Below are 72,089 nucleotides of genomic sequence, written 5' to 3'. Positions count from 1 at the left end.
GAGTTCGATATTCGTTACGAAGGAAGACCAGAGCTAAAAAGTCAAGTACTTGCCGATTTCGTGAATGAGTTCACGTGGGATGAAGACGAATGTCCAAAAGCACAAAAAGAAGAATGGAGTATGTTCACAGATGGGGCATTATCCACAGATGGAGATGGACTGGGAGTCGTCATCAAGGGTCCGGATGTTATTCGCCTGTACTATGCGGCAAAGTTAACATTCAAAACTACCAACAATGCCGCGGAATATGAAGCAATGATATGTGGGTTGAAGTTGCTTAATAAACTTATGCCAGAAAGAGTGGTAATCTACAGCGACTCTAAACTCATGATAAATCAGATCACAAAAAATTATCTGGTGAAACAGAAAGATCTGGTCAAATACCATCAGGTTATCGGTAGATTGACGCAGGAGTTAACACATAAAGGAATCGTTTGGGAGATGGTGCATGTTCCAAGAGGCCAGAACACAAAGGCTGATGAGTTGGCAAAAGCAGCGGCGAGTAGAGACCCATGGAGTCAAAAAGCATGTAATTTGGAAATAAGGTCGTCACCAGCATTCGAAGCCGATCAGATTATGGTAATCGAAGAGCTAGAAGATGATGAAGATTGGCGGATGCCTATCCGCCAATATCTGGAACATGGAGATTTGCCGGTTGATAAAAGTTTAGCCAGAAAGCTAATCGGGTAGTCAGCGAGATACTCAATTCGGGATGGGACTTTATACAGGAAGTCATATACATGTCCATGGTTAAAATGTATTAGCCGCAATGAAGGAGATTACGTGTTGAGAGAACTCCATGTAGGAATTTGTGGTGCGCATGAAGCATCCGCGGCGTTGGCAAGAAAAGTCAAGTTGATGGGATATTATTGGCCGAAGGTGGTGGAAGATTCCCAGAAAATGGTAGCGGAATGTCACAACTGTCAAATCCATGCTAATGAAAAGCATGTCCCAGGAGCCGAACAAGTAACTATAATGACGGCGTGGCCATTCGCAACATGGGGGATTGATATAGTGGGGCCATTCCCAGAAACAACAAGGAAGAGGAAGTACTTGGTAGTCGCAGTTGACCACTTCAGCAAATGGGTAGAAGCAGAGGCAATAACCGCTCAAACACCTGAGCGAATGATCGAGTTCTTACGAGAGAACATTATCATGCGGTTTGGAATCCCACAAACGCTTATAACCGACAACGGTACCCAGTTCAACTGTGTCAAATTCAAAGCATATTGCGAAAGCATGGGGATCAAGAATCATTTTTCCTCCGTAAATCATCCCCAATCGAATGGTATGACAGAGGTTACCAACAGGGCCATGATTCAGGGAATCAAGAAGCGACTAGGTGATAAGAAAACAGGTTGGGCGGATGAGATACCTCATATGTTATGGGCATACAGAACTTCTGTAAAGGCAGCAACAGGCGAAACACCCTTCTCGCTGGTTTATGGAGCCGAAGCAGTCCTACCTGTTGAAATCCATTCGCCTACAGATCGAGTAATTTATTACTGCGAAACCAAAATCCTATCAACATTAGAGATGCATTGGATTCTGTTGAAGAACGAAGAGAAAAAGCTTACATGCGAATGGCAGTATATCGCAATAGAATCAAGAAGTATCATGACAGAAGGGTGCGAAAGGTGATAATCAATGAGAACGACTTGGTCTTGAAAAAAGCAGATAAAATACAGTCCAGAGAAGGCAAAGGAAAATTAGGCGTCAACTGGATCGGACCTTACAGGGTATCCAAGAAGTTGGGACCATCAACTTTTGAAATAGAAGAAATGAGCGGCAAAAAGCTCCCGCGCACCTGGAATCTAGAGAATCTACGCCTATATAAACAGGCCGAGTAGTTCAGGGAAATGACGAGTACTCTTTTTCCTTTTATGAGTTTTTTCCTACTGGGTTTTCTGATAAAAGGTTTTAATGAGGCTTTGATCCCACACAGTTTATGTACCCATGTAACAAGAAGTCTTTTTTCTTTATCAATAAAGATGTTCATTGGTTACAATTATTCAGTATGCTACGGCTGAATGCAGGTCCTTTTCAAACTGATAATACAAACACATAAGTGTGTTGCCTACAAAAGAAAGGCGGATGCACGATTACGCATCATTCGTAAAACCTTATGGTTAACCTTAAACACATAAATGTGTTGCCTACAAAAGAAAGGCGGATGCATGATTACGCATCATTCGCAAAACCTTATGGTTAACCTTATGATTATTTGAAAAATTATAAGGCATAAAATTAAGCGAATAAATGAGTACTCAAAAAATTGCAAAAAGGGTCTGGCCACCCTAACGAAAACAAAACTAACTACGAAAAATTACAAGTATGAAGTCGGAAAAAGGCAAGGGTCGCATACGAAAATAACCGGCATTAAAGCGACGAAGAATAAAACAGCAATTGCACATATATGAAAAGCGGCGGCAAAGTCGCTCGATTGATATATATACTGGCAGTTTGTTACATACAACAGTTCGGATATAAATAAAATTATACTACAGTTTCTTCTCCTTCGCCTCTATTGCCCCCTTCGCCTTCAGCGGCTCCTTCATCTTCTCCAGTGGGGTGATCTGCTTCAAGCGAATCCCCAACAATCAGATCAGTAACCGCATCAGAGCGAGGTACCTCTTGTTCAACGTGAGAAACTTCTTGTGGTACCCCTTCTTCTACGTTCTGATTTGGGATCTCACGGCTAATTGGAGAGTCATGAAAACTCTGCCAATCTAGGAGAAGTACCTCATCCATATCGGCATCCTCGGCCTCCAACTTGTCCCATTTTTCAGCTAAATCCTTTTCAGGAATGGGAACCTTGGGGCGATTAAGTACACGATCTGGGTGTCCATGCTCACAAGCCGCATGAATCCGCTCTCCATACCAATAGATGCGAGCACCATCTTCAGCTGTGATCTCCTCGGCCCTCCTCTTTTGCATCTCCAAAGCTTCCTTGGACGAATTCAGATCATCAATGGCCTTCTGAAGCTCATTGGACTTAGCCTGGAGGGATTTGAGGGCTTCCTCCTTCTCGCTGATGGCCTTCTGACAAGCACCTTCAAGGACCTTTACTTTGCCTTGGACATCATCAAAAAGCGACTTCTGAGTCGCCAATTCAGTGCCAAGGCTTTCCAGCTCTCTAGCTCGTTCAGCATCCCTGCAGAGGGCACCCTCCGCGAAATTGATAATCTGCATATAGGATGATACGTGAATAAAAAGAGCGAATGGAGACATGCATTTGAAGGATGGAACATGAGTAGAAAGCAATATACCTCTATAGCACGCTTCTCAATCCCCTCCATGGCAGTTGGAAGCGGCACTTGTTCGCGCACGCGAGAAGCAGAGGGGAGTCGCCCAAGGACATTGCATATGGAAGAAACAATGTCCTTACAGGAAAAGCTCACGGCTTTACCAAAGGTCCTAGTCCACCACCCGCTAATGTCAGGAATTGGCTGCGAATACATAAGGAGAGGGATCAAGAGAACAACAAATAACTGATAAAGGAAAATAAACAACACAAAAAGAGTGAGTAAATCATGATACCTCGTGAAATGGAGTACTGCCCTTTTCTTTGGATGGGGTGGATATGGGTGTACCACCAACAGTCAAGGATACGGAGGTATTTTTCTTCCTGGGGCGAGAAGACTCCGTATCCGCATTACTCTTTCGCTTCCTATTTAAGGGAAGGTCCTCAGAAGCAGAAGCAGGGCCTTGTGAAACGGAAGCAATTGTGGGGGAAGCCGCCTCAATAGAAGGAGTCGCCCCCACAGGAGAATTCGCCCCTGCAACAGAAGTTGTTCCCGCCAATCGCCTCTTCCTCCTCGCCAAGGCTTTCGCTTCCCGATCTGCAGCGAGTTGGGATAAAGGGTCACCCCTGCAAAGGGTTAAGAGAAATCATCAACTAGGAAATAAGCTAATAGTACCTTGTACGAAAACGCGATAAGGGATATAAACAACGCGATCTTCCTCGCGGTAGGCAATCGCTACTCGGCTCCTTAGCATATGGAATGCCTGATCATATGTCCATACAAAAGGAGGAGTACTCTTCAAGAATTTTACAATAGCGGATTCTTTCTTGCTTGGATAACCAAAGTTCAAACTCTTTACATTAGGTCGGCCCCAGCAACGAAGAAAGTTCGGATTCCCTTCATGGAACTTGATGAAGAAATAAGACTTGTCCCACTCGCGGATTTTGTTCGACTTCTCATCAAAGCCGTAGTAACCGCTCTGTCGGATGAAAGTAAAATACTCCCCCGAACTTTTGAAATGATGAAGCTTGGAGAAAATCTTGAGCGAGAAGGGAACCTCCAGACAATCCGCCAAAAACTTGTCCAGAGTCAAGTCGGCCCATCCATTGGGGTGCAGTTGCCCGGGTGCGATTCCATAACCTCCAAGGATGGAAGCAATCTCATCTGCCAGCAGAAACGTGAAACCGCAGATAATTTGAGCGACAAAAATGGTAAAATACCCCTTCGGGAAGTCGCCGGGTCCTCTATTTTCCCCGGGAATGCTTGTTTCCAGGCCTTGAAGCCAAGGATACTGCTCCCGCAAGTCGTCAATCGTCTCGCGGCAAACTAGGCTTCCTGACCTATCCTTCTTCGGTAATAAACGAGGAGTGGGGACAGGTGGTGGAATCAACTTCTTGGGGTCGAAACCTAGGCCCTCATCAGTCGTATTCGCCAGATGGAGAAAATCGGCAGGATGAGAATCGGACCTAGGAGAGCTAGTTGAAGCTTCATCAACCATCTCATCAACCTCGTGAGACACCTCGCGATCGTAATTTTCGTCGAAGGGTGCGAAATCAAGTTCAGGGTTCGACATATCGGTGAAGGAAACAAACAGAAATAAAAGAAAAAATGGTTGAACGAGTTACGAGTTACAGAAAGGGAAACTTACATGTGAGAAAGAATGCAGAGAAGAACGAACGCAAAAGGGTTGATGCCGGAGAGGAAATGACAGAAAACGAACGAACTACTTTCGAATTTTGAATACCCAGATGAAGATGGAGAGTTGTCTAAGACATATGAAAAGACCCTAAAGGGCTCTTGCTAAACTAGAGGGGAGGCATGTGATGATTCGTGAAACCAACTGAGCTGAATCATAAACACGAGCCCATCCCAAACTTAAGCCCACGGTTCAAGATTAAATGGGCTCGTAATAAGGGAAAGGGCTAACCGCCCCGAAATCCCAACAAGGCACTAAACCACCCACTCAGAGAAACGGGACCACGTTTGTGACTACGTGGAGGACGTGGCACAGAAAGAGTAACCGCCCTCGGCGGTTACCTAGAAAGACTTATAAAAGAAATAAGAAAGCCAAGGGAGGGGTAGGTTCACATTTTTTCCTCAATACGATTATCAATCTACTAGAATTCCACATAAAACTGACTTGATCGTCGGAGAGTTTTCCCGGAGATCCTGTCTCCGGTTTTGTTTTGCAGGTAACTACGACGAGGATCATCAAATCAAATCCGGCAAGTTATCAAATATTTTTGTGGATTTACGATTAAAATCCTCACGTCGATTTCACTCCGTAACAAACTGGATTGTTATGACTCGAACTCTTAACCACTTAGTCTAAAATGCTCTGATACAATGTCAGTAAATTAATTGGACTAAGAGTTTAAAGTCATAGTTAAGGTCTAAGAATAATTCTTCATTATTATTGAACTTTACTCATTTTCACCGTATGACCCTCAACTTCAAAACGTTATATAAAAGTTACTCGACTTTACACTTTCTAATATTATGGACACTAAATTTCAATTAATGCTTCAAATAACCGTAATGACCTCAAAGAAATATCTAATAATTATTAGAGTTACTTAGAACCACATTTATCATGGAACCACTAATATTACTACCTATCAGTAACAGCGAACAGGTAGCGGCAACAGCAAACAGCAAACAGGACCAGACGAAACAAATGGGCATGTAGTCTCTGTGAAGCTAACACTGTAAATAAGTATATGTCTAACCACCAACAAAAAAAAAAAAAAAACTAGTGTCGTAATATTAGAAAATTTCAACTGCTTTCTAAAATTTTAAAAAAATTATAAATGATCTTTTATTTTTATCCAATCATATTTAATAATTTATAATTTTTTTATAAAACTTGTTGGAGGCGGAAAATGGAAGAAACATATTCTCTGTGTTAAAGTGCTCATTTCATGTTAAAATGAAAAATATGAAATAGATAAATAATTATGATTTTTTTTAAAAATTTATAGGTTAGTTGAAATTTTGGGATTATTAAATGGATAAATAGTTTATTAGTGTGCTCATTTTAACCTAACTAACTCTTTAGTCTTTCTATATTAACTTTTTAGGAGGTGTTTGGTTGCTCTTTTTCAGGTTCCTTTTGTCTTTTCACTTCAAAAGGGAAAGTTTTAAGTGTTTGGTTAGTGACCTCCTATTTGCCTTTTACAATTGAAAAGCAACATTAGGTGTTTGGTTAGTGGTCTCCTGTTTGCCTTTTACACTCGAAAAGCAATTTTTTACAAAAGCAGAGAATCTCTGCTTTTTGGAAAAGCAGCTTTTTCCAACAGCAAACAGCAAACCGTAACAGCTACAGCAAACAGCAAACCATAACAGTAAACAGCAAACAGCAACAACAAACAGTAGGTAAAACAAACGGACCCTTAGTCTTTTCTGTTTATTTCTTTTAGATTTTTAACTGAACTTATTTTAACTTTTAGGATAACTATAATATGATACAAAATGAATACATTACTCTATTATTTTCTGTCTATGCCAAATATAACGGTTAAAAATCTATATAAAGAAACTAAAAGGTTAATATTAACAAAAAGATGGAAATTTTATAATATGTTTTTTAAAATGTAAATACTAAACAGTGTGTTAAGTAAAAATATAGAGACTGATAAATTATTTATCTTATATAGGAACTAATAAAAATAAATTATTTATCCTTATATTGAGTTTTTTGAAATGATTGAAATTTGAAACTGGAGACAGAGGAAAAAGGGGAAGGTTTACATGTCGATGGAATAGATATTGAGACTACACGTAATCGTTACCTGCAATTCTCATGTCCCACGTGGCCAATATATGTACCTACCAAAAAATAAGTAAACATACAAATATGTCTATAAAAAGAATTCGGTGGTTTTGCTATACATCGTCCCTGTTTTACTTACCGTCGCCTCCTGTTTGATATTTTTGCCCTTTACATTTTTCATTCAAAAAAGTGAAATTTTTTCAATTTCGAAGGACAAAACAAAGAAAAATCATGCCTCCAAAATAAGAAAAAATACTTGAACATCTAAGTTTCGTATTTACCAATAATCTGAAATTTAACGAATTGAACTTGAAACAAAAAAAATTTTCGTTGGATTTGCTCTAAACGGGTAGCCCATACGGTCCGGTCCATGGACCGGTAGTATGAACTACCCTATTTTATCTAGGTAAAAACGGGTAGGCTACCCGTTTTCCTTTAGGAAAAATGGGTTTATTTATTTATTTTAATTATAATAAATATTAATTATAGATAAATTACGTATTAACGCGTGCAATACATAATTTACGTATTTTTTATTTCCAATCAATAATTTATATATACGTTTTTTCTATCCAGTCAATACATAATTTACGTATAATTAAATTTACTTTCTAAAAGGTAAATAAATATAATTTACCAAATAAAAATTAATTGGACACTTCAATACGTATTTTTTATTTCCAATCAATACATAATTTATCTATAATTAATATTTATTATAATTAAAAAAATAAATAAATAAACCCGTTTTCCCTAAAGCAAAACGGATAGGCTACCCTATTTTACCTAGGCAAAACGGGTAGGCTACCCGTTTTGCCTAGGTAAAATAGGGTAGTTCATACTACCGGTCCATGGACCGGACCGTATGGGCTACTTGTTTAGAGCAAATTCAACGGAAAAAAAATTCGTTTCAAGTTAAATTCGTTAAATTTCAGATTATTGGTAAATACGAAACTTAGATGTTCAAGAATTTTTTCCTTGTTTTGAAGGCATGATTTTTCTTCGTTTCGTTTTTCGGGGTTGAGAGAATTTCACTTTTTTAAAGGAAAAATGAAAAGGACAAAAATGTCAAACAGGAAGCGACGGTAAGTAAAATATGGGCGACGTATAGCAACCCAAATTCGGAAGAAAAAAAATATCTAATGAATTTTTTAGTTACAAAAAATAAAATATCTATTTAATTGACCATATGCAATTATTTTAATTTTCTCCATTTTTCTATACTAAAGTTTGTCGCACTCATCCTCAAAAAGCCACAAATAACGCATTGCATTCACATCAAAAATTAAAAATATTTAGATCTTGTTTTGGATAGAAATGCTAATGGATAAAGTTTATTGAGATCAGTTATCAGTATTGATCTTTCCAACTTATATACTGTCATATTAGTAGTTGAGTTGATATATGATTGGATGAGGCTGATACTGGTTTCGGCTCATTTTAGAATTGTCTGTATTTGCTAGTATACAGTATCTTTCACATAGACCCTGATGATCATGTGAATTTGATCATTCACTGTTAGATGTAGGCTGATTAAATCTAAACCTTAAGATACTTTGAATCTCCACCTTAAGATTTTAATCAACCTACATCTAACGGTGAATGACCAAATTCATCGTGGTCATTAGGATCCATGTGAACACTACTGTGCTAGTATAATAGTGATCAAGATGAAAATGAAATTTAAAAATTAAATATTTGTGTTGGGTGATATTGTGCAAAATAGTATTAATGTATATGTGTCATCATCCTAGGAACGTCACACCGTTAAATTAAACTAAATAGAAATAATAATCTTTTTTTTGACATGTGGACCAATGGAAGAACATCCGAATCTAACTAGGGGAAGAATCTGCCAAATTCGTCTGGGATTAAGAAAACCCAAATTAGATATAACACAAATTACATAAACTATGTCCAGCCGTTCTCCGGTGAATCTAAGGATATAATGGCATCTAAAGGGACATCCTATAAATATGACTTAGGGCCTGTTTGTTTTACCGATTGTTTGTTGTTGTTGTTTGTCGTTTGCTGTTGCTACTTGCTGTTACGGTTTGCTGTTGGAAAACGCTGTTTTTCCAAAAAGTATAGATTCTCTACTTTTATAAAAGGCTGCTTTTCAGATGTAAAAAGCAAACAAGAGGTCACTAACCAAACACCTAATACTGATTTTCAAGTGTAAAAGGCAAACAGGAATGTCACTAACCAAACACCTAAAACTCTCCATTTCAAACTGAAAAGGCAAACATGAGCACGAAAATGAGCACTCAAACACTCCCTTAAACACTATGATCAAGGTACATACACATATTCACTATAATTACTCTTAAATGCTTAAATATTCCCAAACTATTTGCTAAGTTTGAAATCGAAGTGGGATCGTCTGTCAATGACTCTTCATTAGTCATCTTTTTATCTTATCTCAAACATCGAAAAAATACTCTTTGACAATAGAGTATTATGGTACAGATTCTCTCGTATCAATGGGTATGCGACAAAAATGAGATTACTCTTGGATACTCATTATCCCTTTACTTGTCATTTATATAAAGGTCTGTTTCGTTTAATCTTCATTTGAAGATTGATTAATACAGATAATGAAGAAAGGAATGAAAAATATTAAGATTAACTATTTATTTTAAAAAATCTACATTCTTGCTAATATAAGTTATTTAAAAGTTAAATTTATTTTTGAATTTCTTTTGTTAAATTTGTGAATATATTATTAAATTGGTGGAACATTTATTTTATTAAATTTATGATTTATTTATCGATGTTTGACGGATATAGGTGTCTGAATGAAATTCAAATATATATCCATCAAGGTAATGAGATGAAACAGGTATACATTACAAGCTCTTGTGTTATATTTATATAGGGTTGCAAACGAGATAAGGATTATTCATCTCCTAGGGTAGGAGCAGAGACATTCGATCCCCATAATAACTCCCTAACATAGATGGTTTCAGGCTTCCTGTTTTCGATAAATTAAGGTTGGGTAATTAATTAGTTCAATGAAATTGTATTTAATTATAAAATCTAACTAGATTAATATATGGTAGGGGTAAATTTTAGTAAGCTTGTTGAAATCGATTTAATTTTACTTTTGTAGTTCTATTTAGCTTAATTTTAAGAGATTTTAATGTGGCACGAAAAAAATAAGCGAGTTCAATTTAGTAAAAAAAAAAAAAAAAAAAACAGATGTAAAACTGGTCTCCTAACGGACAAATCATGTATTCTCCACTCCTTACATAATTCACACCAATAGGGACTGGAAATCCAAATTTACTCATCGTTTGTTAAGGTGCGGAGCCAGTCCAGTGTTTAGGGCCCCGATGCCCCCCAGCCATCGGCTCCACCTTTGAGTGTCAGTGGTTTCGCCCTTGGTAGCTTCCTAATATTAGGTTATATACATTCTGTAGTATTAATTTAATATTTTAAATTATATGACATGATTTTAGATGCATGCTCCATTTCAAGAGGTTTTAGGTTCAATTTCCACCAACCTCATTTTATTTACTTTAACTTTATTTTTCAATAATTATAGAACTATGTTACCATTATTAATCAATTTAAATGAGCTCTTTATTTTACAACACTTTTAAATTCATTTTTATTATGTATTTTCCATTAAAAAATTAATTTTTTTATTTTTGAAACTTAAATAACTTAATTTCTAAATTAAATTTTAATTTATGAAAAATTTAAAAAATTTAAAACTAAAAAGGCCTAATATATCACTAGCTCTCTGAACTTATTTGTAATAGTATATTGGCTCCCTAAACTTTGCAAGTGTCTCAGCAGCTTCTTAAATTTGATTATTCCGTATCACCAACTCTATGAACTTGTCAATAAAAGTAGATTAGCTCCCTGAACTTTATAAGTATTCCACTAACTCTCTAAACTTGCTTATTCGGTAACAACTAAATACAAAAACCATAATACTAACTCTCAATCCTCATCCATTCGATATCTCAAACCTGCAACACTAACTCTCATAATAAGTTGAAAGGGATGAGAAGAGAAAAAATTACCTCTCGAATAGATGAAGATGTATTTTTAGAATTTAGGTTTAATAGGTTTTTGTATTTAGTTGTTAAGGAATAAACAAGTTTAGGAACTTGGTGAAACACTTATAAAGTTCAGGGAGTTAATCTACTTTTACGAACAAGTTCAGGGAGTTAGTGATACGGAATAATCAAGTTCAAGAAGTTGGTGAGACACTTGCAAAGTTCAGTAAGTCAATATACTATTATGGACAAGTTCAGAGAGCTGGTGATGTATTAAATCAACTAAAAATGTAAAAGTTTTATAACTGATTAGAAACTAGCATTGAATTTATAGAAAATTAAATAAGTCTAGTCTTTTCAGATTGGGCACTTTTAATGTTTTAGCCAACACACTAAAATAATGATGTTTTAATGCATTGGAGGCTAAGCTGGACTTTAAAAAATGACCCTCAACCGCGCGACTAAAATTAGCCCACAAAGTATAAATTCATGGCACTGCCACTATATTTGTTGTTGGTATTGGAAAAAACTGTTTTTCCAAAAAGTAAAAATTCTTTACTTTTATAAAAAAAAACTATTTTTAAAATCTCTAATCTATGGATGACAACGAGTACTGTACCTGTAGATACTCAGCACTATCCGAACCTAATAAGATTACGTGTACCCTGTATAAAAATGTATGAGATGGGTATGAGAATACCCCCCATAGTACCCAGTACTCATTACCCGCCATAATTATTTTATATATTAGAAAATACTAATGTTTTTTAGATGTAAGATGTGAGATTTGAATTCCAACCTTTTGTTCTACAACCATTGTGTGATATCACTGAGCTATTTTATTCTTATTGATTAAGGTTCAATTTGTTCAATTTTTCGATGAATGATTTATTAAATTTAAATTTGGTTAAATTTGTAATATATTTTATTTTATTTATTGTCTGAACAGATAAGGATATTTGCGGGTATCCGTAAATTAAATGGAACATGTATGGAATATGAAAAGTATATCTATTAGGGCAGTTGGAGAAGTACGGGTAATTAAAAAATAAATGGATAAAAATTTGGGATTGGGATTGACACTATCTACAGATACCCTACCCGTTGCCACCCTATCAAGCACCAATAACTCTATGGGAGGAGCCAGCCCAGGGCTCAAGGGGGTTTCGGCCCCCCAGCCGTCAGCTCCACCCTTAAGAAAAATTTGTTCGGTAGTTGATAGCCCCCCTAATTATAGTATATTAATGCATGTTTGTAATGTTATAACAATACGTTGAGATGATTGGATTGGTTAAGGGACTTGTTTTGTTCTAAAATGTTATGAGTTCAAACCCCTTCTGTGCTTTTATTTTCCCAACAACTCTTTTAAACTTTGCTATTATTTATCTAATTCATATTTTTTTCCCAACAACTCTTTTATATTTTTTTTTCAAATATAATTTTTAAGCAATTAATGTTGGATTTATAAAACATTAAATATTTCTACTTCTTTTAGGTCTAATACTTTTAATTTTTTAGTATTCAACACACCAAAACGACCAAAATTTAGGTGTTTTTGTTTAGAAAATCAACATTGGACATATAGAAAATTAAATAAGTTTATGACATTTCACTTTGGCAAAAATGAAGCAGTTTTATTATGTTATAAGCTAAAAAAAATTTGTCCAATTCTAACGGACGAGACTTTAAAAAATTACCGCACGGTCTCTCCAAGAGAGAAGATTGATTAAACAAGTACCACCTAACACACTCTATGTCATAGTCGTTTAGCTAGAGAAAGAAAAGACAATAACATGGGCTTGAAAATCAGTTAGCAATAATAAATAAATAGGGGTGTGTTTGGCCATAAATATAAACCTTGTTTCTTTATAAGAGGAAGTTCTATGTCGGCCGTTTTTTGTGGTCATTAGAATTAATTAATTAATTAATTAATCTTCCTCGCTAAGACTTGCTATGGATAACTTTGCACTTTATATGGATTACATCGTAGTCAAAGAGGGAAAAGAAAACATGAACTTAATAATTAGAGTTCTTATATTAAGCATCAGGTCTTCTATGTCATTCGGAAGACCTCTAATTCACATTTGTTTACGTGTAGTGTGACCCCATGTAATAATTAAAATAGTGGGATCTCTTATAATATATGTGGGTCCGTGTTACACGTGTCAAAATATGTATGGGAAGTCCTTCATTTGACATGAAGAACCGGGTGCTTCTAATAATTTGCCCAATAACTAAAATATCAAGTAACGGTTTATCTTTTTAGTTTTCTTTTCACTTAAATAGTAAAACAAGATGTTTAATTAAAATGGAGAAACGCTTTGATGAGTGTATTAAATTGAAAGAATGTGTGGAAATAGGCAGTGGAAGAAGTCGAGTCAAAGGAACGACACGCCGAAAGAAAGATATGACAAACCGTGTGGGAAAACAGTGCCTCCACATCCAGTGGGGAATACAGGATTACTCGGTTGGGAGGACCGATTTTACACGTGCGTTCGGAAAAAAAAATTGCTAATTGAACTTGCTTAATTTTTTTTTTTTTTTTGTATATATACGTGTTATAATTTGAATGGTCAAAAACCAATTTTAAGTATTAATACACAATTTCTCAAAATTAAACTAGATCTAACATAAAACATCTAAAAAAAATTAAAATATTGATTTCAGATGGTCTACCAGACCAACAAAAATTAATAATTTAAATTTAAGGAGATCTAAGAGGCAAAAAAATTAGAAATTTTGATTTATGGAGACCTAACAGGCTAAAAAAATTAGAAATTTGGATTTAAAAATGCCTAACAGACAAAAAAATCGAAATTTGGATTTATAGAGTCGTAACAGACCAAAAAATTAGAAATTTGGATTTAGGGAGTACCTAATAGGTCCAAAATATTGAAATTTTGAATTTTGGACAAGTCTAACACGTAAGGGATATATTTAAAAAAAATAAAAAATTAACTTTTTTTAATGGAAAATACATAACAAAAATGAGTTTAAAAGTGTTATGAAAGTAAATAAATAAATTAATAATGGTAACTTAGTTTTATAATTATTAAAAAATAAAATTTGAATAAATAAACATTTTCTAAAATAAATTGAGGTTGGAGGGAATTGAACCTAGAACCTTTTAAAAAAGAAACGACTATTTTTAACCATCTTATCTACATTTAAACAATGAAATATTACTACATAGAGTCTAGGGATAAGTACAAAAAAAAATGTCTGTGGTATACCGGATTTGCGAACTCGGCCCTGTGGTATTTTTTTTTTCCAAACAGAGGTCTGTGCTAAACGCCGTTAGCAAAGAGAGGCAAAATTGACTAACGGTATTAAAATTCAAAGAGAAAAGAGTTAATTTGGTCCTTATATTTATTTATTTTATAAATTAACACCCCTAATTATCTAATTATCACAAATAAACCTCAAAATCAAAAAATAAAAATCAATTAGCTCATTTCTATTGCAGCCTCCATTCCTCTCCTTCTTCTTCTCAAATCAGACGCTAGAGGGCTCTACCTCCATGGCAGCAGCCTTGTTCCGCCGGCTAGCCTCTCCGACCGGCCGCAGTCCCCGACGGCGCCGATTACGCGATGGCTATTCGTTCCGACCACCCCTCTCCTTATTGTTTTCTTTTCTTCGTTTCCCCTTTTAAGGAAGACGTCGATTTCAACTTCATTGGCCGGAGGTCAGTCTGACGTCGCGGAGCTCCTCTAACCCACGGCAGTTCGAATCTTTAGCAATGGAGTTCCTCTACTCCATGGATCTATTCCTTTTAGGTAAGAATCTCTTTCTCATACTCTTTTCTTATTTACATCTCTTCCCTTTTTTATCTTTCTTTTTTCCTAATCTCGTTTCTCTGTTTTAGATCTACTGTTTCTTTGGGAAAGATGATATCGGTTTTTCTTCGAATCCGAACCATTCGCTTTCGACTTTTCATCTTCGGTGGTGACGATTCCCAATGGACATGCCTAAGGGCGAACGACGGTGATGTTGTTTGGTGGTTCACAGTGGCTCGTGTTTGTTCTTCCATTAAAGAGGGAACAATCGCGTAAACAAATACATGCTTTCGTTTCCTTTCTTGTCTATGTAGAATTGTGTTCCTGTGTTAATTGGTTGTTGTTTTCTTTTTGCAGATCTGAATTCTAAACTCTGGGAGAAATCACTTCATAGAATCAAAAGCAAACAGAAGGAAGAACAATAAAATGGTTTGTTTATTGATTATTTTTTTTGTGTGTTAATTGATTTTGGGAACTTGTTTGTGAAATTGTGTAACTCTCAATGAGTATAATTGAACGTAAAGGCTATTAATATAGTTGTACAGAGATTGGGTAAACTAAGTTGTTACAACTGATTACAATTCAAATTTAAACATTAAACAAAACATCTTTCTATTATCCTAATATATTGAATATTAACAATAATATCTTATCAGTCCCCCTCAAGTTAAAGGTGGGTGAAGCTTTAACTTGTCACGAAGAAGATGGAAGCGAGACTTGGAGAGTGGCTTAGTGAATATGTCGGCGATTTGGTCCAAGGTGGAAAGATAGGAAACTCTCAACTCTTTTGTAGCAACCTTGTCACAGACAAAGTGAAAATCAAGATCCAAATGCTTTGACCGTTCATGAAAGATTGGATTCGCTGTCAGATAGGTAGCACCGAGATTGTCACACCATATGGTAGGCATTGAAGTGGCAGGGTATCCAATTTCAGACATTAGCATTTTAAGCCAAATGATTTCAGAAGCAAGAGCTGCCAGGGCTCGATATTCGGCTTCAGTGGAAGAGCGAGATACAATGCGTTGCTTCCGAGAGCGCCAAGAAATCAAGTTAGGACCAACATAGACAGCATAACCTGATGTGGACTTCCGATCATCTATGTCACCACCCCAATCAGCATCTGTGAAGCCTGTAATACACCAATTGGTGCTTGTAGAAAAACGTAAACCATGGGACGGGGTGGTGTGAAGGTAACGAAGAATGCGTTTCACAGCTTTCCAATGTTCAAGGCTTGGCTGATGCATAAACTGACTAACTTTGTTTACAGCATATGCGATGTCATGGCGAGTAATCGTAGCATACTGTAGGCCACCAACTATGCTTCGATAAAGACCCGGGTTATCAAATGGCTCACCAATAGCTTGAGAGAGTTTGATTGAAGTGCATGCTGGTGTAGAGACACCTTTAGATTCATGCATAGAGCCACGAACAAGAAGGTCATGGATGTACTTGTGCTGGTGGAGAGACAAAGTCTTAGAACCCCAATGAGCCTCAATGCCAAGGAAATAAGACAATTTCCCAAGATCACGGATTGCAAACTTTGTTTGAAGATAGTCAAGAAGACGAGTCACAATGATGGAGCTACTGCCAGTGACCAAAATGTCATCAACATAAATTAAGCAAAAGATGCGAACACCTTTGGAACTGAAGTAATACAGTGAAGAATCTGCTTTCGAGCAAGTAAAACCGAAATCAAGGAAGGCATTTGTCAAGCATTTATGCCACATTCTTGGAGCTTGTTTAAGACCATATAAGCTCTTTTTCAGTTTACACACATGAGTTGGAAATTGAGGGTTAACAAAACCAGGAGGTTGCTCTATAAACACAAGCTCATCAAGGGTGCCATGTAAAAAGGCATTGGACACGTCTAACTGGTGAATAAACCATCCGTGAGAAACTGCAAGACTTAATAGAAGTCGGATAGTTGTAGGTTTGATCACAGGACTGTATGTTTGCTGAAAATCAACTCCAGGTCTTTGATGAAACCCTTTGGCAACAAGTCGGGCTTTGTGCCTATTAATGGAACCATCGGGATTTAACTTGATACGGAACACCCATCTACACCCGATGATATTAGATGCACGATCACAAGGAACCAATTCCCATGTTCCGTTATCAATGAGAGCATTATACTCTAGGTGCATAGCCTCGCGCCATTTAGGATCATTGACAACCTTAGTGTAACATGTTGGTGTAGGTGGAAGAGAAACAGTAGCTTGGAGAGCTTTGGGCTTTGAGTTGCCCGTTTGGGACCTGGTAACCATTCGCTTGGGGTAGGATGCCAGAGGGGCTGACTTTTTTGATTTTTTATGACCCTGTTCAGTATTTCCAGACCTAGGTAATGCAATGGTGGGTGGAGTGGAATCAATGGTTGGCTGACTATTAATTGGGTCGACTGTAGTATTTGGAATGGTAGTTTCTGCATTGACGATATTAGTATTGGGCAAGGCTGTTTGTGTAACAACCGGAACAGGAGGATAGTCTTGGGCAAGAGGTGGTTCAGCAGGTATTAGGCGACTAGATTGGCTTGGTGGGGCTGATTGTAATTGTTGAGCAATTTGTTCAGCAGGAATAGCAGTAAAGGGTTCTTTGATGGTTGGAAACGTGACAGTGAGAGGGTGTGAGTCACGACGAGCCGTTGACAAGGAGAGCAAGTCACGTTCTAACTCCGGATAAGGAAACACCTGTTCATCAAAGAGTACATGACATGAGATAAAGATTTTGTTATGAACAATATCAAAGCAACGATAACCCTTGTGGACTTTACTGTAACCTAAGAAAATACATTTGCGAGATCGAGGATGCAATTTAGACGGACTATATGGACGAAGCCATGGATAACACAAACAACCAAACGTGCGTAACATGTGATAATCGGGTTTGACACCAAACAATTTTTCAAATGGTGAGCAATAGTTCAAGGCTGGAACAGGGAGGCGATTAATAACATAAATAGCACATTCAAATGCATAATTCCAATATTTTTGTGGTAAACGAGAATGATGAAGTAAAGATAACCCAGTTTCCACAACATGTCTATGTTTGCGTTCTGCACACCCATTTTGCTCGGGTGTGTAGGGACACGAGATACCTTGATTGATACCATGAAATTGTGTAACTCTCAATGAGTATAATTGAACGTAAAGGCTATTAATATAGCTGTACAGAGATTGGGTAAACTAAGTTGTTACAACTGATTACAATTCAAATTTAAACATTAAACAGAATATCTTTCTATTATCCTAATATATTGAATATTAACAATAATATCTTATCAGTTTGGTTAAACAAATGCTTAATTAGATAATGGAGAAGCTATTTTTTTTTTTTTTAATTTTGGGGTTTATTTGTGATAATAAGATAATTAGTGGTGTTAATTTATAAAATAAATAAATATAAGGACCAAATTAACTCTTTTCTCTTCGAATTTTAACACTGTTAGTCAATTTTACCTCTATTTGCTAACGGCGTTTAGTACAGACCTCTGTTTGCAAAAAAAAACAAATATCACAGGACCGAATTCGCAAATCCGGTATACCACATGTATTTTTTTGTACTTATCCCTAGAGTCTATATAGACTAATATTAGGGGGACCGAAAGTACTCGTAACCATGGTGGTTCCGGCTGCCGGAGTGACCCGGGCCCCGAGCCCACCCCTGTCTCCGCCCCTGTTCACAGCGTGTTAAGAATCCACATGTAGTGTGGATCCAGGGGAGTAGGAGAATGGTGTACAACGAGTTCTCCCGCACATGACTCCAAATTTAAAGGGGACCAATTTTTTTTATTATACAAATCTAAATAAATTATTGTTATTAATTATTATATGAAAAATTAAGTGAATGTTAACTTATCCAGAAAATTAACACTCTAAGAGTTTTAAGGGGCCCAATTTTTTATTATTATATAATATCTACTTTTTTTATATTTATTATGTTAAAAATCAAGTTAAAAGTTTAATATTTCATTTTGTAGAAGTATTATTATTATATGAAAGTATTAATTTTTTTTAATGAATAAGGTCCAAATTTTTTCATTTAGCACATGACTCTAAATATGTTTAAGACGGTCCTGTGTGGATCCAAATTGAGAGAATCTGCTTTTCTATTTCTAATCCATATGCGGTGTGGACTTTTAAAGTCTTCAAAGCCTTAACTTTCTGTTTTTAAAATAAAGCTTACATGCTGTGTGGCTATTCCCTCATGTCGTGTTGATTTTTAAAAATGCACTTTTGAATCAGTCTTGTCCTTTCTCCAACTACTCCTTAATTATAACTTTATCGTTACTTATTTACAACTCTTATCATCAGCTTATTTACAAGTTTGTCACATTTTTATCTTTACCCTCTTTTAACTCTTTAACCTTTTGTTTAACTAGTTGTGTTTTTAGGTTTTTGTATAATTTAACATTTAGGCTGGAAAACGATATAAATTCATATCTTTCGTATAATCAAACCAATATTATTTCTCTTTGAGAGTTTTGGGGGTCCATCCCTTTTTATCAATGTGGATTTCTAATAGGTCTGGGTGCGGATCCTTGAGATACTGAACTGGACCGAATATCCGAGGAAAAAACTCCAGAATTGGATCGGACCGTTGACTTTTTTGGAGAACCGAACTAGATTGGACCGTTGACTTTTCGTCAAAGAACAGGACCGAACGGGAACAAAATTTATCCAGAACCGGACCGATAACCGAATTGGACTGAATTGGACTAAAATAACCGAAAGTTTATCAATAATAAATTTATATTTCATACATTAACTATATTTCCACTCTATATATTTTTTAATTTAATTTTAAAGGTAAAGGTTATGCTTACTTTGTTTTTTACAAAGTAAACCTTACTTTGTGTGTTTTCACCATTGGATGAATTTTATACTCCATCATCCAATGGTGAAAATAACCAAGTAATGTTTACTTTGTCAAAAACAAAGTAACCATAGAAGACACCAATTTTAAATGATATTATTTGATATTATTATAAAATATATACTATATATTATATATATAAAGAGAAATATTATATAATATATAGTTATATATTTTGTAAGATTTAGTAAACTAATTATAATAATATAAATTTACAATTTATTAATAAAGTTAATGAGGTATAATATTATTAAATAAAAATCATTAAAACGAAAAGTCATGAAAATCATTATTAAACATATAACCCTTAGTTATCATCGAATTGTAAAACAAAAAGTCTCTATGTTCTTCCTTTCTTCTGCCTTCTTCACCATCGGCCCTTTTCTTCTACTCCTAATCAAATCCGCGATTGCTTTGGGATTTCGTTCTTCATTTTCTAGACGTCGGCTTCGGATTTCTATTGTTCTCTATTCTCCATCTTCATGCAAACATCTGTCGATTGTTGTTTCTCTGGATTTTCTTTTAATGAATGTTGTTTACTTCGTAAAAAAATATTATTTATTTCAAGTTATGTAAGATAATAAAATTCTATATTTTATTATCTTATAAATTAAAGTTTTAATTTATTTTCTATGACTTAAAATATTAGATATTTATCCGAATCCCCGAAAAATTATATTGGATTGGACCAGAACCGAATCGCCGAATCCCCGAATTGGACTGGACTGAAATTTTGGGATAATTCAATTCTGGAGATTTATTCTTTCAATCAAATCCTGGAAATTTTCTTTCATTAATCTCCGAATTTTAATCTAATACTGGAGATTCATGAATCCCTGACTTAGATCGAACTGTGCCCAATCCTAATTTCTAATTCCTACAAGTTTTAGCTTGTGAATTTGGGAGTTTTCCGACTCTTTCAAATTTAACTTGAAAATATCTTTAATTGTTTACGATTGAAAACTATTGTCACAAATCTGATCTGCATCACGCTTCTAGTTAGTTATTTAAAAAGAAAAATCAGGTAATTTCTATCAATAATTAAAATCAACAAATAATAGTTATGATCAACTAAATCAAACAAACTCTAAATTCATATTATATTATAAAATTATTTATAATATAATTGATAGAGTGCCAAGAATAAATTAATTGTTCCAATTGTTGTACTTGTATCAAGAACGGTCTCTCACATTGTCGGCTTTTAAAATTACGAGGTTGTAGGTAGAGGTGAGTACGGTTTCATACAATTCGGGATTTGAAAATCTCCTAAATTGTATTTACTAAAGTCAACGGTACAATTCGGTTTGGTTCTAATGAAAAAGTCAATAGTTCAATTCGGTTCTTGATCTTTTTTTCGGATATTCGGTCCGCTTCTAGAATCTCCAACATATTTACTTAGTAATATTAGGAATTTGAAAATCTCCAGAATTGTACCTAATTAAATCAATGATACAATTCAGTTCGGTCATATAGAAAAAAGTCAACGGTTCAATCCAATTTTGGATCTTTTTTTCCGGATATTCGGTTCGGTTTAAGAATCTCCAAAATCTACATTCAACCCTGGTTATTGGTAAAAAGTTGGAGACAGATGCTCGAGGGTGTCGCGGCACTCCCGACCTCTAGAACCGCCTTTAAAAGGGGTGGTACAACCCTCATGTCTCCTCCATAAAAGGGGTTGATGGGATCTAAATTTGCACGTTCAACTTGTAATTTGTATTTACGATGTAAAATATATAATTTACGGGACTCTAGTTTTAGTGATATAAATTTATATAAACTTAACGTAATTAATGAAGACTCTAATTTTAAACATAACTAATGAATTTTTTAACAAAAACCAAAACTAATTATTGGATCCACGGTGGAATATTTCAAAGAAAATTGAATATCTAACATTAATCTCACTAATATTCAAATCGCATTTCTTTATTTTTTAATTTAAAAACTAAAATATAAATATTGAAATATATTTTTTCTATTTTAAATTTTTTATATTATTTATTTAAATAATATATATTTATATAATAATTTATTGTTAAATATTAAAAATATAAATTCAATTAATCCTCAATTAATTTCCGGAGTTCTGTCCGAGACACGTGTAACATTTTATAACCTTGAAGATTATTCAAAATGGCTTTTAACTATCAATCTTAATAATTTCTTGAAGGCCCAAGGCCCAAAATAAAACTCAAACTCAGGTGCTGCTTAACTGGACAGCCCACTAAAATTTAAACCAACTCAACTTGTTTGTTTAGAAACAAGTAGATGATCAGGTTTTTACATTAAAATCATAATCATACTACAAAAATTAATTATAAATATGTTATTATTTTTTATACATCATAAATAAAATATACATTTATATATTAATTATAAATTCAGAAATCCAATTTATAAATTTTAAATGCTAAGAAAATTCATAAACCTCTAATTTATAAATCATAGTCTTTAAAATATATTAAAAATAATATTTTTTATTTTATATAATTTAAATTATTACTTGATATAGTTATAAATAAATTTTAAAAACTGTATTTCCATATAAATTTCCTAGATGTCAACAACCGTGATTAAATTGAAACTTTAAAACCTTCAAGATAACCATAACTAAATTGACTCTAAATTTTTTAAGATAATGTTCAGTTGAATAATATATGCACTACATTGATAAAACCGCGGAGTTCTGTTTTTTTAATAAGACAAGAGTAAATATCTCAGGTTAATATCAAAAGCATAGACACAAACATGTCATAAAAATTCATGGGTGTTGTTAAACCCAGCCCTAAATTCTCACCCCTACCCCCGTGAAAGGACGAAAATGCCCTTTCATGGGTTTTGGGAGGGGAATTTCTATTTTTTTTGCCAATCCGACAAACGGGCGTGTGGATATCACGCCTCAACGCGTGTTCGGACGTGATATACACACGCCTCACCGCGTGGTCGGACGTGATAGCCCCACGCCTCACCGCAAGGTCGGGCAGTTGGCTATCACGTCCGACCACGCGGTGAGGCGTGTGTATATCACGTCCGACCACGCGTTGAGACGTGATATCCACACGCCCGTGTGTCGGATTGGCAAAAAAAATTAGCTTTTTAACCCCGTAAATAGTTCGTTAAACCCGTAAATAGACCGTTAAACCCGTAAATAGGCCGTTAAGCCCGTAACTACAGAATTGTACGTAACAAACAAAATTTAAAAACATAAAAATTAAAATAAACATTAATAAACATAAACATTTATAAACGTAAAAGAGTAAATATAATATCTACAACAAAAAGTGTTAAAATGTATGAATTTCTACAACAAAAATTCAGATCGCCCGACGCCACGCATCCATAAACTCATCCATCTCCCTCTTAATGCGTGGAACATCCTCGTCAGATCGATGGGTAGCTGCTAGTTGGGTGACACGCCACAACCAGCTAACCCACTGCAAAAAAAAATAATAATAATAAATATTAACAAATTAAACACATATAAACTAATACTAAATAATAATATTAAATAATAATAAATTTACAAATTCGTTGTTGGCGCGAGCATGCTGTACCGGTCCAGCCTGTGGTGCATGAAGGAGATGGGGATGCGAATGTCGCCTATACCAGTCCATATAAGCAGGCTCACAGGCAGTGGGATCGTATCCAACGGGTCGGCATCTCCTCCGATCAATGCCCCGAGCCAATGGAAATCTCCGCCAGGTATCCTCAACTGTGACTAAGGAATGCGTGAGCTTATACGCTATAGATCTCCATGATCGTACTGCTTTATCAGGTCTAATACGCTCAGCTGGGATAGCCTGAGTATATCCGACCTGTCGCAGCGCTCGATCGGGCATATACAGCTCGACAATGTCTCTACACCGTATCCAACCGGCGTAGGACACTCGAAGCCGATCATCATCGGGGACAGGACCATAAGGAAACCACGTCACCTGGAAAAAAGTAATACTCAATAAAAAAAAAATAATATACTATAAATAATACTTAAATTAATTCTAAAATTTTATAAAATACCTCTGCCGCCGTCATACGGTCCAGCTGCCCACGAAAGGTATCTAGTCGGGCGGTCGTCTTGCCTGGTACCCCGACCTCCCATCTCAGTGCACGGGCATGGTCAGCTGGGATCAAGTGAGCTCCTCTATGCGGCCGAAAAACTGGAAAATACTCGTATATCCATGCCTGCAGTAGGGTCAAACATCCGCATATACCTGAACAGTCTCCTCTGCTCGCTATCCCCAGCTGCCGGTACAACATGGCTAGTGTAGCAGACCCCCATGATAGTCCAGATGCCCCGCTGACACCGCTGTAAACCTCAGCAAGATGGGAAGATGGGCCGGCCTAATCCTATCTCCACTCTTGTCAACAAACAGAGTGGATCCAAGCATAAGCCACATCCACGCTGTGGCCCGGCGTAGCGTCATCCCTACCCTCGGTCAGAAGCCCCTGTACAGCCCCAACAAATACACCTCCACCACCCCATAAATGTCGGGTTGGCAACAGAAGCTCAGCCTGACTCACCCCAAACATCATCATACACATGGCATGAAGCCCGTCAGTAGGGGGAGACTCGGACACCATCGAACCGTCGATCGGGATCCGAAGAATCTGCCACACATCATGCAGCTGGATAGTCATCTCCCCGAACGACATATGGAAGGAGTTCGTATCGGGCTGCCACCGCTCCACGAACGCAGTCAACAGCGGAGTGTCGAGGTTCTTGAACATGGCATGTGGAAGGTGAGACAAACCAGTTCTCTCGATCATCTCCCTTAACTGTAAAATGACACATATACAATTTATACAATTACTGAATGTTTTTTATGTTTATAGTTAAAAATACAAATTACAATAAATGTTGACACACTATATTATGCTTACCTCGGGTGACGCACCAGAAAACCACTGACACAAATCTCGGCATGCTGATGATCTGTTGTAGCATGTCAGAAACGACTGAATCTACATGTCCTAGAAAACTAGGAATCACGGAACCATCAACGGGACCACCATCAACCGGTGCAGTAACTACCCAGCTCTCGTCCTCACTAGCTTTGGGACGTTTGCTTGTCCCTGAAAATTATAAAATTATATTAAAATATCCTAAAAAATACTAAATTATACTAAAAAATACTAAAATTATACTAAAATATACTTAAAATATACTAAATTATACTAAAATTATACTAAAATATACCAAATTATACTAAAATATACTAAAATATACTAACATTATACTAAATTATACTAAGTTATACTAAAATATGCTAACATTATACTAAAATATACCTAAATTATACTAAAGTTATATTAAAATTATAAATATACTAAAATATACTAATATACTAAAATTGTAGTAAAATTATACTAACATTATAAAAAATACCTGTACTCGCAAAACGACCTCCTACGCGCTGGGTCGGCTGCTCATCGCTCTCCTCAACCTCGCGATCATGTGCAACTGCAGACTGTCGCACTGCCCGGGCTGCCACATCCAGGTAGTCCTGAAAAGAATCGCTATCAGGCTCTCTGTCATCAAAATCAGTCGCCCCCTCTGATCCATGAATATCGGGTTGATCCACAATCGGCCCCCTCTTCACATGCTTCGTCGCAGCCCCTCTCAACCTACGAGTAGATCCATCAATACCATGCAATCTCGTATGTCGTGGTGTATCATCCTCGTCGTCCATATCTAGACGAGGAGCAGATGACGGGATGGATTTCCCACCCCTAGTAGGCCGCTCCGTCTACAAAAAAAATTACACTAAATTAATAAAATTGTAAATAATGTAAATTATACTAAATTTATAAAATTATGCTAAAATACTACTAAATTAATACAATTGATAATAATAAATTACACTAAATTAATAAAATTATAATAAATTATACTAAAGTTATACTCAATTTATACTAAATTATACTAAATTTATAAATTACCCTAAATTAATAAAATTGTAAAATTCATGCTAATACTATACTAAATTTATACTAAAATTATAAAATTACACTAAATAACTAAAATTTTAAATAATGTAATTTTTTTATAAAAAAACAACGTGGGGCGTAAGGGAATCACGCCCGAACCACTGGGCGGGCGTATGAACATCACGCCATATCAGTGGTTCGGGCATATGAGTATCACGCCCTACCACTGGTGCGGGCAAGTGGCTATCACGCCTGCACCACTGGTCGGGCGTGATACTCATACGTCCGAACCGCAGATCGGGCGTGATTCTCATACGTCCGACTGCGATTCCGGCGATTTTTTTCAAACCACCAACAGATTCAATTCGATCTAAAAATCAATGAAATAAAGCGATAAATCTTACCATTTTAGCTTTTCCTTTACGGTTTCTGTCACCATCCATGATTCGGTTCACTAATTTATCCGGATTTGAGCAAAAATCGTATAGGGTTCTTGAGAGGTTTTGGGTTTTTTCAAATTTAGTGCAAAGGGTAGTTCGGTCTATTCCCGGAGCTAGAAGTATAAATTAGTGGCTGGGTTTAGTAACCCACAAATTTATTCATGCTTATTATGTTCAAACCTTGCTAAAAACACCAGTGGAAAAAAAATTCTCACTTTTAAAAAAAAAAAAAAAAGTTATGCACAATATAGTTATAGATAAACTCTCAACCAACAAACTAAGAGTTTCACCACTCCCGCTATATATCAAAATAAAAATTATCATTTTATAAAAATTAACTATTTGGTTTTTTATTGTTTTTTAATTTTTTTAATAATTTAAATACTTTAGAATATTTGAATTTAAAATGTTTATTAATTTTATGGATGATTTATTAAAATTATATTTTGTTAAGTTTACAATTCATTTATTTTATGTTCTAACAGATAAGGATATCTGTAAGGATATCTGTAAATTAAATAGATCGGATATAAAATTCAAAAATACACTTATTAGAATAATATTAGGATAATAAAACAGAAAAGGTAATTCAAAAAATAAAATAAACGGATAATAATATGAAATTGACATTAACCGTAGATGACTAATAATAATGATAATTAATAAACAATAATAGTCACATTTATAACAAAATATTAATTCAAACAGAGAGTAAGGCCATATTCCTACACACAAGGCCCACCCTTTACATAAAATAATAGACAAAAGTTACTCAAAAAAAGATTAAAGACATTAACACAAGAATTATCCATCAAACTCCACCCCCAAAAAAAAAATCCTATTTCCATCAAATCAAATGGTTGTTAAAGCTTTCCACCTGTCCACAAAGAAATAATAAAAAAACAGGGTAAGATAATTATGATGTTTAATCTTAGACTATGAGTATAAAAATGTCAACAGTATCATATTAAAAAAACAGTCTAGATTAAACAATGAGCAAATTTAGTCATTAAAATCTATATAAACGCTAATGTAAATATATGGATAGTATGGTCCAATTATAAGACAATTATTATTATAAACAAAAAAAATTATTAAAAGCATTCGGTTCTTTAAGTAATTTGGAAGACTTTTTATACATGTAATATAAACTCACACATATTATAGTAGATTTTATTATTTTATTTATTAAATAAAGTCGCAATACACATACCTAAAGATGAATCGAAGATTATATCACTTGAAAGACCAGATATAACAACTCGCACCTAATATCACCTAATATCAATATCGTGGCATATATTATGTGTAAATAGGATCCCATAAAATGGCAGTGTTTGGTGGAACATCATTTTCAAGTTATCAACTACACGTGTTAATGATGACTATATATATATATAAAAGTTACGAATAAGTTCAATTATTAATAAAAATATTCTTTTCTTTTGGAGTATATTTCGATAGATAAGTTAAAATACTTAGGACCCTCAAGTTTTACTTAGGGGTCAAAACATCAATTTGGTTCAATTTAACTATCAATTTGACCATTTATTTAGTATTTATAACTAAATTGATTCAAAACGACATGCAGTATTATATTAAAAATGACATGAATAACGTCTAAAATATTTGACATGAATTATTTATATTCTAAACATTCATATTCAAGTTACCCTTGGGCTTAATAGGTTCGCTATTTAAAAGTCTAAACCCATTTCAGTCCATTTTTAATTTAGGACCCATTTCAGTCCATTTTTAATTTAGGTAAGTTCAGACCAAACTATATTCGAGCTTAAAATCAATTCTAAATTCAAACGGACTATATAAATCTATATTTAGATAAATTCAGATCAGATTATAAAAAAAAATAAATAAACTCAAACCAAGCTCTATTCGAGCTTAAGTGAGCTATATTCGAACTTAAAATCAAATCCTAAATTCAAGCTGACTATATGATGAAAAAATATCATTTAAAAATAATAATAAAAAAATATGTTTAAAAATAAATATTTAATATATTTAAAACTCAGACTAAACTATATTTGAGCTTAAAATCAAATCCTAAATTCAAGTTGACTATATGATGAAAAAATATTCTTTAAAAATAAAAAATATGCTTAAAAATAAATATTTAATATATAAATATATTAATCTGATAATTATGTTGAAAAAGAAAGTTCAATCCGTGCTGTTTCTATAAATTTTAAATTTATCTAAGAAACAGGTGGACTTTAACGGGTCTAACTGAACTGAGCTAATTCAATTTTTCATGTGGAAAGCATGACGGACATATGAGTATCCAAACCCGTGAATATGTCTAGCTAAATATAGTTTACTGTTACTTTTTAATTTGAGTAAATTACACCAATGGTATCTGAACTTTACCCTAATTCACACTTTGGTACCTAGATTACATTTTGTCTCAAAAATATACCCAAAATAATGATGACCGGACAATTAAGTATATTTTGTCGGTTAATGGTCGGTCAATGCGATTTTGACGAGTAAATTACACTGATGGTACCTGAACTTTACCTGAATTCACATTTTGGTACCTAGATTTCATTTTGTCCAAAAAATACACTTCAAGTAAAGATGACTCAATATTTTAGTATATTTGACCGATCAGTGATTGATCAACCCGAGTTTGACCATTTTAAATTAAAAATTGAGACCAATCATACACTCAATTAACATAAAATTATAATATTGTCATTTAGCTCATAAATGACAATATTATAATTTTATGTTAATTGAGTGTATGGTGAGTCCCATTGTTTAGTTCATGTTACTCGGTCACTAACTGATCAAATGAACTAAACCTTTCAGTCACCTTTACTTGTGTTATGTTTTTAGGATAAAATAAAATCCAGGTACTGAAGTGTGAATTATGGTAAAGTTCGGGTACCATTAATGTAATTAACTCATAAAACTCGCGTCGACCGGTCATAACCGGTAAAAATATAGTAAATTGTCCGGTCATCGTTACTTCAGGTATATTTTTGGGACAAAATGTAATCTAGATACCAAAGTGTAAACTATGTAAAGTTCAGGTACCATTAGTGTAGTTTACCCTTTTTAATTTATTTAAAGTGACAAATTCGATCCTTAAACTTACTTCAAATAATCAATTAGCCTCTTAAACCCCTTTCAACTGTCCCAAATCTCCTATTATTTTGACATGTATGATTAGAGGATTCAAATTCAATTTAAGCAAATTCAAATTCAGAGGTTCACGAGACATTCATAAAGTTCACGAGATCAATTAGTATTTTGGACTAAGTTGAGGGACTGCTCATATAATCAGCCAATTTAAAACAAACAAAATTAGGAAAAACGGTTAGAGTAATCAATTAGTAGTATTATGCAAACTTAATTACTAAGTATCAGATAGCAATAAATTGTATTCACTTTTTTCTTCTGTTTTGAATTCTGAAATTTTTGCTGAGGATCACATAAACTTATTGTTAAATACTTAAATTCAGAAAGAGAGATGGTGAATCGGTTCTTACTTACAGTAGATGGAAAATGATCGATCACTTGGTGATGGCATAAACAGCATAGATAATTCCAGGAATGTAACCAAACAAAGTTAGAATCAAACAGATCCAGAATTCAACCTGCAAAAAAACGAATTATCAGCTCTAATTCAAGTTCAATTCACTCAAGAAATTAAGAAAAATCGAAGAACAACAGAGACGCAAAAGAAAGGGGGAAAAGAAAAATTACATGGCAACCAAACTTGAGGAAAACGCCGAGAGGAGGCAAGATGATTGCCAAGATAATATCGATGCAGTTTGCTGTGCCTTCTCTTGCCATTGTTGATCGCTGAAGGAATTGGAGAAAACGAAAATGGAGTTTCGGATTCGATTACGGAATTGAAAATTGAATTTAGAGAAGAAACTGATTTTGCTGCTGCTGTGAAGAGACGATGTTAGACTGACGAGGAACCGTTTATATAAAGAGGGGGGCGAGGGGGACGCGTGGAGACGTGGCGATCTGGGATTAGTCTGTCAGAGTTTACACGCAGAATTACGCTGTCTTCGAATACTTAGGATGGAATTTGAGTCATTTCTATGGATTCTGGACAGCTCATTTTAATGATATTTCACATCCATGCCACGTGCCATGTGGCTTACTCTTTTTTTTCATATAAATTTTGAAAAAGAAAAAGAAACTATAAAGCTCTAAAAAAATATATTCTCCCATTCATATTATCTGTCAAAAGTTTTTTAAAATTTTCATAAGAAAAGGTTTAAAAAATGTATTTATAATTTCTATTCAAAAAAAAAAAAAAAAAATTATAATTTCTATTAAAACAGAAAAAACACAACTACATCAATTATACACTTAGACAATTTTTCTTGACCTTGACTTTCTTTATAGAGCAACAAACAAAAGAAAAGAGTAATAAAATTCTACATATGTTTTTTTTACTCCTAAACGATTTTTAGTCGTCTAATGTCTAAACGTCGCCTAAACGATAATAAATAAAAATGGTTTTTATTATTTATTATTATTATTTTAAATCGGAGGTGGAACCTTGATCGTCTACTAATGGCTAATGGAAGCTTTTTTATAGAGAAAGATGAAGAATGATAGAAGTTCACACTGCTCATTGAATATAATTATAATGGGAATAAAAAACTACCCAAGTAAAATTGAATAATAAATGAAAAATTGATACTTTAGGAATGAACATCCAATTTCTTTAAATAAAAAATAAAACCTAAAATAAATCTAAAAATTTGCCACAAAATATTTTATAAGATTGTTTACATAATCAAATTGGGTGAGATTAGTTCAACTACGGGATTTTGGTGCAATTTCGGGGCTAGCTCAATAGTTTCGTCTTGGGGAGGTTGATGGCCTCTAGCTTGGCGAGTTGAAGGCCTAGCTCGCTGAACTGGAGGCCAAGCGTAACTAGATCTTCATTGGATCGTTTTGAACTTGGTGAAAACTCATTTAGTTCAAAATCTTCTGAAAATTTGTTAAATAATCTCATAAAATCTCATTAAATTAACTTACTAAAAATCCATTATCTATACAAAGTCGAAATTGATTTATTTTTTTATGATTTTAGGTACAAATTAAGCTACAAATCAAATATGAAAATCAATTTATTAAAAATAACAAAATAATTGATAAAAATTAAAAATATTAACAAAATATTAAAAATGTAATTAAAAACTTAAATTTGTAAATTATCACAATAATATAATTGACCGCTTTATTTTATGCTCAGTACTGGTAAAATACTAGAACCGCAACTATCCATAACAGTGGTGTTCACATGGACTTTAATAACCAAATGAATTTGATCATTCATCGTTAGATTTAGACTTATTAAATGTAAATCCTATGATCATTTGAATCTTTATCTTACGATTCTAATAAACTTAGATGTAAAGGTGAATGACCAAATTCTACATAGCCATATGTCCATGTGATCAAAACCGCTATCCTTAATGTTGTACCAACTTACGAATTAGTAATAACGTATATGTTTTTCCCTACATGTGGATGATATCAAGAGACAAAAATAGCCAAGTAAATTTTTTTATTTTTTAAGATTGTATGTTTGATTTCTTTTCTGGCATATTGAATGGTGTTTGTTTCAGCTTTTCGGATGAACGTCTAGTGTTTCACTCCAAACGTATGAAATGTAGCGTTTTATTAGGTTTATATAATCGTAACGTTCAACATTTTCTCTGGAAGTTGCAATGTTTTGAAGTTTTTCACAAAAAAAACTCTTTTTGGAGCTTTTTATAAACAACTGTTTGTAGTTATTTGTTATTGATAAAATTATCATTCTTATTTCCACAAAAAAAATATATGTTTTTCCATTAACATTATTTTTATTTTTATAACATCATTACCAAAAGAACAAGATTTTATTGCGTTCAATAAATTTTTTATTTTTATTTTTAATTTAGATTATTTTTATTAATTTATGCAATATATTTTTTATTTTATAATTTATTTGTTGATTAATTAAAAAATATACATATTTTCTCTTCCTTCATGGCACATTCTGAGGTCGACTGGTTCTCTGATGGTGTTAGAGGAAAGTTGCTTCCATACATGGAGCATGGTGACATTTTCTTTGCTATTATCTGTCACCAAGTTTGGAAATGGAGAAACGAGGAGATTTTTGGAGATAAAACTGTTTTTATGACAAACTTAGCTGATTTCTTCTCGAAAAAACTTTTCTCTATTATCGATAGTTTCAAAGGAGAGTCCCTTGCCAGAGCCTCTCAATGTTGTGATGTCCATCTCGTGGGATGGAGCAGGCCAAGAGAGGGGGTTGTGAAGCTGAATACTGATGGTTCCTGCCTCAGTAACGGTAAGATTGCGGCTGGAGGTGTGCTTAGAGATGTAGGGGGCGTCTGGCTTTCTGGGTTCTCCCAGAATTTAGGGTTGGGTTCTTCCTTTTCTGCGGAGCTCTGGGCTATTCTTACTGGAATCAATCTTGCTAAAAGGCTGGGTGTTAAGAGGCTCTCTGTGGAGTCTGATAATTTGGAAGCAATCAAAATGATTTCTGAGAATCATTCTATGGGTCTTAACAGTCGCAACCTCATCAAAGCTATTATAAGGTTTTGCTCCTCCTTTGAGTTCGTAGAGTTCAGACACATTTTTAGAGAGCAGAATCGTGTTGCTGATCGCTTGGCGGCGGCGGGCCATGAAGGGACGTTAGGCGTTACTACCCTTCCTATTTCCCCTAGTTTCATCTCTCATCTTCTCTTAGAAGATAGGATTGGGGTTAGCTTCCCTAGGCTAATTCCTGGGTAGTTTGTTGTTATTCGTTTTTCTTTTCCTTTTCTACCAAAAAAAAAAAAAACCAAAAAAAGACATTTTAAATACCAACATCATCATTTTAATATTATTTTATCAAACATTAATACTGAAAGACATTTTAAATACCAACAACATCATTTTAATATTATTTTATCAAACATTAATACTGATAACATCCGAAAGTTGCCTTTGGGATGAAACCTAAAGAATCAATGGATAAAGGGACCTAGCAGTATAAAACCACAATCCAGGGACCATATCTGATATCTTATGGATACGCCAGCAAGGATCCGACATCACGTAAGGGTACAGATCCGCCACCCAAGACGGATACACCTGCGCCGCCATATCACTGTTTTCCTAGAAAATGGTGGTATTTAAGAAGTATTAATCAGTCTCAATAAATGCATTAACAACCAGACATAAAGAATGTATACTTAATGAACATTCAATGATATTAAATGCAAAGACATTGCGATGGTTACAGAAATGTATATAAGTGCCTCAATCCCGAAATATTCAAGGTATACTTTCCAAAATCTCTAATTTGTGCTTACCGTTTATTCTCAGAAATATTAATAACTTAAGTATCGGAGTGTCCCTAGCCGAACCGAACTGCGTCTCACAGGGAAGCATTCGGGTGAAGGAAATTCTGCGAGATATCAAATACTTAAATAGTTACCAAACAGCTAACAATAACAACAAACAATTTACTGCAACCGCAAATAGCTAACAGCAACAACAACACTAACACTAACAACTCAACCAAATATGCTCTAAATTTATCATCTCAATAATAAGTAATTCTTAACAATTCTTTGTATTCCTCAACAAAAAAAAAGCAATTCTTTGTAAAAGAAAAACGATATGTGCAATGAAATTGCGCCAGGTGTAATTGGTCATGCTGTCTCTGTGAAGCGAACGAACCGTGCTGGAAAGAATTCTCATAACCGACAAAAAAAATATTTTTTTTTATTGAGACCCAACTTTACACGTAATCGTTAATTGCACTTCTCATGTGCCACGTGGTCGATATACAGTAAAACCTCTATAAATTAATAATATTGGGACAATTAAATTTTATTAATTTAGAAAGTTATTAATTAATCGATAAATTAATAATTATTAATTTATAGAGTGATTTGAATTTTTTTTTAAAATAAATTTTAAATTACTGATTTAGATAAAGTTTTTATCTAAAATCAATGAACAAATAAAATTAAATGTGCATTATATAAGTTAATTGAACTTAGAAGTTCATTGTATTTATGTTAAAAATATTCAATGTATCATAGTTAATGAATTACTATAAAAAAAATTATATAGAGTGTTGTTTCAAATCATACCAAAAATAGGCTTCTCATGAATCTGTCACAACGAATTTAGAGGAAACAACCACTAAAGACATTCATGAACTTGAGGGAATGATTGGTCAGCTTGGTTACCGCAATCCAATGAATTTCAATCAAATATTGTATTATCCAGGTGAAAACAATGAATGCTCACAAGTCCGAAGTTTAGAAGAAATTGTGTTGAGCGTTATGCAAAATTCAATTAAGGATGAAGCTGAAGATGATTCGGTACCTTTGAAATCAGTCACAAGAAAGGAAACAATTACAGCATCATCCACTTTTTATAATTTTTTGTTACAATTAGACAATGATACACCGGAACTTTTGAACGCACTCAGAATAGTTAGAGATGAAATTTAACTAGATTTAAATTTCAAGAAAAAACAAAATACTGTAGATTCATATTTTGCTAAATTATCCTAAGTACGTATATCTATATATATTTCGCATATATATTTGAGAAATTATTAATTTATAGAGGTAATAATACAATGTATTTATAAAGGGTTGTTCCAGAAAATTATTATCTTATTAATTTATTAAAATTGATCATTTTTTGAACTGGCCCAAGTCGGAACCAGAAGAAATTATTATTTTAAAGAGTTTATTAATTTATCGAGTATTAATTTATAGAAGTTTTACTGTATGTAAGTAATCAAAATTAAAATTAAAATAAATAAATATGTATAATATATCAATAAATAATTTAACGGATAGAAATTAAAAAAAAAAAAGCAATATCTATTGAAATATTTTGTAACAAAAAATATCTATTTCATTGGGCAAATTATTAGAAGTACCGGTTTTCCATACCAAATGGAGGACATCCTATAAATATTTTGACACATATAACGCAGACATATATATTGTCGCTACCCGTATTATAAGAGATTTTATTATTTTAATTATTACGTAGGGTCACATTAAACGTGTCCAAATGTGAATTAGAGGTCTTCCGAGTGAAATAGAAAACCAGATGCTTAATATAAAAACTCATTTAATTGACCTTATGCAATGCTCTTAATTTTCTCCATTTTTCTACATGTCAAAGTTTATCGCACTCACCGTCAAGAACAGCCACAATTAACACATTGTGGATGGGCAAAGGACAAAGGCATACGTGTTTCAGCTTTGGGTCAATGCATCAACTTTGATAAATCTAGGATCATATCCAGAACCTACTAGGGGTCAAAGAGGTGGGAGCCCTCCCAAAATATTTAGAACTGCCAATAATGACTGGGTTGCTGGGTGATCCAAAAATATCATATCCAGAGCGGGTAAAGAAGTCCTAATCAAATTAATGGTACAACTATTTACCAATATATAATGAGTTGGTTCCTCCTTCCCAAAAACCTTTTGTGATGAACTTCAAGCTCTAATGATTAGATTTTGATAGGGAAATAAAGAAGATAAAAGCATGATTCATTCGCTATGTTGGCCAAATAGGTTTGGCGAATTATGGAAAGACTAGACTTGGTGTGTCTATTAATATTTAAAAACAAATATCTGAAAAATGAGTTCGCCTTCATCATAGGCATATTTTGGTACCTTATCTTAAAATATTAATAGAAAGGGTATCTCGAGAATTGAAAATGTGCAAAGAGTCAAAATACTTTAGAATATGTGGGTCCCCGGGATACTATGTCTAAGACCACTAGTTGCTCATAATCCAACACTGACCCCCTATATATCGTGACTGATTAACAATACTACTCGAACTTGGAATACGGACCAAATTCAAGGTTGCTTCTCTCCGAAGGATGCCAGGGCAACCTTAGGAATCCCCCTTAGAAAAAAACTCAGGCCGTGACAACCTTTTTCGATCTGATTCTCGAGATGGAAGCTATATAGTGAAGTCGGGAAATCGAACAACGATCACCACCAACAAAATCCTTAACAACTTTGATGACTCGTCTAATAGCCCGAACCCGTTTTAGAAATGGCTTTTAAAAAATTCATCTTCCTCCAAAGGTCCTGCATTAAATAACACCTTCCTATCACATGCTACTTGCTATTTATAAAAGGGTTTGTGTATTTTACTCTTTTGAAGGCTGATGAATACGAGTAAAAAAAATTTGATAGAAAATGAAAAATATCAAGATGAATTTTTATTTTAAGTGTCTTTTACCTTTTTTTTTTCTAAGTTGAGTTATTTAGAATTTTTTTTCTAATTTGAGTTATTTACTTTTTTTTTTTTCTAATTTGAGTTATTTATCAACATTAGGGATAAAATTGCACCATTTTAAACGTTGGGGTAAAATTGCACCTAACCCAAAACGTTAGGTGTATTTTTGCACTTTAACCCTAAAAAAAATTATCACTAAACCAAATAAACTCTATATCATATTGTCGTTTAGCTGGAGATCAAAAAGATATATGGATGTGCGAGATTGAATTTGTGTGAAGAGATTTTTCAGATTTAATTTCTATTAAGAGATAAGGAATTTTAATTGTGATTAAACCCCAAACAAAATTATATCAACGAGGATAACCGTGGTTTTGAGAAAAAAAAAGGGTCAATTACATGAATATCATAATTATCTATAAAATTACAACTAAGTCATATCACCAAACTTAATTCTTAATATGTCATTATTTTCTATCTATTATATGATTTTATACCATAATTTAAAAAATTCTAGACTCCAATTCATAAATTATAAACCCTAAAAAATATATTCTAAACTTCTAATTTATAAATTCTAATCCTAAGAATATATTAAAAGTACTGATTTTACTGGTTTAATATAATAATCCAAAATTATGACTTGACATAATTGTAAATTGCTTCTAAAAAATGAATTTCTGTGTAATTTTCCCAAAAAATAATAATAAGAACATGGGCTTGGAATTTAATTAGCATTAAATACGGGTGTGTTTGGCCATAAGTCTGGTTCCTTGTATACCTGATTCATGAGAGAAAATTCTCTGTCGGCCGGTTTTTGTGGTAATTAGTAATAATTAACTAATTAATCATTAATTAATTAATTGGTTGATTGAAAAACTTAATCACTAAGATTTGCTACTATGGATAACTTTCCACTTTATGTGGATTATAGTAGGGAAAATTATAAAATTGGATTAAATGGGAGATTTTTTTTTTCCCATGAAAGATTGGGACGCGATCAGGTGGCTAGACATCCCAACTAGGTTGGCACCCCTAACACACCAAATCAACCCGAAATATTATTAATAAAAAAAAAAGAAAAATTACAAAGGGAGGAAAAGCAAAGAAAAAAGAAGGTTCAAAGCAGAAAAATTAAGGAAAACGAACATGTGCAACATTACAAAGGTCGTCAAAGACAGACGATTGACAAAAATGAGGAGCCGAGTGCCACCAAGTGAGAGCAGAAGCTGATTTTCCAAAGCGGGCAAGTTGATCCGCCGCTTGATTGCCCTCACGATAGATATGAGTGATTCTGCAATTCATATTCGTGAATCTAGTTAAACACTGAAGCCAGTCTTGTCTAATTTTCCAGGGAGCCATGGTAGACTTTCTGTTTAGCAAATCAACCGCATAAGCAGAATCCGATTCAATCCAAAGATTGTGCCACCCCCGTTCCCAGACAGATTCTACTGCAAAAATAATGGCAGTCAGCTCGGCAATGTATGCAAAGGAACTAGAGAGGCTAATAGCATAGCATCCAATAACAAAACCTCGGGATTAAATGGGAGATTCAGTTACATTTTTAATCCATTTACTCAACCTACTACATATCTAAACTATTTTTGTGTGACTTTCCCAAAATACCTTCAATATGTTTGTAATTTTACGGCGCATCGACTTTGCAGATTTCGCGATATGTGAAGTCTGCGAAGATAATGTTTGGTTTAGTTGATGATTTTAATTCGCATATTTCTCAATATGCGAAGTCTGGACGTGTTTTTAACAAAATTCGCGAGGTGGTATATAACAAAAAAGGTCAAAACACAAGGCATTCTAACATTAAAATCATAACATTATCAAAATTTATAACAAGATTGCTACAATAACAACATTAAAATCATAACATTATTAAAAAATTTACAGGATTGCCACAATAAACTCCTAACTAATCATTTTAAAGTCGTGACGAATCTGGATGGAAAATGGATTACGTGAAGTCTGCGAGTGAAAAATCATGAACTTTTCTACTCGCAGACTTCGCGTAATCCGTTTTCGCGAAATAGATCGTCACGTTTCAGGCTCTTTCTCATCGCAAACCTTCCCGAAACCAGATTACGCGAAGTGATTTTTTGGAAAAACGAAGAGAAAACAGTAGATACTTACATTTTTCCCGCCTTTCACCATTAAAATCGTCAATAACAATATGATAAACTAGGGAAAACGATGAAAATAACGTAGAATAACAATTTCTTCGATGGTCACAAGAAGAAAGAAACCAAGAAACGAGCAGGAACAGGAAGATGAAGAACCAAGGCTTCGTTTTCTAGGAATAGGAAGATGAAGAATCAAGAGATGAAGAGAGGAAGAAGAGAAAGACATGGTGATGTAGAGAAATTGTGCAGATTTCGCGAAATATAAAGGAAGAGAGGAAGATCAAAGGTCTGTGAGAGCAACCATTCGTGTAAGGAAGAGAAAGGGAAAGGGGGAAGCTGAAAGGGTGGTGATATTTTGGGAAAGTCACACAAACATAGTCTACATATGCAGTATGTTGAGTAAGTGAGTTAAAAATGTAAATGAGTCTCCCATTTGACCAAATTTTGTAATTTTCCCATTATATTATGGTCAAAGAAAAAGAAAATGAAATTAGTAACTAATTTAGTGTTCGTTTGTTTTCATTTTTTGGAACTGTTTTTTGTCTTTCAATACTAAATAAGAGATAGAAAATGCTTGGTAAAATTCTGAAACTGCTTTTTGCAGAAAAAATAACTAATATTTGCTATCTATCAGCAACAGCAAACACCAAACAGTAAACAAGAACAACCAAAAATCCAATCTCCCCCTTTCCAATTCCTCCAAATTCGATTAGAAACAAGCCGGGTTTGAATATGGCGAAACTCGGTTTAAAAGTTCCCTCAGTTATAGCTTCATGAAGAAGCTCGATTATAGCGTGCATAAACACTATCACGACCAAACTTGGTTAGATTTATTTTTTTAATAATAGTAATATTTTTATAAAGGTAAAAATGTAAAATTATGTAGTATTGTATGAAATTTTAGTTTGTAGGTAAACTACACCCATTGCCGCTTAACGGCCACAAAATAAAATATTCTAATGAACTTTAATTCTTGAATATTTTTACTTTGAGGTCATTTATGTGTTGTTTGGTTAGGAGACCAATGGATTTTTTAGAGAATGAAAGCTACAAAAACTGTGATTTTGTAAAATAAAAAATATTTTTTCATGGTAAATGTCATTATGAACAACTTTAATTCTTTAATATTTTCATTTTGAGGTCGTTAGATGTCATTTTCAAGAGTTAGTTAAAGTTTAGTGGCCGCGGGTGTGACAAAGTGTAAAGTTGAGTCATTTTTATGTTACATTTTAAAGTTCAATGGGAATGGGTATAATTTACCTTATAGAAATTTCAAATGAACATAATTAATGAACATAGTAAAGTTCATAAACAGAATTAATGAATTACTCACGAGTAAATTTTGTAAACTATTAAACGAGATATTCATGAATAGCTCATGAACATGATTTTAAGCTCAAACTCAAACTCGAGCTCGTCAATTTTTTTACGGACTGAGTATTAATAGACTAAAATTCCATTTGATTACAGTAGTAACTTTAATTTTGTTCTAGTGGAATCAAATTGAGGCCCAAATATAATACAAAAGCCCAATTTTGGCTAAAACAAACTTCTTGAATTTGGGTTTTGTATGAAGTTTGATGGGTATCCTACTTGATCCATTGAGAAAATAAAAAGGGAAAATTACACAAAAATTCATCTTTTAAAAACTATTTACAACTATATCAAATCATAATTTTGGTTTATATCAAACTAGTAAAATCAGTACTTTTAATATATTTTAAGAATTAAAATTTATAAATTAGGAGTCTAAAATATATTTTCTAGGGTTTATGATTTATGAATTGGAATCTAGAATTTTTAAATTATAATGTAAAATCATAATATATAGAGAATAATGACGTATTAAAAATTAAGTTTGGTGATATGATTTATTTGTAATTTTGTACTTAATTATGATATTCATGTATTTAACCCAAATAAAAATAGCATCCGAATGTTAAAGGGAAATTTACACAGAAATTCATCTTTTAAAATTATTTATAACTATATCAAATTATAATTTTGGATTATGTCAAACTAGTAAAATCAGTACTTTTAATATATTTTAAAGATTAGAATTTATAAATTAGAAGTCTAGAATATTTTTTTTTAGGGTTTATGATTTATGAATTGGAGTCTATAATTTTTAAATTATAATCTATAATCATAATATATAGAGAATAATGAGATATTAAGAATTAAGTTTGGTAATATAACTTAGTTGTAATTTTTTACTTAATTATGATATTCATGTATTTAACCCAATCTTAAATGATCCCTTAAAATTACAAAATCACGTTTTCGTCTCATTAACTTAACTTGTTTAAATTGTTATGCTCCTGATAATTTATGCTCCAGGCAAAATAATAGATAATAACCCTTTTAATAATAAAAAATTATACGTACAAAAAATTAAAATATATTTAATAAATAATAAATAAAAAATATTATATTATATTAATAATTGTACGGTATATATTGTTACATTCACTAAATATCTTTTTACTTAAATTCAACAAGATGTTTCACAATTTCTTTAAATTAACTCTCAACCTATATTCAGAAAATCAATTGGATCTCTTTTAAATCTAAAATATCAATAATTTGAACCCATTAAATCCTAAACCATAATATTAATCTATACATAATTTTGTTTACTCTATATATAAAAATAGACCTAATAAAAAATTTTGGCCCCTCCAATCTTGGGTCCTAGGCAGTGCACTCCTAACCTAGATCCATACCAGTCCTAACTATACTATTACTAATCTCTTATTTTCATGTGGCGGGATCACACACTCTTTTACCACCAGTAATTTAAGCGAGTTGAAGTGACAGAAAAATCATTTACATAAATTGAGATGGCAAAAAAATCGTTCAAATAGAAAAAAAAAAGTCGTTTCAAGAAAGTTGAAATGACAAAAATGTTGGAAAAGTAGAATACGTATTAAGTTAGAAAAATATTGGTTTAAGATGGAAAAAATTATTGGTCCCGTGTGATTAGTTCCAAGGGGGGGTAGGAACTAATGTAACTTTTTCGCTTAATTATGCTGACTTAATCGATTCTTTAAGTTACTTAACTTAGGTTAGGTCAGCACGGTCGAGAGATGTAAGACAGCTTTAGTCAGATGCTGACTAGAACTGTTTTACTTGTGAGTTGGGAATTAACACTTGAGGTCAGCTTCCAACTCAGCACCAAGATTACTCAGTGTCAACTTTTACAATTTATATCCTGAGCAATTTAATCAAGCAACACATACATATATATTGAGAAAGAGGGTTAGAAATTACTCAGCAAGATTTACCCTGGTTCGGCCTCTCTGCCTACGTCCAGTCCCCAGAATCCCTCCGGGCTTTTTCAATCCAATACTGAGCTCTTTAAAGGTAGAGCACAAACCGTTTACAAGGCAGTTGAATATGCAAAAGTACCTTCCTCTATTCATCTACTCAACTCATACTGGGCGTTATAACCGAACACTCAGATTTTCTACCACTGAGTACTAAAACCGAGTACTCAGCACCACTCTCTCAATTTTACAATTGATACAAACTTGTTCTTTCTGGATTAAGAACACTTTAGATGAATACAAATTCAATCTAGCTTTTACACAGAAATAGAAATTTGGTGTAAGATCTTTTTCTTGTTTGAATGTGCTTTGTATGTATATCTTTTTCTCTTGTATTTTTCGGCAATTAGTCCAAGTGATGGACTTGTCCTTTTATAGTTGATTCTGAAGCTCTAATGATTTGAATTTGGAAGTATCTGTTGGATTCAAATGGATCTATTGCGTCATTCCCTTGGTCAACATTCAGAATTCACAGGCCAATCCTGTCGTCTGAATTCCGCAGGCGTCAGGCTTGTCTTCTTCCTACAGGTTCGTCTTTTAGTGCCAGTTTCGTCTTTTAGCTAACGTACAGTTGACCCATGCATCTCGAAATTGACTCTGTGCGTAATTCCAAAGCTTCTGTTATTGGTGCAGACAGTGGTCGGATCTTGTCTTTTAGCAAACGGATCAATCGCGCTGTCCTGACGAACACTCAGCTTGATTTTATTGACGTTGCTTTTGTTCTTTGTTTCTGAGTCATATTCTTACTCAGCTTCCGTGGTCAGCTTCGTCTGCAAGCTTTAGTTTAAAGGAAGACTTCTCTTCTTTGATACTGAGTTTCATTCTACTCAGCTTCTTCAGTCAGCTTCGTCTTTTTTGTTACTTCTGAAGATGACTCTTCTTCTATAATGCTGAGTTATACTCCACTCATTTTGTGCTATGCTGACTTCGTCCTGTCTTACTTTTTATTTCTGTTTTCACTTATACTTATCTCAACATTGAACAAACATATTAGTACAATTAAATCAAAGCACTTAAATTTAATTGCCTCTTAATCATGGATTAACTTAAATAATTTTGTCAAATCAAAATCATGTGGAAAGGTGTTTCAACAAACTCCCCCATTTTGATGTTGGCAAAATATTTAATTGTGGAACTCAGCATTGAGATTCCCCATGATTGAAATTCTTTTTATGCTTCTGAAGTTACTCCCCCGTAAGGGTTGCATCTATTTGACTTAAATTGACTCTAAACCTTCTAAGATTTAATCGAGTAAAATTAAGACATGCCTAGGTCAAATTTCAGAAGAGTTCAATGCTTGACACATATGTTTACTCAGTTTGATACATAGTTAGTTTAGGTATCAGAGTTATGAAAGGATGTATCAGAGCTAATGTGTACTGAGTATGTTCCTTTTTAATTTCGTTTGTTTGTTCATTTAAGACAGATCAGCACAAAGCACAATAAGTAAGTAAGCATCATATAAGATATGTCAATTTGAATAAAGGATGCATAAATATATATTGGTGGTCAGCATTAACAAAATAGAACACGCCAGATAAAACTACAAGTCAAAAACTAAGACTAGCCAATCTATTTCTTCCTGTTAACTTGAGCTTGGTTAGCTATTCCTTTCCCTTTGGCGTTTCTTTGTTGCTGACTCTGAGTTGCGGAACCAGATGCCTCTCCCATTTTCTGCTGAGTTCCAGCTTGCTTTTCTTTCTCCCCCGTTTTGCCATCATCAGATGAAGGAGGAATAAATGTCTCGCGAAGAACAGCACGAGTCAGTTTTGATGAGTATGCTTGGAGTTGACTCGTACTCCCCCGAAGACCGTCGAAGACTGCCATGCCATCGTCCAGAGTGGAAGCGGGTATCCTAATGGTGGCACTGAGCATACTGAGTAGATACTCTTGAGATTTCCCGATCCAAGTTATAGAGTCAGTCAGCTTGGCATATGATTGATGATACATTTTGAGCAAAGCAGCATCATAGAACTGACGTTGTGCATTGGTATGCCGGACATGTTTAAATGTGGCTTGAGAGTACTGCAGAATCTCATTTGTCTTGACTTGGTCAGTATCCATTTCTTCTTTACTCAAGTTGAGTAGGCGAACAGCTTCACTAATTTGCTCAATGGAACACTGGGAGGAGGAGATTAATTCACGAGCTCCGGTCAGCTTAGAACTTAGCTGGGTAAAGAGTTGATTAACCTCAGCAAAGGTTGCATAGTGTGAGTTCGCAGCTGACAAAGTGTTGAGTTGGCCCTGGATAGATTTCATATGATGGACCATTGTCAGCTGGAGTTCAGCTAGCTTCACTATAGATTCTTGCTTGGGTTGTTGAGATGCGAAGGATGTCATGACACTCATCAAGTCCTTGAGACCCTTGATTTCAGTTAAAAGTTGAGTGACAGAGAAAAGTTGTGTTGGCTCAACATTAGCAGACCCAGCAGCATCGGCATGAGGCTGATGAATATCCTGAAGTAGGGCTTGAGCTGAGTTGATGATTCTTCGTCCAGACTCAGTGGCATGCAAGAAAGCATAGGATTCATCAGTTTATGGTTCAAAGGCCGACATTGGAATAGCACCTTATGGAGGAGGTGTATGGTGCTGTCCAGACTTAGATGTGCCAGCTTGGTCAGCAGTTGGGCTTTTGTTCAGGTCAGCAGTAGGAACTGACTGGTTTTCATTCTGCGTTGAAGGATTTGGAAGAGGTGGATCGACAGAGATATTAACCTGCTCAGCGTCATTCTGAGTTGGAGTAGTTTGTGAAGGTGGAGGCAATTCAGAACTGACTTGAGCAGGATTTTCCTTTGCTAATTCGTTGTCTTGAGCAGCAGGAACTTCGAGCAATTGCTCGGTAGAAACAGGATCTTCAGAAGCTTTGGGATCGGCTGTTCCTCAGCTTGAGAAACAGAGGCTTGCTTTTGCTTAAGTTGGTCTGGAGTTGGCTCAGTGACTGTTGAGAAGAATTGGAACTGGAGTTTGGTGAGGTCAGTTATTGGTTCCCGTAGTGGGGAATCGTCCAGAAGGTCGATGACTGGAGATTTCTGAGCCTTTCGCTTAAGTCGTTTGCCTGTGCTGTCCTTTTTGTTTGGAGGTGAGGGATCAGCTGGAATAGAGTCAAGAGACTCAGAAGAGGAGTTCAGCCCAAGGTCAGCATTGAGATCTTTCACAACTTTGTCTTTTGCTGCTGACTCAGCGTGCTTGTCAGTTGGCTCAGCTTCAACTGACTTATTTTGCTTGGCAGCCACTGTCTCACTTGGCTCAGCATCATCTGTCTTTTCAGCATCAAACTGACCTCCAATATTACCCAGTTCTTCCTCCTGGTCAGTAGGAGTTTTCTCAAGATCAATTTCTTGACTTTTCACAAAGTGTGAGTCTTCAGAGATTACAAAGTCAAGAGGAGGTGGATCAATCGGCTTTAACCCAGAATTTTTCTTCTTCTTTTGCAAAGGTTGCTCAGGGGTTTCCTCACTTTCTTCCTCAGGCTCAACTTACCTTTTTCGTTTCTCTGCTGACTTAGGTTCCTCCTGACCTTGCTCAGCCTCAGCTTTCTTCGCACTTGATACAAACCGAATCTTCTTCGGAGCCGAATTAATGTCTTTAGGAGAAGTTTGGGCAGCTTTCCTCTACTTATCCTGTCTAGTGCGATCAGCAGGTTCCTTGTTTACCACCACTTTCTTACATTTCTTGGTCGGCATAGCTTGTGCTCCTTCCACAGCATTAACTTCTTCCTCATTTTCTTCAATAACCCCCTTTCCGTTCTTAGACTTGAGGGGTTGGTTGTATGCTAACCCGAACAGTAGAGCCGTTGTTATTTCTGTACCCCAAATTTCTATCTCCCCGATAGTGCTCACCTGGTGGTCCTGAAGAATTTTCGTGATGAGGGAGCCCATCCTGAGTTTGCCAGTACTTCGTTGGAAAGCACCGATAAGAAACACGGGCATATTGAGTGGTTGATAGGTCAGCATGTGCCAAATGAAGCACTGCTCGAAGTTCGAAGCTGATGAGGCGGAGTTGACCTTAGGGAATATGAAGTTGGTCAGGATGTAATGAGCCATTTTTTGATTCTGACCCATACACGTGTTGGCTATTTCTCCTTTGTGGTCCTTCGGTTTACAGAACTCAATAGGGTAGTCAAGTTTGGCGTTTGTGGTCCTGAATTCTTTACCTTTGGCCGGCATCTTTAGCAAAGTTGCTAGATAGGATGGAGTAATTGTTATGTTCTTGCCTTTGACACTAGTTACCAGATGGTTAACATTATCCTCGTCAACACAGAGGTTGGTGTAGAATTCCCTTACCAACTGCGGATAGGTATTACCAGGTAGAGAGAAAAGTCCGGACCAACCATTTTTGGAGATCCATTCACATAACGATTGCTCAGCAGTTACAAAACTTGGGGAGAACCACCGGCAGCGAAGGACCTCACAATTATTTACATTATTATAAACCTGAAGAAATACCTTTTCCTTGGGTAGTTTCTTCTTCTTTTGTTTCTTTGACGGAGTGGCCTGGTCAGCTTGGGGATTTTTGCTCGGAGTGGTAGCCTTAGATTGGTCATGCTGACCGTGTCCTTGAGACTCACTCGATGTCTCGTCGTAGTCCTGCTGAGCAGGGGAAGCAGGATTTTCATCGGAGCGGTTGTCGTCGTAACCGGCACCGGAGATATTTTGCGAATCGTCAGACATGATTCCTTGAGAAATTTTGAGAGGTTTTGAGAAGAATTGGGATTCAAAAGAGAGAGAGAGATTGAATGCCAGAAATTTTGAGTGTAAAGAGAGACAAGTGGGAATTTGTCCACTATTTATAGAAATGTCGGGTTGATCTGATACGTTGGAGTGGCGGTTTGACCTCGAGATGATCAATCGACAATTATTCTGGCATTTATGACACAATCGACGCATGTGTTTTCTAATTATTGCGTTTACGTCATCCTAGGTGGCTATTCAATGCGCGTGCTAGCATTTATTATTTTACTAGCTTTACTCAGCATCTAGAATACCAAGCGTTTTTGTCTTTTTGAGTGACCAGTTTTACGTAGAGGAATTATTCATGTGTTTAGTAACTCAGCTTAAAATAATCACTTAGTATGTGTGTCTACTCAGCATAGGGTGATATAATTCATATTTAGCTCAGCATGCAATAGTTACTGATCTAGCACAAATCACTCAGCATGGTAATCACGCAACATTTAATTTAAGCATTCTATTGAAGAGGGTTAGACATACCGATAGCTTCCCTTAGTATGTTGAATTGCTCACGAGCCAGAGGCTTCGTAAAGATATCCGCAAGCTGTTCATCTATTGGTACGTAGGTCAGCTTGATCTCCCCTTTAAGTACATGATCTCTAATGAAGTGATGTCGAATGTTGACATGCTTCATCCTGTTGTGTTGGATTGGATTTTTGGACAAGTCAATAGCACTCTTATTGTCACATTTGACTTCAATTGTGTCAGTTTGTACTCCATAATCCTCTAGCTATTGCTTAATCCATAAGACCTGGGCCACACAGCTTCCAGCAGCAATGTACTCAGCTTCAGTTGTTGACAGGGCCACTGATGATTGCTTCTTGCTGAACCAAGATACTAGACAGCTTCCAAGGAAGTGACACCCTCCTGAAGTACTCTTACGCTCTAGCTTATCTCGTCCATAGTCAGCATCAGTGTATCCAATGAGTGTGAAGTCATTTGTATTTGGATACCATAAACCTGCATTAACTGAGCTCTGCAAATATCTAAAAATTCTTTTTACAGCTATAAGGTGAGATTCCCTAGGGTCAGCTTGATATCTTGCGCAATAACATACTGAGTACTGAATGTCAGGTCTACTAGCAGTAAGATAAAGTAGAGAGTCAATCATACCTCGATATAACTTGCTGTCTATTGACTTACCTTTCTCGTCAGCACAAAGGATAGTATCAGTATCCATTGGGGTAGATATGGGCTTACATTCTTCCATATCGAATTTCTTCAACATTTCTTTGGCATAATTAGAATGACTAATGAATATGCCGTTCTTCCCTTACTTGATTTGTAATCCAAGGAAGAAGTTGAGTTCGCCCATCATAGACATCTCAAACTCAGTTTGCATCTGTTTACTAAATTGCTTGCACATAGACTCATTAGTAGCACCAAAGATAATATCATCTACGTATATTTGTGCCAGCAGGGTATCTTTACCCTTTTTCTTAATGAATAAGGTTGTGTCAGCTTTGCCTCTGACATATTTCCTGGTCAGCAAGAAACTGGTCAACCTCTCGTACCAAGCACGTGGTGCTTGTTTCAGGCCGTACAGGGCCTTCTTGAGTTTATAAACGTGGGCTGGAAATTTTGGATCTTCAAACCCGGGAGGCTGACTAACATATACCTCTTCGTTTATAAATCCATTAAGAAATTCACTCTTAACATCCATTTGATATAATTTGAAGTTCATGAAACTAGCATATGCACATAAAATTCGTATAGCCTCTAACCTAGCAACGGGAGCAAAGGTCTCACCATAGTCAATGCCCTCTTGCTGACTATAGCCTTGGGCTACAAGTCGGGCTTTGTTCCTGACTACATTGCCCTGCTCATCTAGTTTATTTCTAAAGACCCACTTAGTTCCTATGGTCTTTTGATTCCTAGGTTTTGGTACTAAATCCTATACCTCATTTCTCTTAAATTGATCAAGCTCTTCTTGCATAGCGTTGATCCAGAATTCATCGTGCTCAGCATCAGCAAAATTCTTTGGTTCATGGACTGAGACGAATGCAAAATTGCTAAGATATCTCCTGAGTTGATTCCTTGTCATCAGGTTGTTCTCAGTAGCATCAAGAATGGACTTCTCCGAGTGTCCTCATGGAATTTTAATTTCTTTGGGTAATGTTGAGTTGTCAGCAGCATGTGTTTCAACAATCTCTGCAGTTTTAGGCTGGTTAGTAAAGGTAATTTCGGGTTCGCTTTTACCTTTGGTCAGCCCGTGTGATGATGACTCAGCGGCTCCATTTTGGTCAGCGGAAGCTGAGCTTGGGTCATCTTCGGCAGACTGGGTTGTCTTTTCCTACAGGGTCAGTTTCATCGAACTCAACATGTACAGACTCTTCTACAACCTGAGTTCGTTTATTATACACCCTATATGCTTTACTGTTAGTTGAGTACCCTAGAAAGATCACTTCATCAGCTTTAGCATCAAATTTAGCAAGGTTTTCTTTTGTGTTGAGTATAAAACATTTACACCCAAAGGCACGAAAGTAGCCAATGTTGGGCTTTCGTCCTTTCCAAAGTTCATAAGGGGTTTTCTTGAGTATAGGTCTAACTAAAGCCCTATTGAGTATATAGCATGCTGTGTGGACAGCTTCACCCCAGAAATACTTTGGAAGCCTATTTTCGCTCAGCATTGTCCTAGCAATTTCAACTATTATTCTGTTCTTCCTTTCAACAACCCCATTTTGTTGAGGAGTCCTAGGAGCAGAAAAATTATGATCAATGCCACTGACTTCACAGAATTCGTCAAACTGTTGGTTTTTTAATTCTCCGCCATTATCACTTCTAATATGAGCTACTTTTAGGTCTTTGTCAGTTTCAAGCCTTTTGACTAATGTGGAAAACATCTCAAATGTTTCATCCTTGCTACTCAACAAGATGATCTAAGTATACTGAGAGAAATCGTCTACAATGACTAAGGAAAATTTCTTACCATCCAAACTGAGTGGCTGGACAGGTCCGAAAAGGTCCAAATGTAGTAATTCCAATGGACGCTTGGTTGAGACAATGTTTTTATTTTGAAAAGACTTTTTCGTTTGTTTACCTTGCTGACAAGCATTGCATAATTGATCTGTCTCAAATTTAAGTTTAGGTAATCCCTCAACTAATTGCTTTCTTGCTAGTTTGGCAAGGAGGTCCATGCTTACATGACCAAGTCTCCTATACCATAGCCAGGACCTGTCCTCCTTTGACACTAAGCATATATTTTTTGAAAAATTCTTTTCTAAACTCAACATGTAGACATTGTCAACACGAGGGGCAGTTAAAATCAAATCGTTCGTTTTTCCCTCGAGTATCCGACACTCAGTGGTATCAAATACAACCTTTCTACCGCTGTCACACAGCTGAGCTACGCTCAATAGGTTATATTTGAGACCCCTGATTAAGGAGACTGACTCAATAGTAGGGTTACCTCCGATAGTTCCTGAACCTACTATCTTACCCTTCTTGTTGTCTCCAAAGCTTACACTTCCACCTCATTTACATTCAAGTGTGATGAATTGAGTTTCATCACCGGTCATATGCCTCGAGCATGCGCTGTCAATATACCAAAGCTTTGACTTCTCAACGCACCTCAGGCTCACCTGCATTTTGAACTATTCATCTTTAGGTACCCAATTCTTTTTGGGTCCTCGTTTGTTAGCATGAACAGGTGAAACATCATATTTTAATTTGTGACGACATATGTTTATGGTGTGGCCAGCTTTACCACAGAAGTCACAATAGGTTACCCTTTGAGGTTTATTTTGTTTCTGGTCAGCACGATTGTGCTGAGTATGCCAACATACCTTAGTGGTATGCCCTTTCTTTCCGCAGAAGTCACATTGGACATTCCGCCGTGTATACCAACACACATCTCTGGTGTGTCCTCTTTTCCCACAACAGTCACACTGAGTGAACCGCTTATGCTGACCAGTACCTTGATACTCAGCATTGGGATAGAACCCTTTCTTAGCCGATTTACTCAGCTGGTTCTGAATGGTTGTGATGTCCTTTCTCAGCTTCTTTGACTCAGTTTGGACTTCCGAGACAAAACCATGTATGACTTTTAGATTTTCATCTTGCCTGGTGTTGTCTTGGAGAAGATATCGGAGGTCACTCAGTTTGACCTCTTCAATCTCATCACATCGCCTGCTGAGTACCTTTATTTTCTTGTTACACTTTTTAGTCAGTGTGTATAAATCACTCAGGGCATTAACCATTTCATTTCTAAGCACGAGTAAAGATGTTACCTCATTGGAGTGGTCCTCTTGGTCAGTGTCATCTGAGAGGTCAGCTTGCTCAGATCGGTAGTGGTCAGCAGCGTCGTCGGCCATGAAGCATATATTTATTGTCTCATTTGCATCAGCTTCAGATGAGGTTGACTCATCACTGTCACTCCATGTGGCCACCATAGCTTTTCTTCTACCTCTCTTTTCTTTCTTTAAATTTGGACAACTTGATTTAATGTGCCCAGTTTGGTGGCATTCAAAGCACATGACAGGCTTGGAGCTATCCTTTTTGTATTTGTCGCTGGACTCAGCTTTGTACTTATCACTTCTTCTGAATGGCCTTTTGCTGTTCTTGTCATTCTTTCTGAACAGCTTCTTCATTTTTCTTGTGAACATGGCCATTTCCTCATCATCTGATGAGTCAGCTTTTGTTGAGTCAGCTTTCATGACAAGTGATTTTTGCTTCTTGTCTCATGACTTTTCTTTGGCTTCAAAGTTTTTCATAGAGATCTCATGGGTCAGTAGAGATCCGATCAGCTCATCATATTTGTATGTGGTCAAGTCCTGAGCTTCCTCCACAGCTGTTTTCTTAGCTTGCCAGCTTTTGGGTAGACTTTTTAAGATTTTCTTCACCTGCTCTTCTTATGTGAAAATCTTGCCGAGTCGTTTAAGCTCATTTATGATGTTTGTGAACCTTGAGTTCATCTCCGAGATATCTTCATTCTCATTCATCTCGAACAGCTCGTATAATCTCATATGTTGATTCACCTTTGATTCCTTGACCTTGCTTGTACCTTCATAGGTCACTTCCAGCTTCTTCCAAATCTCCTGTGCAGACTCACAACCTGAAATTTTTTTGTACTCTGCAGCATCTAACGCACAGTGAAGCATATTGATAGTCGAAGCATTATTTTGCAATTTTTTAAGGTCATCATCTGACCACTCAGTTTCACTCTTAACAACTTTTTCGTTGTCAACAGTTTTGTAAGGCACATATGGGCCTTGAACTATTGCAAGCCACGCACTCATGTTTGTAGCTTGAACAAAGTTTTTCATCCTGTTTTTCCAAAATGTATAGTTTGATCCGAAAAACAAGGGAGGCCGACTGATTGATAATCCCTCAGAGAGTATCTGTGTTGTTTGGTTTCCAGAAAGGAAGCGAGTGCTGTTCTCAGCCATTTATAGGGATCAGCTCAAGATAGTTTTATCTTTGAGTAGTGAGCTACTTAGCTCTGATACCACTTGTTGGTCCCGTGTGATTAGTTCCAAGCGGGGGTTAGGAACTAATGTAACTTTTTCGCTTATTTATGCTGACTTAATCGATTCTTTAAGTTACTTAACTTAGGTTAGGTTAGCACGGCCGAGAGATGTAAGACAGCTTTAGTCAGATGCAGACTAGAACTGTTTTACTTGTGAGTTAGGAATTAACACTTGAGGTCAGCTTCCAACTCAACACAAAGATTACTCAGTGTCAGCTTTTACAATTTATATCCTGAGCAATTTAATCAAGCAACACATACATATATATCGAAAATGACCCAACTCAAGCAATAAAATCTCAGAAACTCAAACACGCGAGGCGCATCCCAGTCTATGTGGGGCGTGGTTGAGACAACAAGATCTGGATTTGGTCCACATGCAGAAGATTTCTGACGGAATGGGCAAACATGCGGGGCGTACTCCACCATACGCGAGGCGTATCATGGGAAATCTGCAGAAAATCATGTTTCTCCATGCTTGTATCTTATGAATTTACAATTTTGCCCTAGCTTGATGTGTATAAATAGGAGTGACTAGCACTCATTTAAAATCTATCTTTATCTTACATCTTGCACACCTTAGACTTTGTATGCACTTTTTGATTCTTAATATAGTTCTTAGATAGTGTGAGATTTTAGTTTATATAGCAATTCTCTTCCACCTTGAGAGCTTGTTCGTTGATCCCGACATTCCGACAAAGTTCCGTTCCATCTCCGTTCACCAAGCTCGAAAGCTCCACCTCCAAGTCCTAAGAGACGGCCTTGAGTCCGGTTAGCTAGTTCCGAGGGTGGATTCTTCCCTTTTCACTTGCTAATTAGCTTGTACTCTTCCTATGTACTAGACTTGGTTGTATTTCACATTTACATTCTCCATATTTATAATTTATGATTCATAATCTCTTTCTCTATGTTTGTGTTGATGTTTGCTACTTGTTTTGATTCTCGTAATTGATTATTGTGTAGGGGAACGCGATTTCCGACGCCATTCGGGCTAAAAATGAAGCCTCGTCTTCATCCAAACAATGAAGCCTCGTCTTCATCCAAATAATGAAGCCTTGTCTTCATCTAAACAATGAAGCCTCGTCTTCATCCAAATAATGAAGCCTCATCTTCATCCAAGTAATGAAGCCTCGTCTTCATCCAAACAATGAAGCCTCGTCTTCATCAAAATAATGAATCCTCATCTTCATCATAGAAATAACGAAGTATCGCATTCATAAATGCAAAGTAAGAACACTTTAGGAAATGAGTAAAGGCTAAAAAGGCAGGTGCCTAGAGTGCCAAAACCTTCCACAAAATGCGCAAAAGTCCCTAAATGGTTGATCATTCTTACTGATCCCGAAGGGCAGGTCATTCTCCTTAAGATGGCAGAACTGAAGAAAAGAAGTCCCTAAGGCGAATCATAATCTTATGCGGTAGGAACAAATGGTCCCATAAAGGGCGGGTTATTCCCTTTCTAAAGGAAATATAACTCTCAAGAAGCCCCTAGAGGCTAACAATGGATACAGCTGACCACCTATCCATGAAGAAGAAAAAACCCCTAAAAGTGCATCATATCCATATATGATCCCATCTAGGGATGGTCCACGTGGCGTGGCATAATGCTAGAGACTCCTTCATTTTCCTCTTTATTCTCATATTCACCCCTTCATTAGTCCTGCATTAATTATCATTAATTCCACATTAATCATGCATAAATATCTCTTTTAGAAGGAATAATGGTTTGCCATTATTTCTATTAATTTTCCCTTATTCCTTATTCAAGAATAATTTGGGTTATTATCAGAAGCCCCCCCCCCTAAAGGTATAAAAAGCTCTTTAGGGCTGTCTAGATGGTGTTAGGATGCAGAAAAAGTGCATGTTAACACATGGAAAATGTCTCCAGTCAAGGGCATGGTGCACAATGTCATGAATTTGACACAAAAGAAACATGAGGAGTTTAGAAGCAAGATGTTGGATTGCTTTGAACATGATTTGGATGATGTTGATGACACTAGCGTATCCTTAAAACAATTCAAACTTTTGTTTGAAGAAAATGCACATCTACTAGTGCTTAATCAATCTAAAAAAATGGGCTACTAAAATTCATAGCAGTTTCTCACTGGAACTATATCCCACTCCTTTATCAAAGAAAGAGCCAAACAATGCAAACACAAGCTGTGACAAGGAATCAACTCAGGAGATATCTTAGCAATTTTGCATTCGTCTCAGTCCATGAACCAAAGAATTTTGCTGATGCTGAGCACGACGAATTTTGGATCAACGCTATGCAAGAAGAGCTTGATCAATTCAAGAGAAATGAGGTATGGGATTTAGTACCAAAACCTAGGAATCAAAAGACCATAGGAACTAAGTGGGTCTTTAGAAATAAACTAGATGAGCAAGGCAATGTAGTCAGGAACAAAGCCCGACTTGTAGCCCAAGGCTATAGTCAGCAAGAGGGCATTGACTATGGTGAGACCTTTGCTCCCGTTGCTAGGTTAGAGGCTATACGAATTTTATGTGCATATGCTAGTTTCATGAACTTCAAATTATATCAAATGGATGTTAAGAGTGCATTTCTTAATGGATTTATGAACGAAGAGGTATATGTTAGTCAGCCTCCCGGGTTTGAAGATCCAAAATTTCCAGCCCACGTTTATAAACTCAAGAAGGCCCTGTACGGCCTGAAACAAGCACCACGTGCTTGGTACGAGAGGTTGACCAGTTTCTTGCTGACCAGGAAATATGTCAGAGGCAAAGCTGACACAACCTTATTCATTAAGAAAAAGGGTAAAGATACCCTGCTGGCACAAATATACGTAGATGACATTATCTTTGCTGCTACCAATGAGTCTATGTGCAAGCAATTTAGTAAACAGATGCAAACTGAGTTCGAGATGTCTATGATGGGCGAACTCAACTTCTTCCTTGGATTACAAATCAAGCAAGGGAAGAACGGCATATTCATTAGTCAGTCTAAGTATGTCAAAGAAATGTTGAAGAAATTCGATATGGAAGAATGTAAGCCCATATCTACCCCAATGGATACTGATACTATCCTTTGTGTTGACGAGAAAGGTAAGTCAATAGACAGCAAGTTATATCGAGGTATGATTGACTCTCTACTTTATCTTACTGCTAGTAGACCTGACATTCAGTACTCAGTATGTTATTGCGCAAGATATCAAGCTGACCCCAGGGAATCTCACCTTATAGCTGTAAAAAGAATTTTTAGATATTTGCAGAGCTCAGTTAATGCAGGTTTATGGTATCCAAATACAAATGACTTCACACTCATTGGATACACTGATGCTGACTATGGACGAGATAAGCTAGAGTGTAAGAGTACTTCAGGAGGGTGTCACTTCCTTGGAAGCTGTCTAGTATCTTGGTTCAGCAAGAAGCAATCATCAGTGGCCCTGTCAACAACTGAAGCTGAGTACATTGCTGCTGGAAGCTGTGTGGCCCAGGTCTTATGGATTAAGCAATAGCTAGAGGATTATGGAGTACAAACTGACACAATTGAAGTCAAATGTGACAATAAGAGTGCTATTGACTTGTCCAAAAATCCAATCCAACACAACAGGATGAAGCATGTCAACATTCGACATCACTTCATTAAAGATCATGTACTTAAAGGGGAGATCAAGCTGACCTACGTACCAATAGATGAACAGCTTGCGGATATCTTTACGAAGCCTCTGGCTCGTGAGCAATTCAACATACTAAGGGAAGCTATCGGTATGTCTAATCCTCTTCAATAGAATGCTTAAATTAAATGTTGCGTGATTACTATGCTGAGTGATTTGTGCTAGATTAGTAACTATTGCATACTGAGCTAAATATGAATTATATCACCCTATGCTGAGTAGACACACATACTAAGTGATTATTTTAAGCTGAGTTACTAAACACATGAATAATTCCTCTACGTAAAACTGGTCACTCAAAAAGACAAAAACGCTTGGTATTCTAGATGCTGAGTAAAGCTAGTAAAATAATAAATGCTAGCACGCGCATTGAATAGCCACCTAGGATGACGTAAGCGCAATAATTAGAAAACACATGCGTCGATTGTGTCATAATGCCAGAATAATTGTCGATTGATCATCTCGAGGTCAAACCGCCACTCCAACGTATCAGATCAACCCGACATTTCTATAAATAGTGGACAAATTCCCACTTGTCTCTCTTTACACTCAAAATTTCTGGCATTCAATCTCTCTCTCTCTTTTGAATCCCAATTCTTCTCAAAACCTCTCAAAATTTCTCAAGGAATCATGTCTGACGATTCACAAAATATCGCCGGTGCCGGTTACGACGACAACCGCTCCGATGAAAATCCTACTTCCCCTGCTCAGCGGGACTACGACGAGACATCGAGTGAGTCTACCACTTCGAGCAAAAATCCCCAAGCTGACCAGGCCACTCCGTCAAAGAAACAAAAGAAGAAGAAACTACCCAAGGAAAAGGTATTTCTTCAGGTTTATAATAATGTAAAGAATTGTGAGGTCCTTCGCTACCGGTGGTTCTCCCCAAGTTTTGTAACTGCTGAGCAACCGTTCTGTGAATGGATCTCCAAAAATGGCTGGTCCGGACTTTTCTCTCTACCTGGTAATACCTATCCGCAGTTGGTAAGGGAATTCTACACCAACCTCTGTGTTGACGAGGATAATGTTAACCATCTGGTAACTAGTGTCAAAGGCAAGAACATAACAATTCCTCCATCCTATCTAGCAACTTTGCTAAAGATGCCGGCCAAAGGTAAAGAATTCAGGACCACAAACGCCAAACTTGACTACCCTGTTGAGTTCTGTAAACCGAAGGACCACAAAGGAGAAATAGCCAGCACGTGTATGGGTCAGAATCAAAAAATGGCTCATTACATCCTGACCAACTTCATATTCCCTAAGGTCAACTTCGCCTCATCAGCTTCGAACTTCAAGCAGTGCTTCATTTGGCACATGCTGACCTATCAACCACTCAATATGCCCGTGTTTCTTATCGGTGCTTTCCAACGAAGTACTGGCAAACTCAGGATGGGCTCCCTCATCACGAAAATTCTCCAGGACCACCAGGTGAGCACTGTCGGGGAGATAGAAATTTGGGGTACAGAAATAACATCGGCTCTACTGTTCGGGTTAGCATACAACCAACCCCTCAAGTCTAAGAAAGGAAAGAGGGGTTATTGAAGAAAATGAGGAAGAAGTTAATGCTGTGGAAGGAGCATAAGCTATGCCGACCAAGAAAGGCAAGAAAGTGGTGGTGAACATAGAACCTGCTGATCGCACTAGACAGGATAAGAAGAGGAAAGCTGCCCAAACTTCTCCTAAAGACATTAATTCGGCTCCGAAGAAGATTCGGTTTGTATCAAGTGCGAAGAAAGCTGATGCTGAGCAAGGTCAGGAGGAACCTAAGTCAGCAGAGAAACGAAAAAGGCAAGTTGAGCCTGAGGAAGAAAGTGAGGAAACCCCTGAGCAACCTTTGCAAAAGAAGAAGAAAAATTCTGGGTTAAAGCCGATTGATGCACCTCCTCTTGACTTCGTAATCTCTAAAGACTCACACTTTGTGAGAAGTCAATAAATTGATCTTGAGAAAACTCCTACTGACCAGGAGGAAGAACTGGGTAATATTGGAGGTCAGTTTGATGCTGAAAAGACAAATGATGCTGAGCCAAGTGAGACAGTGGCTGCCAAGCAAAAGAAGTCAGTTGAAGCTGAGCCAACTGACAAGCACGCTGAGTCAGCAGCAAAAGACAAAGCTGTGAGAGATCTCAATGCTGACCTTGGGCTGAACTCCTCTTCTGAGTCTCTTGACTCTATTCTAGCTGATCCCTCACCGCCAAACAAAAAGGACAGCACAGGCAAATGACTTAAGCGAAAGGCTCAGAAATCTCCAGTCATCGACCTTCTGGACGATTCCCCACTACGAAACCAATAACTGGCTCACCAAACTCCAGTTCCAATTCTTCTCAACGGTCACTGAGCCAACTCCAGACCAACTTAAGCAAAAGCAAGCCTCTGTTTCTCAAGCTGAGGAACAAGCCGATCCCAAAGCTCCTGAAGATCCTGTTTCTGCCAAGCAAGTGCTCGAAGTTCCTGCTGCTCAAGACAACGAGTTAGCAAAGGAAAATCCTGCTCAAGTCAGTTCTGAATTGCCTCCACCTTCACAAACTACTCCAACTCAGAATGACGCTGAGCAGGTCAATATCTCTGCCGATCCACCTCTTCCAAATCCTTCAACGCAGAATGAAAACCAGTCAGTTCCTGCTGCTGACCTGAACAAAAGCCCAACTACTGACCAAGCTGGCACATCTAAGTCTGGACAACACCAAACACCTCCTCCATCAGGTGTTATTCCAATGTCGGCCTCTGAACCATAAACTGATGAATCCTATGCTTTCTTGCATGCCACTGAGTCTGGACGAAGAATCATCGACTCAGCTCAAGCCCTACTTCAGGATATTCATCAGTCTCATACCGATGCTGCTGGGTCTGCTAATGTTGAGCCAACACAACTTTCCTCTGTCACTCAACTTTTAACTGAAATCAAGGGTCTCAAGGACTTGATGAGTGTCATGACATCCTTCGCATCTCAACAACCCAAGCAAGAATCTATAGTGAAGCTGGCTGAACTCCAGCTGACAATGGTCCATCATATGAATTCTATCCAGGGCCAACTCAACACTTTGTCAGCTGCGAACTCACACTATGCAACCTCTGCTGAGGTTAATCAACTCTTTACCCAGCTAAGTTCTGAGCTGACCGGAGCTCGTGAATTAATCTCCTCCTCCTCCCAGTGTTCCATTGAGCAAATTAGTGAAGTTGTTCGCCTACTCAACTTGAGTAAAGAAGAAATGGATACTGACCAAGTCAAGACAAATGAGATTCTGCAGTAATCTCAAGCCACATTTAAACATGTCCGGCATACCAATGCACAACGTCAGTTCTATGATACTGCTTTGCTCAAAATGTATCATCAATCACATGCCAAGCTGACTGACTCTATAACTTGGATCGGGAAATCTCAAGAGTATCTACTCAGTATGCTCAGTGCCACCATTAGGATACCCGCTTCCACTATGGACGATGGCATGACAGTCTTCGATGGTCTTCGGGAGAGTACGAGTCAACTCCAAGCGTACTCATCAAAACTGACTCGTGCTGTTCTTCGCGAGACATTTATTCCTCCTTCATCTGATGATGGCAAAACGGGGGAGAAAGCAGAAAATGGTAGAGGCATCTGGTTCCGCAACTCAGAGTCAGCAACAAAGAAACGCCAAAGGGAAAGGAATAGCTAACCAAGCTCAAGTTAACAAGAAGAAATAGATTGGCTAGTCTTAGTTTTTGACTTGTAGTTTTATCTGGCGTGTTCTATTTTGTTAATGTTGACCACCTATATATATTTATACATCCTTTATTCAAATTGACATATCTTATGTGATGCTTACTTACTTATTGTGCTTTGTGCTGATCTGTCTTAAATGAACAAACAAACGAAATTAAAAAGGAACATACTCAGTACACATTAGCTCTGATACATCCTTTCATAACTCTGATACCTAAACTAACTATGTATCAAACTGAGTAAACATATGTGTCAAGCATTGAACTCTTCTGAAAGCTGACCTAGGCATGTCTTAATTTTACTCGATTAAATCTTAGAAGGTTTAGAGTCAATTTAAGTCAAATAGATGCAACCCTTACGGGGGAGTAACTTCAGAAGCATAAAAAGAATTTCAATCATGGGGAATCTCAATGCCGAGTTCCACAATTAAATATTTTACCAACATCAAAATGGGGGAGTTTGTTGAAACACCTTTCCACATGATTTTGATTTGACAAAATTATTTAAGTTAATCCATGATTAAGAGGCAATTAAATTTAAGTGCTTTGATTTAATTGTACTAATATGTTTGTTCAATGTTGAGTATAAGTATAAGTGAAAACAGAAATAAAAAGTAAGACAGGACGAAGTCAGCATAGCACAAGATGAGTGGAGTATAACTCAGCATTATAGAAGAAGAGTCATCTTCAGAAGTAACAAGAAAGACGAAGCTGACTGAAGAAGCTGAGTAGAATGCAACTCAATATCAAAGAAGAGAAGTCTTCCTCTAAACTAAAGCTTGCAGACGAAGCTGACCACGGAAGCTGAGTAAGAATATGACTCAGAAACAAAGAACAAAAGCAACGTCAACAAAATCAAGCTGAGTGTTCGTCAGGACAGCGCGATTGATTCGTTTGCTAAAAGACAAGATCCGACAACTGTCTGCACCAATAACAGAAGCTTTGGAATTACACACAGAGTTAATTTCGAGATGCATGTGTCAACTCAGCAGCATCAAGAATGGACTTCTTCGAGTGTCCTCTTGGAATTTTAATTTCTTTGGGTAATGTTGAGTTGTCAGCAGCAGGTGTTTCAACAATCTCTGCAGTTTTAGGCTGGTCAGTAAAGGTAATTTTGGGTTCGCTTTTACCTTTGGTCAGCCCGTGTGATGATGACTCAGCGGCTCCATTTTGGTCAGCGGAAGCTGAGCTTGGGTCATCTTCGGCAGACTGAGTTGTCTTTCCTACAGGGTCAGTTTCGTCGAACTCAACATGTACAGACCTGAGTTCGTTTATTATACACCCTATATGCTTTACTGTTAGTTGAGTACCCTAGAAAGATCGCTTCATCAGCTTTAGCATCAAATTTAGCAAGGTTTTCTTTTGTGTTGAGTATAAAACATTTACACACAAAGGCACGAAAGTAGCCGATGTTGGGCTTTCGTCCTTTCCAAAGTTTATAAGGGGTTTTCTTGAGTATAGGTCTAACTAAAGCCCTATTGAGTATATAGCATGTTGTGTGGATAGCTTCACCCCAGAAATACTTTGGAAGCCTATTTTCGCTCAGCATTGTCCTAGCAATTTCAACTATTGTTCTGTTCTTCCTTTCAACAACCCCATTTTGTTGAGGAGTCCTAGGAGCAGAAAAATTATGATCAATGCCACTGACTTCACAGAATTCGTCAAACTGTTGGTTTTTGAATTCTCCGCCATTATCACTTCTAATATGAGCTACTTTTAGGTCTTTGTCAGTTTCAAGCCTTTTGACTAATGTGGAAAACATCTCAAATGTTTCATCCTTGCTACTCAGCAAGATGATCCAAGTATACTGAGAGAAATCGTCTACAATGACTAAGGAAAATTTCTTACAGTCCAAGCTGAGTGGCTGGACAGGTCCGAAAAGGTCCAAATGTAGTAATTCCAATGGACGATTGGTTGAGACAATGTTTTTATTTTGAAAAGACTTTTTCGTTTGTTTACCTTGCTGACAAGCATTACATAATTGATCTTTCTCAAATTTAAGTTTAGGTAATCCCTCAACTAATTGCTTTCTTGCTAGTTTGGCAAGGAGGTCCATGCTTACATGACCAAGTCTCCTATGCCATAGCCAGGAGTTGTCCTCCTTTGACACTAAGCATATATTTTTTGAAAAATTCTTTTCTAAACTCAACATGTAGACATTGTCAACACGAGGGGCAGTTAAAATCAAATCGTTCGTTTTTCCCTCGAGTATCCGACACTCAGTGGTATCAAATACAACCTTTCTACCGTTGTCACACAGCTGAGCTACGCTCAATAGGTTATATTTGAGACCCCTGATTAAGGAGACTGACTCAATAGTAGGGTTACCTCCGATAGTTCTTGAACCTACTATCTTACCCTTCTTGTTGTCTCCAAAGCTTACACTTCCACCTCGTTTATGTTCAAGTGTGATGAATTGAGTTTCATCACCGGTCATATGCCTCGAGCATGCGCTGTCAATATACCAAAGCTTTGACTTCTCCACGCACCTCAGGCTCACCTGCATTTTGAACTATTCATCTTTAGGTACCCAATTCTTTTTGGGTCCTCGTTTGTTAGCATGAACAGGTGAAACATCATATTTTAATTTGTGACGACATATGTTTATGGTGTGGCCAGCTTTACCACAGAAGTCACAATAGGTTACCCTTTGAGGTTTATTTTGTTTCTGGTCAGCACGATTGTGCTGAGTATGCCAACATACCTTAGTGGTATGCCCTTTCTTTCCGTAGAAGTCACATTGGACATTCCGCCGAGTATACCAACACACATCGCTGGTGTGTCCTCTTTTCCCACAACAGTCACACTGAGTGAACCATTTATGCTGACCAGTACATTGATACTCAGCATTGGGATAGCACCCTTTCTTAGCCGATTTACTCAGCTGGTTCTGAATGGTTGTGATGTCCTTTCTCAGCTTTTTTGACTCAGTTTGGACTTCCGAGACAAAACCATACATGACTTTTAGATTTTCATCTTGCCTGGTGTTGTCTTGGAGAAGATATCGGAGGTCACTCAGTTTGACCTCTTCAATCTCATCACATTGCCTGCTGAGTGCCTTTATTTTCTTGTTACACTTTTTAGTCAGTGTGTATAAATCACTCACGGCACTAACCATTTCATTTCTAAGCACGAGTAAAGATGTTACCTCATTAGAGTGGTCCTCTTGGTCAGTGTCATCTGAGAGGTCAGCTTGCTCAGATCGGCAGTGGTCAGCAGCGTCGTCGACCATGAAGCATATATTTGCTGTCTCATTTGCATCAGCTTTAGATGAGGTTGACTCATCACTGTCACTCCATGTGGCCACCATAGTTTTTCTGCTAGCTCTCTTTTCTTTCTTCAAATTTGGACAGCTTGATTTAATGTGCCCAGTTTGGTGGCATTCAAAGCACGTGACAGGCTTGGAGCTGTCCTTTTTGTATTTGTCGCTGGACTCAGCTTTGTACTTATCACTTCTTCTAAATGGCCTTTTGTTGTTCTTGTCATTCTTTCTGAACAGCTTCTTCATTTTTCTTGTGAACATGGCCATTTCCTCATCATCTGACGAGTCAACTTCTGTTGAGTCAGCTTTCATGACAAGTGATTTTTGCTTCTTGTCTCATGACTTTTCTTTGGCTTCAAAGTTTTTCATAGAGATCTCATGGGTCAGCAGAGATCCGATCAGCTCATCATATTTGTATGTGGTCAAGTCCTGAGCTTCCTCCACAGCTGTTTTCTTAGCTTGCCAGCTTTTGGGCAGACTTCTTAAGATTTTCTTCACATGCTCTTCTTCTGTGAAAATCTTGCCGAGTCGTTTAAGCTCATTTATGATGTTTGTGAACCTTGAGTTCATCTCCGAGATGTCTTCATTCTCATTCATCTCGAACAGCTCGTATAATCTCATATGTTGATTCACCTTTGATTCCTTGACCTTGCTTGTACCTTCATAGGTCACTTCCAGCTTCTTCCAGATCTCCTGTGCAGACTCACAACCTGAAATTTTGTTGTACTCTGCAGCATCTAACGCACAGTGAAGCATATTGATAGCCGAAGCATTATTTTGCAATTTTTTAAGGTCATTCTCTGACCACTCAGTTTCACTCTTAACAACTTTTTCATTGTCAACAGTTTTGTAAGGCACATATGGGCCTTGAACTATTGCAAGCCACACACTCATGTTTGTAGCTTGAACAAAGTTTTTTATCCTGTTTTTCCAAAATGTATAGTTTGATCTAAAAAACAAGGGAGGCCGACTGATTGATAATCCCTCAGGGAGTATCTGTGTTGTTTGGTTTTCAGGAAGGAAGCGAGTGCTGTTCTCAACCATTTATAGGGACCAGCTCAAGATAGTTTTATCTTTGAGTAGTGAGCTACTTAGCTCTGATACCACTTGTTGGTCCCGTGTGATTAGTTCCAAGGGGGGAGGGGTTAGGAACTAATGTAACTTTTTCGCTAAATTATGCTGACTTAATCGATTATTTAAGTTACTTAACTTAGGTTAGGTCAGCACGGCCGAGAGATGTAAGACAGCTTTAGTCAGATGCTGACTAGAACTGTTTTACTTGTGAGTTGGGAATTAACACTTGAGGTCAGCCTCCAACTCAACACCAAGATTACTCAGTGTCGGCTTTTACAATTTATATCCTGAGCAATTTAATCAAGCAACACATACATATATATTGAGAAAGAGGGTTAGAAATTACTCAGCAAGATTTATCCTGGTTCGGCCTCTCTGCCTACGTCTAGTCCCCAGAATCCCTCCGGGCTTTTTCAATCCAATACTGAGCTCTTTAAAGGTAGAGCACAAACCGTTTACAAGGCAGTTGAATATGCAAGAGTACCTTCCTCTATTCGTCTACTCAACTCCTACTGAGCGCTATAACCGAACACTCAGATTTTCTACCACTGAGTACTAAAACCGAGTACTCAGCACCACTCTCTCAATTTTACAATTGATACAAACTTGTTCTTTCTGGATTAAGAACACTTTAGATGAATACAAATTCAATCTAGCTTTTACACAGAAATAGAAATTTGGTGTAAGATCTTTTTCTTGTTTGAATGTGTTTTGTATGTATATCTTTTTCTCTTGTATTTTTCGGCAATTAGTCCAAGTGATGGACTTGTCCTTTTATAGTTGATTCTGAAGCTCTAATGATTTGAATTTGGAAGTATCCGTTGGATTCAAACGGATCTATTGCATCATTCCCTTGGTCAGCATTTAGAATTCGCAGGCCAATCCTGTCGTCTGAATTCCACAGGCGTCAGACTTGTCTTCTTCCTACATGTTCGTCTTTTAGTGCCAGTTTCGTCTTTTAGCTAACGGACAGTTGACCCATGCATCTCGAAATTGACTCTGTGCGTAATTCCAAAGCTTTTGTTATTGGTGCAGACAGTTGTCAGATCTTGTCTTTTAGCAAACGGATCAATCGTGCTGTCCTGACGAACACTCAACTTGATTTTATTGATGTTGCTTTTGTTCTTTGTTTATGAGTCATATTTTTACTCAGCTTCCGTGGTCAGCTTCGTCTGCAAGCTTTAGTTTAGAGGAAGACTTCTCTTCTTTGATACTGAGTTGCGTTCTACTCAGCTTCTTCAGTCAGCTTCGTCTTTCTTGTTACTTCTGAAGATGACTCTTCTTCTATAATGCTGAGTTATACTCCACTCATCTTGTGCTATGCTGACTTCGTCCTGTCTTACTTTTTATTTCTGTTTTCACTTATACTTATACTCAACATTGAACAAACATATTAGTACAATTAAATCAAAGCACTTAAATTTAATTGCCTCTTAATCATGTATTAACTTAAATAATTTTGTCAAATCAAAATCATGTGGAAAAGTGTTTCAACAAAAATGATATAAAATATTATTTTAAATTATAACGTCGTAGAAATAACATAACTCGCTACTCAAGTAATAATATATCAGTAATTAAATTGACTCTGGGCAGTTGAGTTCAAACTGGTCCCGATCCATTGTAAAAAAATTCGTTACATAAAAGGTTTTCTACTTTCATTTTCTAATTTTTTTTTTCTTAGACCCTTAGTTTCAAGGCCATGATAATAGTGTTTTGACTATGATATAATAAGTAGACCTCATTTAAGATGGCAAAGATAATTAGCTAAAACAATAAATTCAAACCATGTTAGGTAGGACCAATCTTTTGAATGATTGATGTGTATATGGTTAGACTTTATTAATTAGGATTCAATTTTTTTTTTTCTTTTTTTTTTTTGAGCAGAATTAGGATTCAATTTTTAATTGCATTTTTTACGGGTATTTTATATATATAATATCAAAAAAGAAATTTGATGATTTCCTTTCTAAAATATTTTTATTAATTTTTTCTTATTAAAGGTCAGGGAGTAGGGGTGAGCAGAACCGAACCGAAAATCCAAAGACCGAAAAAACTGGACCGAAAAAACCGAACCAAACCGGACCAAATTATATTTTGGTTTGGTTCGGTCCTAATTTTTAAGCTAGTTTGGTTTTCGGTCCTAATTTCTTTTTGCCATCGTTATGGATGAACTAACAAGTTCACTTCAAGATGGTATACCATTGTGCATGCTGTTTGCAGATGATATTGTGTTGGTTGATGAGACGAAAGAAGGAGTGGAGAGGAAGTTGGAACTATGGAGACAAACTCTAGAATCTAGAGGCTTTAAGTTGAGCCGAATTAAGACAGAATATTTGGAGTGTAAGTTTAGCGGCCATAGGAGTAGGGAGACAGGGACAATCACCCTAGATGAGAGAGTTGTTCAGGCCTCAGATTGCTTCCGGTATTTAGGATCTATTATCCAAACGGATGGAGAAGTAGATGAAGATGTTGCTCATAAGATTAAAGCTGGTTGGTCGAAATGGAAGAGTGCTACGGGTTTCCTTTGTGACCCCGACATGCCTAATAGATTGAAGGGGAAATTCTACCGGACGGTAATTAGACCAGCATTGTTATATGGTACGGAGTGTTGGGCAGTGAAACACTGCCACACCCATAAGATGTCGGTGGCGGAGATGCGTATGTTGAGATGGATGTGTGGTCATACGAGAAAGGATCGGGTGAGTAATGAAATAATTAGGACAAAAGTAGGGGTCGCATCTATTGAGAATAAAATGAGAGAAAACCGACTAAGCTGGTTTGGCCATGTGAGACGTAGAGCGCTTGATGCGTCGGTTAGGAGAACCGAAGAGTGGCAAAGGAATGTAGTGGTGAGGGGTAGGGGAAGACCTAAGCAAACTTGGAGGAGGGTGATCGAGAGTGATATGAGTTTACTGGGAATTGAGGAAAATATAGTAGTGGATAGGACGGAGTGGAGGGAGCGAATTTGTGTTGCAGACACGACTTGATTTCACGGTTTTATATGATGGTTCATGTTAGCCGACCCCGAATCATTTCGGGGCTAAGGCTTTGTTGTTGTTGTTGTTGTTGTTGGTTTTCGTCCGGTTTGGTTTGGTCCGTCCAAAACCGAACAAAACCAAACCGAAATACAATATATACTACTCTTAATTTTAAGGTTTTAAATTAATTAACTAATAATATATAGAAAAGGAAAAACAATTAAACATGTTTTTTCTCTCTTAACTGATTATATATACAAAAGAAAAACTAATTATATGATTATTTTCTTTATATAATTGTTTAGTTAACGAATATACAAGTAGTTATAGGTCTCTAGTGTTTTGTTTGGTCCAAACATGAACCAAACCGGACCGAACTGAAATAATTCGGTTCGGTCCAGACCAAACCGAATTATAATTTGGTTTGGTTTGATCCTAAAAAATAGAGGTAATTTGATTCGGTTCAATTCGATTTGGTTTGGTTTTTGGACCGAACCGGACCATGCTCACCCCCTACCAGGGAGATAAGCAATTGAATATCTCAACTATATTGACACCACTGGAACAGACCATGCAACCGACCTAAATATTATTAAAAAGAAAAAAAAAACAAAGGAACCGAAAAAAAAAGTTAAGCAATTCTAAATTGTTTAGTTGAGCAAAAATCTATGGCTGTAGATATTAAGCCACGTCCGAAAAATCTAAAGGGATGATACTATTAACGACAACGATGTGATTGGAGTCGAAAGCAACTAATCTGAGAATCAAGCTACTCGGCGCGATCGAAGTTCGAAGATGAAAGAGTCGTCACCCACGAATGGAAAATGATCACCGGATTCCTTACGGGAGACTGGTTGGGTTCGGAAAATTAGATAGGATACGAGAAGGTTAGCTAAAAAGTAAAAAGATAATAATAAATTATTATTTGATGAAGAAACCGTATTCATCAAAATGAAAATACAGTTTCATGATGGTTGGAGCCAACCATCATCAAATTTTCTTCTTAACATCAATTTGATGTTGGGTTGGAGATGGTCAAGAGAGATAATTTTCCACTTGTTATCACATGAACTCCATTAAGGGCGAGTGTTGGCGCAACGGTAAACGTTGTTGCCGTGTGACCAAGAGGTCACGGGTTCGAGTTTTAAGAGTGACCTCTTACCAAATAAATTAGCAGGGGAAGGCATGCCCTCAGTACACCTAGTGGTGGGACCCTTCCCGGACCCTCGTTCAGCGGGGATGCATAGTGCACTGGACACCCTTTTTATCGCATGAACTCCGTTGTCTTCATTTTTTTTTTTGTAAAGTGATGCTGATTTTGGTGACATAGTGTCAATATCTCTTTTATTTTGCAAAGAAGCATTCAGACCACAAGACTTTTTTTATATCCGCACATTAGAGAGTCACATAAATTATCAGAGAAAATCCAAAACATCATGTGACAGTGAATTCTGAATCCGTCGTGACATTTAACAACAATAGTAGAAATCGAATCCATGTAAATATGCCATAAGAATTTTTTTTTTTTTTTTTTTTTTTTACCGTTAAGCCCTTCCTCGTAGACTTAATTAATGATAGGTGTTTTATAATTATTTATGCACATAATATACGTTGTATCTTGCTATTGTACTTGCATTCACATGATAATGAACAGAAGCACAGCAAACATGTACATATATAATATGTCTTATTAACCTAGGAATAGTATGGTATGGTATGGGCAAACCTGACAAAATAAATCATCGGATTTCACAAACCATCATTTCTAGCATCGTAACTTTTTTATTCCTTAAATTTCTCTTCTTATTTTATTTGGTACTACTATTATTTAATCTTACACTGAATTTACAGCTTATTAAAAAAAAGTCTTTAATATGTTTGTCTTTCTTACTGTTTGCTGTTTGTTATTGGAGAAGACTGTTTAAAAAAAAAACAGTGATTTTATTCTTTTGTAAAATGGCACTTTCCAAGTGTAAAAAGCAAATATGAGTTCCCTAACCAAACACCTAAAACTCTTCCTTTATTCCTGGAGAATATGTATTTTATTCTCTCATATTCTATTCCTAAGAAATATTTATTCTATTGAAATACGGTATAAAAATACCTATAACATTTACAGACATGAGCAATTTTACCTTTAACGTCTAAAATAGTGCAATTTTACCCCTAACGTTGGCAGTCAAGAGCAATTTTACCCCTAAAATTGGCAAGTTGAATCAATTTCATGCATTATTATAAAACACAGATATTTTGTTCCTTATTTTACACCTATCGCACCTAAATTGATTCTAAAAAAAATCATATATTTTGTGATTTAATAATAGAATTGGAAATTAATATTTTTAAATTCAGTGAAATATTTGATTTTTTGTTCAACTCCTACAAAATACAGTATATTTTTAAAACTTTTTCTTAAAATTTTCATGTTTAATTATATATTTGTGATCTATTACTAATGAGTGATAATGATACATATGTGAAATGTATATAATAAGATTCATGATCGAAAAGCAATTTGATGAATAATTTCTCCGATTGACCAAATTTGTCAACGTTAGAGATAAAATTGTTTTTGACTTCCAATTTTAAGGATAAAATTATACTATTTACTATTTAAAAATGTTAGAAGTAAAATTACTCCTAAATGTAAAATTACTCCTAAATATAAACGTTAAGTGTATTTTTACATTTTATCTCAATTTTATTCCTTTCCGTGAACCAAACCGAAGCTGAAGTTATCAGGTGTTCCATTTGTGTACAGTTTTCTCTAAAAAGTAATAAAGTTGTGTGTCAGGGGCAGCTGTAGCAAGGCAGAAAGGGTTGGCCTTTGGGAATTATTTACATTATCTTTGTCATCTGTTTGTTCATGTACATATATATATACTTTTTAATATATAGTTATAATGGTACAACATCATATAATATAATGATCATAATAATATATATGTAAAAATGTTACAGAAAATGCAGGTCAGAGCAATCTTGATTGATGAGCCGTCTTAGGTTAGGATAACAGAACTCCCAGAAAATGCTGCAGTTTGCAGTTTCAAAGAACATGGCCTATTTATTCTACCCTATCTTTTTACTCATCTTTTCGTATTATGATGTCACTGATAGTAGTCCCGAATACTGGATTGCTCGCTAGACCGCTGATTTTATTCGTGGTGTATAATTTTTTTTCTAAATCGGTGTGTAATAGAAAAATTTTGAATTTAGAGAGAGTCTAATAGGTGAAAAAATGCAAAACAAATTAGAAATTTAGAAATAAAGAGAGTCTAACACGTCCAAAAAACTTGAAATTTTGGATTTAAAGAGGACTTAACGGGACATGGGCCAATTTTAGGTACTAATATAGCACCCGAGCTAAATTTCTTAAAAACAGAGGGGCCGGAATCATCACAACCTTTAATTTTATGGAGACAGAGGGCCGAAACTACTCGTGGTCATGGTGGTTCCAGCAGCCGGAGGGGCTCGGACCCCCCCTCCCCCGGTCTCCGCCCCTGACTGATAGTATTTATCTGTTTTCTTATATATAATCGTATATCAAATAAACAGTTAAATATGTCATCGTAATTGTTAACGATAGATAAATATATTCTTATTTGAATGATAAGCTTATTTGACATAATTTTGTTAGTTTAGTCATCATACAATTAAGGGTATATTTATTTGTCGTTAATAATTATGATGATATATTTGGCTGTTTATTTGATATATGTGGGATGACAGGTGAGATGGAGGTAATGTGGAGGCATTTTTTTTATGTCATTTGAAAAAATATGAGTATATATGTGTGTTTCTTTCGGTAGTGTTGACATGGACCCTGAATATCAAATGAATTTGGTCATTTACTGTTAGATTCAGACGGATTAAATCTAAGCATTAAGATTCTTTGAATCTTCACCCTATGATTTTAATCAGTCTACATCTAACGGTGAATGACCAAATTCATTTAGTCATCAAGGACCATGTAAACAATACTGGTGTTTCTTATTGCTAATACAATCTAAAATAATTCATGTTATAATCGTGATAAGCTAATTATATTAGTGTCGGTTTCTTATTGTGTTTTTTGGTAACATGTAATTTTTGTTATATATTTATGTTGATTGTAATAGTTTGTTTTGGCTTCCTACCTCATTTGCCCTCTGAAATTGTCTAAAAAGTTTGTTTGGTTCCCTGAATTTTAAAATATCTTGATAGCCTCCTCAACTTGCATAAAATGTTTAGTTAACCCTCTGAACTTGCATAAAATGTAATCAATTAATCACTCCGTTGTAAAAAAAAAAAAGTAGATGCATGCAGAGTATGTGTTGCAGGCCCCTTAAAATGTTATTAAATAATTCACATAATAGAATTTCTTACTTACAATTTTTTTTAAAACGCGTGTAATATTTTCTTTCGCATATAACTTACTTTTTTTTGCAACCCAGTGATTAATTGATTACATTTTACGCAAGTTCAGATATTAAAAACGAAGATCTTTTAGTTTGACACTATAAAAATGACTGTTAACGACTTCAAAATAGAAAATTATAAAAATTAAAGTTGTTTAGTACCATATTTATTATGGAACCAAATTTTTTATTTTTCAAAATCTATCATTTTAAGAGCTTTCTCTCACTAAAACATTCATTTTATCTCTCCTCAACAAACAACACTTAAATGATCTCAAAATTAAAAGGTTGAAGAATTAAAGTTGCTAAAAATATCGTCAAGTATTTTTCAATTTTGAGGTTCTTAATGCTCATTTTAATTTTATTATCTTTGTTTTTAAGTAAAACAAAAAACCCCAGCCATCTTCTTGACAAAACGAAAAGTACAATCACTTTTTAGATAAAAAATTTTAAGTACTAGTTTGACAATACCTAAAAACACATTGTTTTTTTTTTTTTACTTTACCCTTAATAGTGTGAGAAAGCATGGAGCATATTAATCAATCTTAAACTTGCTCAAAAAATAAACGGGTCTTAATAGACCTAAATGAAGTTGAGCTAAAATCAAATTTTATTATCCAAATCCAACCCAAGAGTTACAGGTTTGGACGGAACGAATGAGTATCCAAGCTCGTAGACAGATCTAACCGCATTAAAAATAAAATGTAAATGAATTTTGTGATTCGCGCACGATCCATCAACTTGTTAAAATTATACGGATTATTACGAATTACACTCACCTAAACTTTTTTAAAGAAGGAAAAAAAAAGGCAGAATTGTTGGATAAAAATGCAAGGCACGTGATGATAGAGTTCGGGACCTATATAGTATGATGGTGAGAAAGCTCTACCTGCACAGATTAAGACACGCTATTTTAGTAAGTAGTCACGTGAATTTCATACATGAATGTCATATTCACACTAAAATACTACAAAAATATCACTTTCATTTTTAGGGTATGTTTGGTTTATTTACTGTTTGCTTTTTAATTCGGTTATAAAATGATAAATATAAGGTGTCAAACTAAAT

The 72,089-nt window shown here is 35.9% G+C and overlaps 2 protein-coding genes across 3 annotated transcripts; both read right to left on the bottom strand.

The window, feature by feature from the left end:
• Positions 1–23,004: 23,004 nt before the first annotated feature.
• Positions 23,005–25,365, bottom strand: LOC136207247 (uncharacterized). The gene is made up of 4 exons (XM_065998549.1): positions 25,062–25,365; positions 24,557–24,748; positions 23,693–24,451; positions 23,005–23,610 (listed from the first exon to the last, which is right to left on the bottom strand). Exons 1-3 carry the CDS (start codon positions 25,363–25,365, stop codon positions 24,294–24,296), a joined length of 654 nt encoding a protein of 217 aa, XP_065854621.1. The 3' UTR covers positions 23,005–23,610; positions 23,693–24,293.
• A 1,316-nt stretch (positions 25,366–26,681) lies between these two features.
• On the bottom strand, positions 26,682–29,987 carry LOC136205963 (hydrophobic protein LTI6B-like). Of its 2 annotated transcripts, none has more exons than XM_065996838.1 (3): positions 29,773–29,987; positions 29,556–29,663; positions 26,682–26,920 (listed from the first exon to the last, which is right to left on the bottom strand). In XM_065996838.1, the coding sequence occupies exons 1-2, from the start codon at positions 29,860–29,862 to the stop codon at positions 29,580–29,582; spliced, it is 174 nt and encodes a 57-aa protein (XP_065852910.1). In that variant the 5' UTR covers positions 29,863–29,987; the 3' UTR covers positions 26,682–26,920; positions 29,556–29,579. The 2 variants fall into 2 exon arrangements, with proteins under 2 accessions (XP_065852910.1, XP_065852911.1); XM_065996839.1 differs by having other exon boundaries at positions 29,560–29,663.
• Between the last annotated feature and the right edge of the window lie 42,102 nt (positions 29,988–72,089).

The sequence above is a fragment of the Euphorbia lathyris genome, chromosome 9, assembly GCF_963576675.1.
Source record: "Euphorbia lathyris chromosome 9, ddEupLath1.1, whole genome shotgun sequence".
Lineage (NCBI taxonomy): Eukaryota > Viridiplantae > Streptophyta > Magnoliopsida > Malpighiales > Euphorbiaceae > Euphorbia > Euphorbia lathyris.
Note: the sequence above shows the minus strand (reverse complement) of the source record. Positions and strands in the feature narration are given on the sequence as shown.

What these genes read in the sequence shown, in the direction of transcription:
- LOC136207247 (XM_065998549.1), bottom strand. Translation starts at nt 25,365, where the DNA reads ATGGACGACGAGGATGATACACCACGACATACGAGATTGCATGGTATT. An exon ending in AGGTCGTTTTGCGAGTACAG is followed by an intron (nt 24,749 to 25,061) that starts GTATTTTTTATA and finishes TATAATTTTCAG; the next exon opens with GGACAAGCAAACGTCCCAAA. An exon ending in TTTCTGGTGCGTCACCCGAG is followed by an intron (nt 24,452 to 24,556) that starts GTAAGCATAATA and finishes GTCATTTTACAG; the next exon opens with TTAAGGGAGATGATCGAGAG.
- LOC136205963 (XM_065996838.1), bottom strand. Translation starts at nt 29,862, where the DNA reads ATGGCAAGAGAAGGCACAGCAAACTGCATCGATATTATCTTGGCAATC. An exon ending in TCCTCAAGTTTGGTTGCCAT is followed by an intron (nt 29,664 to 29,772) that starts GTAATTTTTCTT and finishes GTTTTTTTGCAG; the next exon opens with GTTGAATTCTGGATCTGTTT.